Genomic DNA, 72,089 nt, shown 5'->3' with positions numbered 1-72,089 from the left:
TTAATTCTTTAAAAATCGGGGCGTGCCATTTAGTCGAATTTTCCATGGCCCTCGCAAACTTGAAAGTGCGTAGTCGCTTTAGGCGCGTAATTTAAATTAATCTCCTTAAAATCGGGTGTGTATTTCATGTGACCCAACTCCAATTCTCAACAATATTTAACAAAATGTGTCGTGGACCACGGGTGCATTTCATGTGGCGTGGTTCGAGGCGTGTTTTAAATAACGTTGAATCTTCCTAAAAATGATTAAAAGCAGTTAATAAGTTAAAATATACCATAGGCTAAAACATGTATTAAAATCAGATAATAGGCTAATTGTAACAATTGAGCGACCGTGCTAGAACCACGGAATCCAGGAATGCCTAACACCTTCTCCCGAGTTAATTGAATTCCTTACCCGAATTTCTGTGTTCGCGAAATATAGAACAGAGTCAATCTTTCCTTGATTCGGGATTCTAAACCGGTGACTTGGGACACCATAAATTATCCCAAGTGGTGACTCTTATTTTAAATAAATAAATCTCGTTTTGATTGTCACTTAAATTGGAAAAAACTCCATTATACCCTTCTGGGGGTAGAAAAAGGAGGTATGACAATAGCTCCCCGTGCCGAATGAGTACCCGAAAGATCAAGCAACAACGGATCGATAACGGACCCTGCCATAGCGAAGATTCTTGGGTATCTCTCCAAGAGGATCAAGTCAGGTTCATGGAGGTTCACGCAACAGTTGTCCCACGAGGAAGCAGTCTCGGAACCCGTTTCACGAAAATTCGGAACACCGGAACTCCCTAAGTGCGACACAACCTCGGATACCGACGAGCGCACCACCGCTTGCACGAGCGGGGTAAAAGGCAGCGACCTTCAAGATGATGAGTTCGAGCCCGTCTCGTTGAAGAAGTTCGGGGAAACACTCTCAAAAGGAACCATGCTGTGGCGCCGCAGCCTAGCGCCTGACCTCACAAACTCGTTTACTGTTCCAGCAGATTCCTTCGCAGAGGCACACACCGATGTCATCGAAGCAGCAACGGGAGAGCCCGACACATATGAGACCGAAAAAAGAAAAAATGAAACGCCACAGGAAGTCGCGCCTCATTCCCTAATAGAACGAATGAGATTACTCCCAGTCTCGGTTGACTGGGCAACACAGGCCTTCGCCCGAAACTTAAACAAACCATGCCCGACGACTCCAGGACGTTTCAAATGAAGCTTGATGATACCCAACCGAGATCTGGTCTGATACCTGTACCCGGCACCAGCCACGAAGTAGAGTCGTGGACGACCATCTAGGAGCCTCCTCGGGTTTGGTATACCCAAGCAGGCTCCCGGCAAGGAAGCTAATGCCAAACAGATGGAGGTACCATCCATGCGCCATAGATAGGATGAGCGCCACAAGATGCAACCTACCTCGCAATGATCGGGTAATGGCTCGGGGGAAACATCCTCGGGGAACCTTTAGTAAAGCCAGGTTTGACGAGGCATGGCCGGTAATGGCACCCCGCCCAGTGGAGTACTATTTCAGCATTGTCATACCAAACATCATGATCACCATAAACGAAACCAGGGATGCCAAACGACTCGGGCCTACTCGACCGAGACCCCTTCAAAGGAACCATAACCTGGTGTGGAAACCATAGGGCATGCACGGCCACTAGGTCAAAAATGCCATCAGCTCAGGATAACAACGGTCATGCTACTCAATAAAAATCACCACCGAGTACTGTCGAGCGATCAGGCTCGAATCCAGCTCTAGGGGAGGATGGCAACCAAGAAGAATGAAGCAAATAAGCCGCGGCGTATTACCACAACAGTAGGGGAGTGGCGGCACCCTCCGAGGACTCATAAAATGGGAAGTAAAAATGTTTATCACCAGGAAAGAACGGGTCCAGGGATATATTCCAGAAGACACCCTTACATCCAGAGAAAAGGACACTGAGACATCGCCTCAGCCTCACACTGACGCATTGGTAACCCTCTCCATCATTTGATCTATTCCAAATAAAACATGTGTTCATGAATACAAGTGGTTTGATCGAGCATACCGACGATGTCGGACCAAAGTCAATGGGGCGATTCGAACTAACGAACCAAATCTCTCCCGTACCCCAAATCTTTGACGGATTCCAAACAACGATCACCACAACAAGCAACAAGACCATTCTCTCGATACAGCCTGTCTAAGCTCGAGTTGGGATGTCGGCATTTGTACCATCAAAGAAGGTGCAAGGTACAAACGCCTTATTCATATGGCCACGGGAACACCGCCCGGAGATAGCTTCAGTCTTATTTCCCCAAAAGAATGAAATCCCATGCAAAGGGCAGAATTAAAGTAAGTCGGCAAGGAGCAATACGCGACGAGGGGAAATTCCCTACCATATGGCGCATCACCGGCATCAATACCTCCACCCTTGGAAGGATCAAAGGGCAAACCAATCACATATTTGTCCAAGCCTAATTAAACACAGTGGAGGACTACATTAGGGCTCACACCTCTAAAGGGCAGGAACGTACCAAATCTCAAAACGTCGCCTACACATCCCACGGTAAGGAAGAACTGCTTCACTCCTTTGTTATTTTTTCACTAACATGTATGCAAATGACTGGCCAGGACATTCAGAAGTTCTAACTCCGCCGGAAATCCCAAGGCCTTAGCAGGGCCCGCCGCGCTCTCTTCCCTCGATCAGATTTTTGCCGCGAAGAGGATCCCGCCAGCAAAATTATTAGCGGAGCAATGTACCCCCAGAGGAGGATCCGACAAGATCACAGGCTTTCTCCTGCAGTCAAATGACGAGTGATGATCTTTTTTTTAAGGGCACCATCCCCTCGGAAGGACCGGGAAACGTCAGTCTAAGTTTCAATAGTGAATTATGTACCGGATTGAATGGTCCGAGGAGCCGCACCCGCACAGGCCGAGCTCACGACAATGAAGCAATGTGTGTTTACACCAAGCAATAAAAGGATATCTTTTCAGCATCTTATTCGCCAAACAAGGAAATCACAGTGTACTCTCGGTAGGAACCCTTCCAGCAAATGCATCCCGAAATGCTCGGGGACTTAGCGTCAACAATTTGACACCCGCACGACCCTAGGGTCAGAACTCTGGGCTCCTGAAGCCCCAGCAAGGTAGCTTCGACCTCACAAACAGCGGACTTAGAGCCCAAGCAAACTCAATAACTTGGAGACTATCGCCAAACGCCATGCACTGGAAAACCCGAAACTGTAAGACCCCTAGCGGGCACACTCGGCGTAACCAGATCTATTTTACATTACAACAAAAATTGTAAGACCTCAAGAGGCATGACAAACTGTAAGACCTCAACAAGCATGAAAAACTGTAAGACCTCAACAGGCATGACAAACTGTAAGACCTCAACAGGCATGAAAATCTCGAAGTTTAGGCTATACGTCACATTTGTAAGAATCCCGAAAGGGCATACCCTCGGTATAGATGCCTAAACTATTACTCGGGATCAAAAAATGGCTCCAGCCAAACACATATGACTATGGTCAAAACGGCTGATACAGCCAAATTAACGCAACTCAGGGACGCCCGACTGTAGCTGAACAAAAAATCGCAGGCCACTACTTCGAATATACTTCAGAAAGAACCGGGTAAAACAGGCTTCCCTCAACAGGCAAAAACGAGCTTCGACCATGTCAGCTCCAAATCACAAGGCTTCGACCAACTTAGCCTACGAGCTATGAACCTTCGGAGGTGCTCAAACATTGCCGATAACGACTTGAAATCGAGGTTCTTCCAGAACCGACGATGGGTCAGGCAAAATTATTTCAACAAACCTTAACGATGGGAAAACAAAGCCTACAAAAAGCCCACATGCAAAATAGCATAAGAGCCATTGTCGCCAGCCAAACGAGCCTCTGGGCCGCAAACTAAAAGGTCTCTACGACCAAACAGCGTAAGAGCCATTGTTGCTACCTTGAAAATTGACAACTTGAGGATTAAAATAAGCTCAAATCGTAACCCGAGTCGAAGATAGGATCCAAAATAGTTAAATATGCAAGCCTCCGGGCCACATATTAAAAGGTCTCAACGACCAAAACAGTGTAAGAGGCACTATCACCGGTCTGAAAATCGAAAGTACTTAAGGGTCAATTAAAGCTTGAGTCGCAACGCGACTCAGAGACTGGACCCAAAATAGTTGAAACGGCAAATGCCCAAGGGCAAGAAACAAGAACAATCACTACCTACCCGTACGGACATAGAAGATTCAAGGTCAGGCAAGTTCGAGTCAAGGCCTGACTCGGAGACGAAGCCTAAACAGCTGGGCAAAACACGGAAGCCTTGACGCCTACTCATATCAAGGATCATACTTAAAAGCCTTCGGGCCTGCTTGATCAGTTCTGGACCTACGAGGATCCCGCCAAACTTTGAAACCAGCCCACCTGGTCAAAACCAATACAGAAAGAGATGCAAAAGAAATAAAGACTCAAGTTTCCTCTTATCTTACATATGCAAAAAAGGCGCACTCTCCATCTACAAACATGCTCTACAAGTATCAAATACAAAGCAGAAAAACGGCGAAATCTGCACTCCACTCCAAAGGGCTACAGCTTGCCAGATTCTCTCTCCGCGACGTCAGCAAGAAGTGACCGAGCGTCACGCTCGTCCGCCCTTTCTCGAGCCAATTCCTCCAAGAGAACGAAGCCCCTTGCATCGATCTTCACGAGTACCTCTCTTCGGTATCTGTAACGAACATATTCCTCTTCTCCCGGTCGAGGGCTTGCTTCAGCTCGGCTTGGGCATCAGCAGCATCCTTCATATGAATTGCCATCTCCTGATCAGCCTTGGATCGGCTTAGTGCCGCTTCAGCCCGGGCATTAATTATCTTAGCCCTGATCTTCGAGAGATCAGATTCAAGTTTCCTGATCATATCCGCTTGAACTTTGACATTGTCACGAGCCAAGCACAGTTGGGCTTCGAAGGCAGGGACCCTGGCCAAGGCGCCCGTCTCCACTAAAGCATGAGCTTGCACTTGAGCCCTTAGCTCACCACAAGCAGTTCTGACGCGGTCGATGTCACCTTTGAGGTATTCCAAGGCCTCTATCTTTTTCTTCAGCTAATATAACAAAAAGGGGTTAACATTAAAGTCCAAAAGGAGCAAAGCACGTGCCATAAGAGGTTACCTGCTCCATCAAATAGCTCTCGTAATTCGAGTTCTGGTATGCCTCATATCGCCAATACAGCAACTCAACCTCCTTCTCCTCGCTAAGGAGCCTAAGGGACTCGCCCTCGTCCAGAATTATCCGAAGCCTGGCCCCTTGACGGAGCAGCTCAAACATAAGCCTATCATAGGCCTGCACAAGGAAAACTCAATAAAGGGAGGAGGACATGGAATACAGGAAAACTGCACCTAAGCTCACCACGAAGTCAAGCCGACGGACTTCCTCGAAGTCAGAGCACACTCCTATTGATCCTGCCTCTTCGGCCCCAGGAGAACCAACCTCGGGCAAAGCATATTCACTCGGAGGAACCGCCGCCAGGGAATCAGATACTTTGGGAACAACAGACTCGGATGATGCCCTATCCTCGAAGACACGGGCCCGTTTGGCGCCACTAAAAGCTCTATCACACTATGAGTTCTAATCCCGTTTATTACCATCATCCATAGGCTCGAAGGCTGATGCCTCCTTTGCCCCTTCGGAAGAGCACTGCCTCATCCCGAAGAAACGCCCAATACCTGCAAATGGCAAAGCCAGTACAAAAAAAAGAAGGGAAATGTTACCTCAAATATTTGAAGGCCAAGGCAAAAGCAGCATGCTCGCATACCTTGGTATTTCGCTCCCTATCAGATACGGAATGCAGCTCGCCACCGACGATCATCATAGGTCGAATGGGTCACCAGCCTCCGAACCTACCTGGGCAGGTCGAGAACTTCGCCCGACGTCTGCTGCAAAAAGGGAGAAAACACAATTACTCAACTGATTTTTGCTATAGGCAAAATCTGAAAAAGCGACAGACGCTCCGCTCACGTGCATAATTCCACCCTTCAGGAAATGGCAAAAGCTCCACAGGGATAATGTCGGCCATCCAGACCCGGATAAACCAACTGGCCCACTCTTGATTCTCGTCTTCTTCGTCATCGACAACAAAGGGCGTGGAGGAACGTCACCTCAGGGTTAGCAGGCATTGGTGATGAAAGGGCTAGTATAGCCTAACGAGGTTATTCAGCATGAATTCAAGCCCAGCCTTCTCTGCAAAGAACCGCATTATCAGCACTGATCGCCAAAATGACGGATGTATCCGCGCCAAAGTAATCTGCTACTTCAAACAAAAATCAAGCACGACCCTATCAAGGGGGCCAAATTTTAAAGGATATAAGTATACGCTCAAGAATCCATCAGTAGAGTCCATAATACTCTCATCCGGGGAAAGCACCTGCAGCGTAATCCCCTCGCTCCATCCACAGTACCTCCTCACCATCTCCAGATGTTCTCCTCTTATAAAAGACACCATCTTCAGAGCGAACTCCCAAGGTTCCTGAGCGCCGGGAGCAGCACTCCCCACTCCAAGCTAGGCCGGCCCCGAAGTAGTTGCCATGACTATGATGAAGCTGAAAGATTAGAGCAAGGACGTGTGCCAACATTGTTTGCGCCTGAAGAAATGAAGAACACTGTGTCAAAGTGGAAGGGCAGCTATCCAAAATAGTGAAGTCTTTCGAAAAAGCCGAAGCCACCCCATATATATGCGAGAAGCAACGACGACTCGCCTACCAAAAGTGAACCTCAGGAAGCCAACAGCCTTGATACAGATCGATGGGGTGATACCTGATACCGGAAGCATCCTTCAATGAGAAGCCAAGACTCAAGGAGTCGGCCGTATTATCTCCAATTTCGAGGCAACATTCTACCTCGAGGATCCCCGCCAAAAAGGGGTTGGACTTCTGGAAGCTTTCAAAGCCATTACTCGACTCGAGACGGTATTCGGTCTCATGGTTTCCTTTTATAAAAAGAGAAATAAGCACACGAAGCTCCGATCACGAAAGCTCCACAAAGGCTCGAGGCAGCGCCTGAGTACAGACAACTCTTCAATAAAAGTCTATCCTATACGCTTTAAAAAGCTATCTGCATCAAGATCAAAGGGGACCCCCAGGTACCCAAAGCCGACCTCCATTCAGAATAACATTCTCGAAAAGCTCCGAAACTTAGCATTTTATCTCCTTGCGACTCAGAGAGCCCGACAGCCCGAACCTATCAGGTCTATTCAGGCTTGGTCCGAGGTACGATGAGAAGGCTCGGAAAAAAGCCACGTCAATCGACAGAGTATCAAAAAGAATGCTCGCACCCGAGTTAGATATCAACGGACAACAGTAAAGGAAGACATTCAAATGGGCCTCGAAAGGCATGAGAGCATGCAATTACAAGGCAAGAATTGAAAGTAGAAGTCAATGGGGTATATTCATATTCATCAAGATCCATGCACAACAGCCCTCGAGGGGTCATTACATACAATTACAAGAGCCTACAGAGAATCGCTACGCATAAAGGAAGAAACAAAGGGATGCACACGCGAATTAAAAGCCCGAAGACCGGACGCACATCCTCAAAAGTTTCATCCCAGCCTTACACACTGATATCCCTAGGGGATCAGGCGAGTAGCAGGGAGGGATGAAAAAATGCCATAGCTCTTCGAAGCTCGAGGACCCTCGCTGGCCAAGGGAATCTTGGAGAGACAGCGGACCGAACAAGCCTCAGTCCCACTTGCATGGCTACTTAGAATCCACTTCTTGGAACGTCTAGCTGTGCAAGCCCCCAGCTCGGGGCGGAGCACCACGCCGAGCTGGGGTATGAAGGTGAGCAGTGGTGTATAATCCGAGCCTCTTTTTGAGCAGCGGTATGTAATCCGAAGAGCTTTCTACAAACAAGGAAAGTTGGCCTTCGTATGTCATCATCTTGGGCCAACATCAGCACCAAAAACAAGCATAACAACAACCACAGCAGCAACGGGTCAGCATGATTATGCTCGACAAAGGGATGCCCCGGCAAAGGGCCACAACACGGTCTAAGGGAGCTCTGCCAAACGGCCTTGAGGCCATGATCCCCAAGCATGATGTTTAAGGATAGAAGAAGATGATAAGAAGGAATGGGCAAGCGAGCCAACGAAGGCACTGGGATAGGAAAAACAACACTAAAACGCCCCCATTTATAGAGGGTTACGACACGGCCGTCAAGGCTTTAGAAGATTGACCGACGGGCGTAGGTAATGCATCCTTGAAAAACCGAACCGACGGCGGTACCTTTTCCTTGGAGAGCAGGAATCGGGAGTGCATTGAATGAAGTCAAAATACACAAGCCCGTGGATGCCTGGTTACCACAAAACTCATGCCGGGAGTCGCATCATTGGTATGACGTTGACGTAAGAAACTCGAGGAGTCAAGTGTTAGAATCATTTTCCATCACTTTGTTCTGGGAAATGCGGAGACTATCTATATGCGGCGAAATCAGAGGACTTGATTTCTTGCTGTAAAGTCATTTCGGAAGAATGCATCGAGACCCGGAGGATGGGAAGCCACAACTGAGTTCTCGATCTCGAGGCTCGTCGAGGCCCGACTCAGAGAAAACGGAGATCGAAGCCAGGACATAGGGGGAAGCTCCCAAGGCACATGGCTAAGTCTAATAGGGCCAGCCTATCCAGAGCCTATGCTGAGGCATCACGTCAAGTCATCCCATCTCCATACTTTATAATTAATGCCTATGTACTTGTAGCCGAGTTCCCCTCCTATATAAAGGGGACTCACACTACCTTGTAAAGGACTGATGTTGCTCCATTTCTCCACAAGTGCAATAATCTCTCTCTCTCTCTCTCTCTCTCTCTCTCTCTCTCTCTCTTCTTTCTAAACTCCCTAGTTCTCACTAGCCCGAGGCCACTTTAATATTTATTGCTTTCTTACGTGTTCTTCTTTATTTTGCTCGGTAGTGTCCATAAAGAGCCTTGTTCAATCATATCTTTAATTGTTATCCCATTCCCGACTATCCCCGATAGCTCGAGCTCGGCTCTGACCTCGACCCCGAGGCCCCTCATCGACCGGTCCTACATCCGGGCAGCAGGTTCCTCAGCTCGTTCAACTCCTAGTTTTAGCCCGTATCCCCTTGGTAAAACAAACCTGGGCAGTAAGCCTTCAGGTTTGATTATTGCCTCATTTTAGCTTGCATTTCATCATTAAATTCTACATCCTTAGCATCGACTGCTCTAAATAACTTGCTCGAGAATAGATCATGTATTTTTAGAATCCCATTTACAAATTTAATTGTTGTTACCATTTTCACGGTAAACATAAATCATAAAAAAAATCAAACATGCTTTTGATAAATTGAATAACTATTTTAAACATCGAAGATCTTATTGCGGGAATTGAAAAATGCTAAAAGAAAATCATTTAGTAAATAAAACAGTGAATAAGTCTTGTTTTAGCTTTGCTACCCCGAGGCACGTCGGGCTTTGGTTGTCCTGATGGTCCAATTATTGAGATGTGCCCCTCTGCTCACAACTTGTATAGAAGGGCCTTCCTCCACCTATTCCTCGAGAATAACACAACAGTCCATATCATTGTCCTCCAGAAACAAGTTCTTTACCACTGCAAGTGCTTCTTCTTCGTCTGAACCATAAATAATGTCGGCCTGTTGGAAAGTCTGTTCCAAATGCGGTATTGGATGCTCTAATGGGTAGTAAGGACCGCATCATGGTGGTGACCAGTTATTGAATTCTTCCCAAGTGTAATCATATCCCAGACCGAAGGTAGTTCCATGTTTCTTGAATTTTATGGGCTTTAAGATTCCTTGGAGGTTCTTGCCGAGCCCTTTGCTAGGTTCGTACCCACTCCAATTTAGTATACTCTCAATTTTACTATCCCACTATTTTTCTTTATCGACAACATTGACCTTTTCGATGTGGTGGTAAGTTTCTCCACCTAGTTTCATTTTTCCCTCGATCACCGGAATGGTCTGGCAACTATATATAGGGTTGATACCGTCGTCTTCAATGATCACTTCCTGGTGATTCCATTCGAACTTTACTGCCTGATGCACCGTTGATGCTACGGCCCCAGCATCATGAATCCATGGTCGTCCCAGCAGCATATTGTAAGATGCCGGTACATCTATCACCTGGAAATCGACCTCGAACCAGGTTGGTCCCATCTGCAAGCATAGAATAATCTCACCAATGGTGAACCTCTGAGAACCATCGAAGGCTTTCATATTGATTGCTCTATCTTATATCTCGTGCAGTCCTTTACCCAACTTCTTGAGTTTTACCAGCAGACAAATGTTAAGACTGGAACCTTTATCGATCAGGATTCTGGTGATGAAATAATCTTTACATTGCACAGTGATGTGCAATGCCTTGTTGTGCCCCAATCCTTCAGGTCGCAGCTCGTCCTCATGAAAGGTGATCTTATGGCTTTCCAGCACTTGTCCTACCATGTTAGCCATTTCCCCGCCAGTGATGTTACTTAGTATGTATGCCTCACTTAGCACCTTTAACATAGTATTCTTGTGTGCCTCAAAATTTTGCAGCAAAGAGAGAATGGAGATTTGTGATGGCATCTTGTTTAACTGGTCGACGGCCGAATATTCCTTGGCTTGTATCTTCCTCCAAAGATCGTCCGAACCTATCTCAATGAGGGGTGGTCGATTGGAGGCTTGCTTGCTTGGTTCAGCTAGATGTTCAGGGGTATAGACTCTACCAATTCTTGTCATACCCTGTGCTGCAACGGTTTTTTCAACCCTGCCCTTGCCTTTCCTTCTTCCCTCGACTGTATAGTCCCAAGGTGCAGCATTTGTATAAAATGGTGTCATGGTAGACATCGCCACTAGGATCGGTGCGGCTATCCTCACTTCGAGTGGACCATGTGCCTTGGGTGGCAAGACTGCAACCTCAAATGGTGTAGGTGCATTTTCCGGAGACATGAATTCAACCTCAATCGGTGCTGGTGTCTTTGTGGATGGCGCTGCTTTAAACTCAAGAGGTACAAACATATTCACCTCAGTATCCTCAGATGGTTGGATCTAAACTATGATTGGATTGAGAGTAATTGTCGGTTTCTTTGGGTCATCAACTTCTGCAATCAATCCGATTGATCCCTCGGGATCCTAGTCATCTTCTATTTCAATCATGTGGATACCTCCACCCTTATGGTCTGGAAGAGGGTTGTTGCGGATGTTTGGAGCGGGTTCTTTTGCCACAATGATCTTGTTATCAATCAAAGACTGTATCTTGTCTTTCAAGGAACGACATTCATTGATGGTGTGCCCTTTCATGACAGAGTGGTATGCACAGGATTTGTTTGGGTTAACCTACTAGGAAGGATTCTCAGGGGTTGCAGCAGGGATGGGGTGACATAACCAACAGTTTTGAGTTTCTCATACAGCTGGTCAATGGGTTCAGCGATGGTTGTATATTGTTTTGGAGGTTTGCGATCAAAATTAGGTCGAGGTATAGGGAAGTTTTGGCGTGTAGGGGGTGATTGATAGTGGGATGGTTGAGCATTATAGGTTTGGGAGACATGAGCGGGTTGGGAGTATCTGGGTGTGGTAGGTTGATATGTAGGAGGCGGAGATGGCTGATAAGTTGGTGGCAGAGCTTGGTATGAAGGTGAGGGCACTTGGTAATTTGGAGTTGGCTGGTATGTGAGTGGAGGTGTTGGGAAAGTTTTGTATTTGAGGGGAGATTTGGTCCTTTGTGAAACCATCACGGCCCCTACATCCCTTTTCTTGGACACACCACCGGACTGTAAGGCCTTATTTGTAGCTTGCAAGGCCTCGAAGTTTGTAACCATACCGCTTTTGATACCTTCTTCAATCCTCTCACCTAATTTGATAATGTCGGAGAACTTGTAGTTCTCAATCATCATCAGCCACTTATAGTATTGTGGTTCCTGAGCCCAGACGAAGAACTTGTTCATTTGCTCCTCTTCTAAGGTAGGTCGGACTTTAGCAGCTTCGGACCTCCAACGAGTAGCATACTCGTGAAATGTTTCCGTGGGCTTCTTCTTCAAATGTTGTATATAGAACACGTCTGGTGCATTCTCTGTATTAAACCTAAATCTATCCATAAAGTCATATGCCATGCCTACCCAGCTTGACCACTTCTTGGGATCTTGGCTGATGTACCAAGATAATGCATCTCCTTTAAACTCCTCATGAACAGCTTTATCTGGATTCTTTCATCCTTTCCTACTCCAACTAGCTTGTCGCAATATGTCCTCAGATGGACCCTTGGATCACCCGTACCATCAAACATTTCGAACTTAGGAGGTTTGTACCCCTTAGGTAGTTCGACATCAGGCTGTATGCAAAGATCCTCATAGTTCAACCCCTCGATTCCTTTTCTCCCCTCCATACCCTGAATCCGGCTTGTCAATTTCTTAAGCTCCCCGGCCAAGTTCCTGATAAGCAGATCCTTTTCATCAGTCTCAGGTGTGCCTGAGATAGGTTGGGTGGAGTGTGGCATGCTCTCCACGTATATAGGAGTGTTATGGTGGCCTGGTGTATAGGTTTGAAAATGGCCGTTTGTGGAGTTTTGGGGTTCTATGATGAGTAGTGGAGTGTCGTTTGGGGTATGACAGGTGTTGCATTAATTCATTGGTAGAGCTGTGTGATGGTGAGGCGCGGGATGATTCTGTTGTTTTGGGATATTTGGAGGAGGTGTAGGGTTTTGAGTGTTGGGAAAGTTGATATCTGGGATGCTGAGGGAAAATGACAGGCTTGCCAGATTCTGAACCTGATCAAGCTCTTCCTGAAATTTCAGCAATTTTTGTTCAAGTTGTGACACATTCTCGTTGGGAACCCGAATACCCTGGCTATTAGTGGCCTTTACCCGTTCAACTGTGTTCTCTTTCCTGATGTTGTTCAAATCTTCCATCTTGCCTTTGTTCTTGCTTTTAATAGGACTAAGAGGAGGAGTGGGTGGAGGGCCCCTGGATCTTGTGAAATAAGATGACAATGCCAGAATGCACGAACTAACCCTTGGGGAGGGGAATAATAAAAACAAAAGGTAATCAAGTCAGTGAGGATTATGAAAAGTATTGCAATATTTAAATACATAGTGCGGGAATGTAAAGCGTGTCCTAATTTGGGAACCTCTTTTGTGCCCGAGTTAGGCCTAGCGACAAATTAATTTAGAGAACTTAGAATGCTAAATGACGCATTTTATTGATAAAAAATAGACTAATCCCAAAACGACACTAAATAAGCAAGAAATAAAAGTCACTAATGGCCATTGGCCTTATTACATTCATAAAGCGAAAAAGATAAACTCCTATCTACTTGGTCCCAGAAGGACCTTCCCCAAATTCAGCATCCTTGGCTCCGTCCAACAGCTTTCCCAACTTGCGAAGTCCCAGCAATAAGTATACTCTGGCTAGATGTCCGCCTTAGGTCCCTTCAGCATTTTGACAATCTTCAACACTTTTGAGAAATTTTCTCTCCAATTCTACTATGCCTTGCTCCAAGTATCCTAGCCTTTTGTTGGCACTGACAGCCATATCCTTCCATTCCTCAATCAACTTCTGGTTGGACTCTTGTATCTTGTGGTGTTCGCTCTCACACTCACGGATCCTCTTGGGCATATGGTTGTGCTTGACTTGCGCCTCAGCCTTTTCATCTATAATTCTGTGACCTCGAACGACCCCTGGCTAGCCCAGGCCATCATGATTGTCTTCTAACTATCCTGAATAGAAAGGAGTACAACCAGTATGATATCTGTCTGTCTCGATGGTGCCTTTCCCTATTATGACCTTGCAGTGCCACATATGCTGGGATTCGCACTTGTAAGGACTATCATCATTTTGGAAGTCGGCTCTAAAATGGCTCATCTTGTCGACCTGTGTATAACTTGCTTCCTACCAGCTTGCCTCATAACTCGGAGAGGGATGTAAGGGTAGGTTCCCCTTAGACTGATTAGTATCAGAAAAGGTGCATCTCTGGATCGGGCGATAAACTCCTCGGTCGGAAACCACTGAAACATCCATTGAACCTGTTCTTCAGTCAGATTATCAAAGATCTCAACCCATTCTTTGGCATTCCTCGACTGAGCGAACATGTCGGGGTTGTAATTCATTAACTTTGGATGGTGGAAAGCGATGTGTTCATCCCAATCCCTCCGCTGAATTACTTATCGGTATTCTCCCTTTTGGAGATGTTCCATGAGCCAAAGCTGAAGTAGTAGATTGCAGCCTTCGAATTGTTTTGCTCCTCGTTGACACTTATCTAAGGCTCGGTATATGTCTACAATAATCATGGGCACAATGCTGAATGTCTGCCCACCAATCCCCTCCATTAGGGTCTTGGTTACCATAGCCAGCCTGGTATGGATTCTCCTTTTTTTCATCAGAAACACGATCAGACCCAGGAAGTAAAACATGAAGACGAAAACCCTACGATAGATGTGTCCCAAGGACATGATGGAAAACTCGTCAGGGTAGGTACGGTATGATTTTTTGTGACCGTACCTTTCATACATATAGTCAAAAGGGATGTATGATTCCTTCAGGCATACCAATTCTGCATTCTTCTTCAAACCCATCATTTTAAGGAAACCCCTGCCTTTGCGGTTCTCAGGCATTAGCAAACCTGGAGTTTCCCATACTAGACCAGTCCGTCCTCCTATCTCTTCTAGCAAAGGTGTCATTTCGATGTCCCCAAAGCAGAACATGGCCCTTTCACAATCCCAAAATAATGTAACAGCTTCTATGATCATGTTGTTAGGTTGGAACTCCAAGAGGGACGGTAGATTGCCCAAATATTTTTTGACGAGGGTTTGGTCACTAGAGTGTAAATCTCTCTACCAGCTTAGTAATCTTGGGTGGATGTTGTTGACCATGCTGAATCTGGGGACTTCGTGCCTCATATTTCTGCAAGACAAATATGGTTAGGCCCTTACCCCCACCAGACTCGGCTATTCCAAAGATTAGCATGAAGTATTTAGTTCTCCAAATAAATACACGGAATGTGATGGTGTCCATTTGGGTCTAGGGAAACCCATTGGACTTTGGACAAGACTATCTTAAAGGATCATTATATGGACAACATAACTGACCCGGCTAGGTTTGACCATGATGTATGCACAATTTAAACAGAGTAAGGTTTCTATGGGGTTTTAGACTTGTACACTTGAGCTAACAACTCAAGGGGGAAGGCACAGAACTATCGACTGCGCCACTGATTGACTATTTTTACCGCAAATATTCCTTTCCGAATTTAGGGGTAATGATATAGGAAGAGCTGCAACCACTCATCAAGCGTTGCTATAGTATTTGTTTGGCACGGGTGGAGTATGATGTTGAGTATGATTATGCAATAATTAAAATCATGTTGAAATGTATTTGCACGTTGATAAAAGCGATAAATACAACAGTTTTATAATTTAAAGCAACAGTAAAGGAGGGAAACAAGAAAGATATGTCAGTTTCGCTTTTGAAGAAGAAATTAAATGGTTAAAGAAATTAAAAAAATAATTGCACATATGGAGGTATAAATTCACAAGAACAATCTGAAATGGTAAAAGCCTAAAAATCTCCAGTAGAGTCGCCATGCTGTCGCGCCCCCTTTTTCCCTCCGCGGAGAGGAGTCCGGGTTTTGACATTCATGGTGTGTAATAACTCATTTCCTTTTGGGAATTGGGTATTGCATTTTTGAAGAGTCGCCAACTAACGATTTTTAAGGTGCGTTAGGGCACCTACAGGGTTCATCTACAACTATGTTTGATAACCAGAGATAGGGCAAGGGCTTGAAATTATCCTAAGGGGAAGGTATTAGGCACCCCTTAGGATCCACTGGTGTGGTTCCCGGCCAGACAGTTTTTGTGAATTTGTGCAATTAGCAAATAAACAAGTAGGGCTCAAATAATAGGGGATTTAAATTTTAAACACTCAAGTGTTTGAAAATGATTAATAAAACCAAGGTTTTGAAAAGAGTTACAATGAATGTAAGGAGGTGTCCTAGGTTTGTTTGTAATATGGATCACATCAATGCAATACCCGGTATGATACTCCTCAAAAAAGGGGCTACACGTGGTATTAGCGCACCGGTCATCATATCCATATCTACCCTTTCCCGCCCCATAAAGGTAATTAAGCGAAGATTGGTCTCGACTCTTTTTGCATGCTGTTACCCGTCCTTTCCTATCAGTCTCAGAGGAATTTAGAACTCTTATCCTATAGGGAGGTTCTACGCAGACCCTCAGGTTTAAAGGCAAAATACTAAGGCGACATACAAAACAAGTAGGACTACATTTAAAAAGGGGAAAACACAAAAAATAAGCAGAAGGCTCAGTTATACCTCCACAAATAATGCACATAGATAGCATGACTTATATACAGTTAAGGTCTGAATCCTAAAGCAGGGTGTTTAAGTGGAAACATCAGAATCAGATTTATTACATGACTCAGAAAAGAAGTCTGAATCAGGTTTGCCTACTGATCTTAACAGTTGATAATTAAACAAAGGCAATTCCAGTTTTATTTAAGTTATTACCTAAGGCTTGCCTAGGCGCAAAGCAGGATGCAGCAGTTGTTCCAAGTCATTAAGACAGTTTGGAGATTATTTTTTATTACCTAAAACATGTTGTTCTAGTTGTAGAGATTGTTGTCAATTTTATTCAAAAAAATATCACAATGTGAAATTTATTACTTTACTACCCTTTTCATGAATCAGTAGTTAACTAGGTATTTTTTTAAACAAAAATGCAAATAGGATCCTAGAACATGGTATCTAATATGCACATGCAAATTGCAAGGTTGTTGAAAACAGAATCCCTAAGGCATGATTTCTAAATGTACACAAGAGTTGCAGAATTTTTGAAATAACAAATTTTTATACCAGTGTTGTTATTGCCCTAGGAGCAGGATCTCTAAGTGATATACATAAAGCATGGACTAATGAATGAAGTGTTGAAGCAAGAAACATAGGTCCTAAGAACATAGTTTTCTAATGCATGTATGAATCCTAAACATGGTTTCGATTGCACAATTAGGAATATAAACCTAATAACATGATTTCTACCCTTTAACAACTACAGCATGCATATTTCCTCATCCCTTTTCACTAACCACCCCAATACTTGTTTACAAATTATTACAGACCATGTGATAGAATTACATAAGAAATGAAAAATAAGAAGTTACAATTATAGGAAGCCTGATTCTGACTTCCTCTCTGAGTTATGTAATAAACCACCTCAAATGCCAATATTGTTCCAAGGCCTTTCTCATATCTGGGTGTGTCAGAGTTCCCTAAGGACCTCAAGGGATCTCGGGCAGTGCTCACACCTAAATTGCATAACCAAGAGTAAGTGCAGTGTGGAAGGGCCAGCTCTTATGTGTCTAAGTTCAGAGGGAGCTCAAGGGTCCCAAAGCAAGGCTCACACAAGAGGGGCAGAACCTAATGATCTAAGAGTGCATGTGAGAGTACTTGAAATAGTTTTGGAAACATCACGTTTGAAATAAGTTTGTAGAACAGCAGAAGAGTTACTTAGTGAAAATAATTTTTTGAAAGGGAAAGGAGATAGGAGCAACAACACACATACAGAACCAGTTCTGAGAGTAGTACAACTTCAGCAATTACAAGCAGGGGAGTAGGGGTTGGGGACATAGAGAACCCAAATCAGAAACACATAATTAATCATGAATCAAGCACGTTAAGAGACATGCTGGTTGAGGGACATAAACAGGAACAAGTAAACATGCTGATTACATTTTGAACAAGAGGAGGGCAGAATTGTAAGCATGCTGAGTAAAGCAGTGAACAAGAAATACCATTTAACAGCATAAGCCATTAAGTTAGTGCAAGAGATAAGGATTGAAAAACAAGGGAACACATAGAGTTGAGTTTCAAAATTTGAACTAGGAACATACTAGTTGAAGAAGCAAAGTCCAGAAAAAGGTAAAGCAATCAGAGCTGCACAGTCTAGCCTTGGCTTTCAGCAGGCAAGACAAAGCAGTAGCACAAGTAGTAGTAGAGAAAGAGAGAGTTTGAGTGTGTAAGTGTGTGTTCGAAACTAAATTGTTCGTGTGTGTTTAAAGAAGAGAGGGTAGGGTATTTATAGCTTTGGAAAGAAGTGGAAAATAAGGTAACAAGTAAAGGTTTAACACAAATATGGAAATAATCATCATCAGAATCAATTTATACAAGTATTTCCCCTTAATCAAAGAGTTACAGCTCAAATGGATACTACAGGGATAATTAAGGAAAGAGAACCAGTTTGGAAAAGATTGATTTTTACCATATAAGGGATAGTAAAAGTATAGAGTATATAATTGAGTCTAGGTACATAATATACTTAATTTGGGGAAAGGATTCAGCAGGGGTGAAACATCACAGCAAATAAAGAAAGGGAATCAATCAACTTAAATAAACGAGCAAAATTAGGGGTTTATAAGAAAACCTTACAATCAAACTATAATTTAAGGAAATCAAGATCAATCAAGAGGGATTCATGATTCTATACTTCGACATATAAATAGAAAAGAATGAACAGGCATATCAGACATACAAGGCCAACCATATTGGCGAAAAAAGCAACTAGATGAACACAAACATACAGCAGTAACATGAATAGGCAAAGGACTCAGTAGTAAAAGAAACTACTCGAAGCATGGTAGTCAACAAAGTCAAGTAGTCATGGTTAACATGTAGAACCAGAGTGGAAAACCAAATTAACAAGTAAAGAAGATCATAAACAAGTAAAGAAGATCAGAAACAAGTAAAGAAAACATTTAAACTCACAGTAATAAGTGAAGAAAAACTTTAAGAAATTAGGGTTTTAACAGAGTTGAGTTTAAAGCGGTGAGAACTTAGAATCAGTTAAAATAAACAAAGAAAAAGGATCTAACCATAAAGAACCCAATCAACACAAGTATACATACAAAATAAACAAGGACAGTTCCAGGACCCCGAATAAAACCAAAGATACTTAGGGTTTTCAACACGATGAATCGGGTAGAAGAAAAACATAAACAAACCGTTTAAACATAGTAAAATCATAAGATAATACTAAAAATCAAAGGAGAAGTCTTTTAAAAGAGTTTAAGAAACCCTAATCTTCAAGACAGAGAGTCGCTTTGAAAAATCGGAGAGATCTTTGAGGAAAACACCAAAAGGTTTATAACATACACAGATCTAAGACAGACCTGAAAGAAAATTGGAAAGTTTTTAAAGCTAGGGTTTCAGAGAACCCAGAAAAAGTGAGAAAACTTCGAAAAGTTACCGATCTAGCTAGAAAAGCCATGGATCTGACTCGAACGTCCATGGATGGCCGAAAAAGGCCATGGATAGAAGTTTGAGCAAGGTCTGGACTAGATCTCTTCGATATCTTTCCACGAAATCACAAAAGCAGGCCACCAGGAGACGTAGGAGATAAGTACATGTCTTAGACAGCCATGGGAGTCCATGAATTGGGTGAGGATCGAAGGGGATTAAGGTTGGTTTGGGTGGCGGCAGTTAGGGTTCGAGTGAGGTTGCAGAGAGAACTAGAGAGGAAAAGGGATTCAAGGGCAGTGGGTTGGTAGAAAATGAATTAGGTTAGGGGGTCGTTTGGGTTTAATTTGGTAAGGGGCAACGTGGATCGTTGATCTGGGAGATCAACGGTCGAGATTAGAGAGGGTGGGTGGGGATCCGGGTTTGGGTAGGATTTAAAAGGGTGTGGAGTCGAGTTTAAATTAAAATTGGGCTGGGAAATTGGGGTTTGATTTGGGTTATAATTGAAAGCCAATTTTGGCTACAAGTTAAATAGCCACTTTTTCCCTTTTAATTTATAAAAAATAGTAAATAGTTTCTAAAAATTAATTTAAAAGGCTAAAATGATTTATGATGCCTAATTAATAATTTAAAAATATAGGACCCAATTTTATGAATATAAAACCTTATTAAAACTTAAAAGGGCTAATATTGCAATTATATGCAATTTAGCTTTAAAAATACTAAATGAAATTATAAAAATATGTAAAAATTAATTTAGCCATATTTTGGCATAAATATAAAAATCTAATAGATGAATTATCAAAACAATAATTTTGGAAATAATTATTGGGAGTTTATGGATAAAAAGGGAGAAATAAATCAACTAAAAAGCTTTCAAAATTGTGGAAAAATAATAAAACCCTTGGACATTCTTATATATGCATATATATACTATTTTGAAATTATTTTTCATATTAAAACTATATAGAAAAAAATTGGGTATCAACAAGGTTTGTTACCAGTATTGAGTTGGTAATAGGTATCAATTGTGGCTAGAGATATTGTTATGGGCATATGAGTGATTGGTTATATTGTGTGATTATATCTTGTGAATATATTTATGATTTTTTACAACTGATTGAGATCGATATAGAGTGTGTATGCGACAATTGGATCTTAGACGGAGTCCTAGATGTTGAAATTTGGAACGACTCTTGGCACGTTCAAGGACGAACGTACGTTTAAGTGAAGGAGAATGTAATGACTAGACCGGTCGTTTTGAGCTTTAGCGTTTCGTTCAGTAGTTTGAGACTTTGAGTAGCTTCATATGATGTATTATAACTTGTGTGTATGGTCGGTTTTAGTTTTCGAGTGGTTCGGGATTGATTTGGAAGAATGACTCGCGATTTGGAAGCTTTAAGTTAAAAAAGTTAACCAAGGTTTGACTTTTGGGTAAACAGACTTGGAATCTGATTTTGATTATTTCGATAGGTTCGTATGATAATTTTGGACTTGTACATATGTTCAGATTTGGTTTTGGTGATTCCTAGAAAAATTTGACTATATTTCTCGAAAGTTGGAAATTTGAAGAACTTAAGAGTTCATAAGTTTAACCAAGAGTTGACATTGATGTTATTGGACTCTAATTGTGTTAGGTTTTAGTTTTAATGAAGAAAAATAATATAAATGCTTTTGGCGTAGGGACTCAAGGAAATCAACCCAGATCGAAGAGAAGCAATCAATGCTGAAATGAGAAATCAATCAGAGATTGATTGAAGCATTCAAAAGGAAAAGAAGCACTAACGATCCAGCAAGTTAATCAATTAGAGATTGATTGAAGCGGTAAAAAGAAGCATTGAAGATCCGACAATATAATCAATCAGAAGCTATTACTGGAAGGACCCAGATTTAAGGAGCAAATCCAGCGGCTATCAAAACTCAAACATGGGAAGCTGTCAAAGTCCACTCATCAAGGAAGAGTAACGAGAATTAACCTTATTCTTGGAAAGAATCAATTTCTTCAAAGGATCAAATCTCTTGGGTTGGAAAATCTCTTCAGTATGAACGATCTCCTACAAAGTATTTATACGCAACCTTAAGTCCTGGAAAGACATACTTTGATAAAACCAATTACCCTCTCTTTGTTCTACTGCAAACAGAAATTCTAGCTCTACTAGATCTGTTGTGTAACAAGTTAGAGAAGAAAGAGAGAAAAATATTGGTAAGGCATTGTATCAACAAAAGATGAGTGACATAGAAACTGAGTTGTTGGTGTAAACTACACTATTCACTTTGTATTCAAGAAACTCAATCACTGAAAGAGAACTCCCTTGCAACCCAAGGGGATTGGACTAGGATTCATATTGAATCCGAAGCAGTATAAAAACTCCGGTGTCTTTTAGTTCCTGCACTTTACTTCTGCATTTTAATTTTGCACCTCTTAACATCTCGCTATTACATCTAGTCGACTAATCAGAAAACTAGTCAACTTACAATAATAATTTTTAAAATAAGCAATTCAACCCCTGCCCCCCCCCCCTTGTACGATCAAATTGGTGTTCCAAGAATTTGTATATGTCTATATATTTGAATTGAAATTGTGTGTAAAGTTTGAAAGTAATCTGAAGTGTTTAAGTATGATTCAGACACTCTTTTAAAATAATGAAGATTTAACAGCTTAAGAGAAATTCTATTCGGTTTGAGCCTCGATTCTTTGTTGTGATGTTTCCGTAGTTATATTGAGGCTTTAGATAAGTTTAGATAATGCATTTGTAATTTCTGGTATGATTGTATGGGGTCCCGAGGGGCGCGGGTGTGTTTGGGATCATTGATTGAGAAACTTGTTCACTTAAGGATTTGGAGTTTGACCATGGTCAATACCAGGTCAAGATGACCTCTTTCCAGTATTTTGAGTGCGCAATCACGTTCCTAGCGTGTTTTATGATTAAAATGCATATATAGTTTGTGTCCAGGAGGTTCCGATTGAGTTTCGGGTGCTAAAACGAGGATTTTATTATTGTTGGGTTTTTAAATGCCGTTTATGTCCCTGAAATTTTAAGACTTCCTTTAAAACTTCAAACATATCTCCCCCATTTTAAGGCCAAATGGGTTATTCAAAAGGCTATCTGGGGTGTAATCTTGCAAGGATCGTATTAGGCTTATCAAATGTGAGTTTTGAGATCATTTAGGATCTTGTTCGTGTTGAACAACTGTTGCATTTTTTCTTGTTTCGAAATTTAATTGCTTTTTCTCACAAGGGTTTGCAGCTAAGTTTTGGGCAATTTGGAGGGAATTTTCACTACTTGGATTGGGATAAGTATTTTTTACTCGAATTTATTTAAATTTCATGATTCCAACCTTGAATTTAGCGATTGATTGATGAATTGAATTGAAGAAATTGGGAATTTTAATAAAAAATTCTAAATCATAAATTGATGGTTTGAAGACCGATTTGAGGTCGGAATTGGATGAAATTGGTATGTTTGGACTCGCATCAAAATGGTTGTTCAGAATTTGTGAGATTTATCGGGTTCGCAGTGCGAGCCCGGGGTTGACTTTTTGGGTTGATTTTTTTATTTTAGTTAAATATCGAAGCTTTATTATTTGGAATCATTTCCAATGGCTTGTATTTATGATATTAAGTTATTTTGACTAAATTCGATCCGTTCGGAGGTTAATTTGCGCGGGAAGCACTTCTTAGAGTGTTGATTTAGCTTACTTGAGGTTAGTGTCTACCCTAGATTTGTTGGGAGAATTTTTCCTAATAAAACAATATTGATTGCTACAACGGGAGTGATGCATATACAAGGTGACGATTATATATATATGCGTGTGCCAGGGTTATCTATGCTCGGGATAGATTATATGATTCATTGTGCCTTGTAGGACTATGTGATTTTCTTGCCTCATGGTTTATTTGACTTCTATAATAACATGAATATGAATTTCAATGCTAGAAACCATGATTTAGCTTGTCATAACTAGATTAAATTTGACGGATGACCTCTTTGTGAAACTGTTGATTTACGAGCGCAAAACACACACTAAAATATGCTCGCTAGTCGAATATAGTAATTATAATATCGTATCCACAAGGATTGGAGTTAAATAATTATTATCGTAGTTTGTAGCTAGGTTGCTATCCAAGATGATCAACAGTTGAAAATTATGTGATTTAAACTAAATTAACTAAGAGTGTAAGCTACTGGCTAATGACAAACAATGCAAGTAGTAAGCAAAGGAAGATATCAATAGGGAGAAGATAGGGTTGATAGGATAGGTGCAAAATAAATGTTTGGGATATAACTCTAGATAATTCACTTCTAATGTTCAAGTGAGTCTCTCGAATTCACTTGGTTATTAATTCAATTGTTTAGTAGAAACTCCTCTTCCGATTAAGTCTCAACCTCACAAGATGAACCAATTTAAGATCAGTGAAGATATGCACGAATTCGTAATGGATTGGTCTTTAGGAGAACCTCTCTCGATTATCCTCCTAACTAAGTTTAATCAACATTCAACTAGCCTCTTTCGATTACGAAGAAGAATCAATTGAATTCAACTAACAAGATAGAATGCAAAAATATCACAAGTTATGCCTCTCTTGATTACATAAACAAATGAAAATAGATGTAACGGTTAAAAATCCAAAACAATTTCAATACATAAACTAGAGTTATAATCCACAAACAAATATCAATACACCAAATCCACCAAACCCTAACGAGAACCACTCTATGGATATGGAGTAATTCGTCACAATTAAGTTTAAAGTAAAGAAAAATATAAAACAATTCAGACCCTAGTCTTGAGTTGGGATTGAATGATGGATTCCTTGTGCTCTTCCTTCTCCAACTTATCCTTAGCTTCCTTAGGTCTTAGATGTGTCAAAAGTCCCAAAAATACCATTTTCCACATATATATACCAAGTAGGTTCAGGCCCAAATGAAAACACCTTCTCCTACGTGAAATAGGACACTTTTCCGGAGTTGGAAGTGCAGAGCCGTGCCTCCAGTGTGCCGGCTCGTGCACTTGGCCGTGCATTTTACACCCTGTTCTGCCTCCAGCGTGCGGCTGCGCATGTGGGTGGTATTAGTCGGGAATTTCGAAAAATGTCAAACACAAATGTTGTAGCCCTTTTAAATATCTTTCAAACGATATATTGTGGAGCACAAAAGGATATATGAGCGAATGATTATGTGCATTTTACTTGACAATTCGCAGTATATCTGTTGGATTCTTCGTTTCGTTCTTAAAATGCACTATCATCCGTTGATCCCCGAACACGATCCCAACTTAATCCTTGGGCTTTTACTCAGACTTTAAAGCTCCAGAATAGCTTGAATCCATTCCATAATATCTACATAGATCAGAATCACTCCTATAAGGCAAAAAATACACAATTAGTACAAAATACTAGCAATTAAATCTCAAACTCAATTAAACTGCAGTAAATTAGAGAGTAGTTCCACATACAATAAAATTTAAGAACAATCGGGATCTCAAGATACAAATAATTCACTCGCTCTTAGAAACAACATTCATATGCTACAAAAGATGCACCATAGGCTGCCTGTAGTGTACTACTCTAATAATTGAGCTCATTTAGTCAAGTATTAAGTAGGACTTTAACTGGTTGTAATGTAGGCTGCGAGACAGGTAAGATACATTTGGATATAAGAGTGACTACACCTACCTAAGCAATTTAATACATACACTTTACATTTCAAAATCCCACACTTATGTCAAACCATACTTCACCTTCACATAAATATACATTAACTCCCTACTTCTTTAAGCACAATTCATCAAGAGTTACCACTTATCAATGAATATTTTTACAACAGTACAACTATTTTTTTCTTTTCTTACTCAAGTGGCTCTTACTTTTTTACAACATTGCACCTTTCTCTTTATTTCAATAGTTCCACTCAAAAGCCAACCAACACCCCATACTTCAACTTTTACAAAGTTCATAACAAATTCAAGTGCTCATGAGAGGTACGTGGTTCAAATAGATGGTCAATTCAAACAAATGGATAAGGCTTGTAATGCGATTGCCAAAGAAGCATGATTACATGCTCAAAAGGGGTTAACTAAGATACATAACAATTAGGTTGGTAAAACATATATCTGACTCAATAAAGAAATACCTGTATCACTTCCAAGACTGAATACAACTTCTATTTCGCTTTGTAAACACACGTGACAAGTTCTAGACGTCAAATGCAATAGACAGAATAACACAAAACTCACACACACATGGAACATGACTCACTCAGGATTGGCCTCGTCAAGACACTCTAGTCAAAGCAATTAAACAAAGTTAAGATCATACAAACTAAGGCACTTATCTAAGAGTCAAAAACTGAGCCTAAGTGTCACAACTAAAGCACTTACTATTCTCAAGGAATAACAAGATCAAAAGATATTGCTTTAATTCACACCATAGCACAAGGTTTCCTACTACTAAAAAAAATAAAAACTATCTACACCCAGTTCAAACAAAATCCTTGGAAAAGAATCGCGGCCCAAAGAAAAATCAAGGGGAAATTATTACACTACCTACAAAAGAAAATATTTTTGTCTTTTTTCATCGACTTTAATCCCTCAAGAAACCTTTCGAACGATATCCATCGTCGGGGAAAATCAAAAATTTTAATTTTTTATGGTTTTTCAATTTTTTTTCAAGCTGCTAAAAAACAAAAACTAACACATATACATACAACATACAATTATCCCCCACCCCACACAAGTTGTGCCATGTCCCCATGACATATAATTAAAAAGCATAAGGTAGAGGAAACTTCCCTGAATTTCTAGTCGGGATCTAAATCAAAGTCGGATCCATTCCACGCGCCTGAACTAGTGCACACATCCATACAGACAGCTTTTTCTCAGCCTTCTTGGGGTACACCCGACACTTATCTCTCTCAATAACAATAGCCTTCTCTTTCACACCCTTCACCTTCCACTCAACACTTGCAGTTGTCTTCTCCCTTTTCACTCCAATTGCTACATTCATCTCAAAAGTCACAGTCTCCTCACCCTCTAAGCATGAGTTTTCTATCATGTATATCCAGTATAGCTCTACATATTGCTAAAAATGATCTTCCTACGATAAGGGGGACCTCCTTGTTCTCCTCTATATTCACAACTATGAGATCTAGAGGAAATACGAACTTATCCACTCGCACCAAAATATCTTCTACTATGACCTCGGGTGTTATGATTGTTTGTTCTGCCAACTGCAAAGATATTGGCACCGACCTTATATCTCAAATCTCCTTCTCCTATTTCCTGTAAAATGTCTAGTGGCATTAGATTAATTGAGGCACCAGAATGACATAAATATTTATCAAAATTTAGAGTGCCTAAAGAGCAATGTATGGTAAAACTCCCTGGATCTCCACACTTTTGTAGGAGTTTATTTTGTAAGATTGCGCTTCAATACTTTGTAAGCTTGACCACCTTGGTCTCTTCTATCTTCCTCTTCTTTGTAAGAATATCCTTCAAGAACTTTGCATAAACTGGCATTTGTGAGAGAACTTCAGTGAATGGCAGATTTACATTAACCTGTCTCAACATATCTAGAAATCCCTCAAACTGTTTGTCCAGCTTTTCTCTATATAACTTTTGGGGAAAAGGTAGAGCAGGCATATGCTCGCTCTCATTATGTTCCTCCCTTCTGGATGTTTCCTCCTTCATCTTTTTCTCAGTGCCCTTTTTGCCTTTCTTCTTCTTACCATCTTCAATTTTCAACTCCTTCCCAATTTCTTTTACAGGCGCAGCTTCTATTTGAATTGGAGTGGGATGTCTCAACACTTTTCCGCTTCTCAAGATCACATCATTTACCGTTTCTTTGGGATTCTTCTCAGTATCAGCTGGAAGAGTACCTAGGACTCTCTCAGAAAATATATTTGCAATTTTTCCCACTTGTCTCTCTAAATTACTCAAACCTGTCCCAAGTTCTTTGATAGCTTTCCTATGAGCATCTAGCCTCTCATCTGTCTTGATAATGAAAGAATTCATTAGATCTTCTAACCTAGATTGATTTGATTGTTGAGGCTGAAATTGCAACCTCGGCTGATTCATAAAACCAGGAGCTCCTTAAAATATGGAGTTATTTCGTTGCCATGCATTTGCTGTACCCCTAGGTGAACTCCATGAAAAACTGGGGTGCTTCTAACCCATTGCATTGAAGCTGTAATTACTCACCATTAACTTCCTCCATGGTAGGTTGACACTTGTGAGTAGGGTGTCCTCTTCAACATATATCACATGCTACATGTGGCTCATTATGTATAGAAGCTACGGTTAGCTTCCATATTTCCTTTGTCATGGCATCAAGTTGTACCTGCACATATGTGTTAGTATCAACTTAGTGAACACCAGTTGATTTTCTTCTTTCATCAATCTCAGAGGGCCACTGATTTACATCTTCAGATAACTCATCTAGAATAATGACAATCTCCTCTGGAGTCTTTTTCATCAACGAGCCTCCAGCTTCATTACTTAATGTTCTGTGTGAGGCCGTGTCAAACCATCCCAAAAGTCCTGGAGTTGTATCCAGAGTTCAATTCCACTATGTTGACACTTTCGCATAATCTCCCTAAACCTCTTCAATCCTTCAAACACAGTTTTAGTCTTCTTCTGGTAGAAGTTATAGATTTCTCTTCTAAACTTGCCCGTCTTAGCTGAGGAGAAATATTTAGTAAGAAATTTTCTGGTCATCTCCTCCCATGTTCTGATTGATCCCTGAGGCAAGCTTCGAAGCCAGTGCTTTGCATTATCTTTGAGAGTGGAGGGGAATGCCCTTATATAAACTGCTTCTTATGAAACACCATTGTACTGAAAGGTGTTCATTATCTGCTCAAAGTCCATTAGATGATTGTTTGGATCTTCGTTCATCTTTCATCTGAAGACATAGCTGATTTGGAGGGTTTCGAGCAACCTTTGCTTCAACTAGAAATTATTGGCTGCAACTGGAGGAGGTCTCACACTGGATAAACCTTGATTTAGACTGGTCTAGCATAATCACCAATTTGTTTCCCTTGCCTGGGAGCTATGTTTCCGAATTGGTCTACACCCAAGGGCTGATTCTGAGCCATTCTTTGACCCTTTCTTCCTTATAAGCAATTTGTGCATCTCTAAGTGTTGCTTCTTTAGCACCCCTTGCAGCTTTTTCTTTGAGTTGGGCTACCTCCCTCGCATCCAAATCTATATTATCATCATCTCCAGCCATATTTTCTTTGGTTGAGGATTGCCAACCTTCTCTATATTCTCTGAGAGATTTCGTTCCTTTCTCATCTATGGCAGTTGTTTTTCGATTTCTGGTTCGTATGGTTGCACTTCTTTCCTAGGAGATCGAGTCATGCACCAATCTAACATGAAGCCTACTCAAAGTTAAAGAACACCAAACGTAAAAAGAGAAACATAAAATAAAAAGAAAAATTCCTGAATTAGCACTACAAACTATTTCAAACACTATTGATTGCCAATCCCCGACAACGGTGCCAAAATTTGATGAACGCAAAACACACACTAAAATATGCTTGCTAGTCGAATATATTAATTATAATATCGTATCCACAAGGATTAGAGTTAAACAATTATTATCGTAGTTTGTAGCTAGATTGTTATCCAAGATGATCAACAGTTGAAAATTATGTGATTTAAACTAAATTAACTAAGAGTCTAAGCTATTGACTAATGACAAACAACGCAAGTAGTAAGCAAAGGAAGATATCAATGGGGAGAAAATAGGGTTGATAGGATAGGTTCAAGATAAATATTTGTGATATAACTCTAAATAATTCACTTCTAATGTTCAAGTGAGTCTGTCGAATTTACTTGGTTATTAATTTAACTATTTAGTATAAACTCCTCTCCCGATTAAGTCTCAACCTCACAAGATGATCGGGGAAGATATGCACGAATTCGTAGTGGATTGGTCTTTAGGAGAACCTCTCTCAATTATCCTCCTAACTAAGTTTAATCAACAATTCAACTAGCCTCTTTCGATTACGAAGAAGAATTTGAATTCAACTAACAAGATAGAATGCAAAAACATCACAAGTTATGCCTCTCTCGATTACATAAACAAATGAATATATATGCAAAGGTTAAAAAATCCAAAACGATTTCAATACATAAACTAGAGTTATAATCCACAAACAAATATCAATACACCAAATTCATAAAACCCTAACGAAAACTACTCCATGGATATGGGGTAATTCATCACAATTAAGTTTAAAGTAAAGAAAAATATAAAACAATCCAAACCCTTGTCTTGAGTTGGGATTGAATGATGGATTTCTTGTGCTCTTCCTTCTCCAACTTCTCCTTAGCTTCCTTAGGTCTTAGATGTGTCAAAAGTCCCAAAATACCATTTTCTATGTATATATACCAAGTAGGGTCGGGCCCAAACAAAAATGCCTTCTCCTACGCGAAATAGGACACTTTTTCGGAGTTGTACGTGCGTGGTCACGCACCTAGGAGTGTCCTCGCGCACTTGGCCTTGCATTTTACACCCTGTTCTGCCTCCAGTGCGCGCCGAGTGTGCGACTAGTGCGTGGTCGCGCACGTGGGTGGTATCAGTTGGGAATTTGAGAAAATGTCAAACACAAAAGTTCTAGCCCTTTTAAATAGCTTTCCAATGATATATTGTGGAGACAAACGGATATCTTAGAAAAAGGTTACGTGCATTTTACTAGACAATGCGCATTATGCCTGCTCGATTCTTTGTTTCGTTCTTAAAATGCACTATCATCTGTTGATCCCCGAACATGATCCCAACTTAATCCTTGGGCTTTTACTCAGACTTCAAAGCTCCAGAATAGCTTGAATTTATTCTATAACATCTACATAGATTTGAATCACTCCTATAAGGCATAAAATACAAAATTAGTGCAAAACACCAGCGATTAAAGCTCAAACTCAATTAAAGTACAGTAAATTAGAGTGCAATAAGTAACTAAACACGAGATTATAGCCTACCAAAATTAATGTGCTAAATTTGGTTTTCACTATACCAAATCAAAAAATACATATCTATGATTGTAATTTTGATGTACTTGGGTTTCATACTTATGTTGAAAAACATGTTTGAGCTTTGTCGAGATACTTGAACAATAAGGTTCTTGAGGTTTATTGAATTATTTATTGGTTCGAGAGCTGTGATTGATATTCACGTGGTATATTTGCTTAACCACTCTTCTTGATGCTATCAATGCTTCCTACCTTGCTTGAATTGATATACATGTGCTTGGTGAGGAAGAGTATAAAGTATGAAGGGTGATAATGTGCTATTGCATATATATTATCATGTGAGGAAGAGTGTAAAGCATGAAGGGTGATATTGTGCCATTGCGTATACATTTATGTCTCTATTCCAAGTTGTCATTGTTGCACCTATGCTTTCTATGTGACTTGCTATTGTTGTCACGTCTTTGCCTCCTACCTTAATTGTTATTATTTTATCCATGTTTTTTTATGAATTTATCTGGTCAAAATCATGTTTTATGTCTTGTTTGTTATATTTACACCTATGCCTTTCCTCGTTTGTTGTGCTCTTATCTAAATCTTCTACTTTGCTTGATAATGAAATTTATGTTCTCCCACCTTAATTGCTACCATTACTTTTGTGCTTTCCGCTCTACCTATTAGCATTGTCTGTATGCTCTGCCTTGTTCGATATTGCTACCTGTATATTTTCCACTTTATTATTACTATTATTGGCATTTCTTTTACCTGGTTGGTATTGTTTTACATATGCTTGATGAGGAAGAGATAAATGCACGAAGGGTGTTGTCGTGCCAATTGATTTGGCATACATTCATTTATTTGGTGAGGATGAGATAAATGCATGAAGGGTGTTGTCGTGTCATTTGACTTGATATCTTGAACACATTCCTCATACTATAAAGATTCTTAGATTTATTATGTTGTTTGGTGTTTACCGTTTTAAGAAAAGGATGGGTTGTGATATTGAGAAAACTGACCATGATTTCTTTTAGTAATCATTTACTATTTCGTATATTTGTTCTTGTACTCTCCTCTGTTATTTCTATAATCTGACTGAATATGTTATGTTAGTGAGTATTTTCTAACTAAAAAATTTAGCCACTACTTCACCAAGGTTAGTCAAGATACTTATTAAGTACATGGGGTCGGTTGTACTCAGACTACACTTCTACACCTTGCGTGCAGATATTTAGCAAGGGGAAGCTACAGAGTTCGTGGGCCTAGCATTGAAGACGTATAAGCACTCCAGATACAAGCTACCATTTCTTTGCGGTAGTTTAGGATTTACATTTTTATTTATATAAATTTGAAACAGATGATGTATCTTTCCTCAAAATGAAATTGTAATCTTATTTGTAGTCGCTCATGACTTGTACTATCAGTCCTTGGAAGTTGTATATAATTCAGTTATTTCATTCTTGTTGTTATTGATCTTTCACTCGAGTTACCTTATTCCGTGTTAGGCTTGCCTAGAACCAGGTTAGGTGTCATCACGACTAGGTGGATATATGGGTCGTGACAGATTCTTTCGTGGGTCAACAAACATTGTAAATTGGACAATAATAATATACATTGGCAAAGTGATAATTAGTTGATAGATTCCATGTCTCGGTTTCGAAATTGATGATACTCCTTTATAAAAGCTTATAAGTTTTAATGTGTAAATACTGCGGATGAATTTCGTATCCGACACATAAAATAAATGAATTAGCAAAAATCTAAAGGAAATAATCAATAGATTAAATTGTTAGTAATTTAATTTGATTGATCGGTATCTGAACATTAACACTGGGAGTTACATAAGGTTTTAAGGAAGAATTTTGAGATTGAAATAAGGAGTGCAATTATGAATTTTTAGTAGATTAATTTATAATTTATTATGGTAAATATTAATTTTAAAAATTCAAAATTAATTAAATAATAGGAAATATTATGAATTAAATTCCTTGCTCCCTACTATGACTAAGTTATAGGAAATAAAGGGAATCCTTTTCTTGGTGTAAAAGATTACCCAACATATCTTGAAAAAGGGTTCTGCCCATAAAAACGTGTCTATATATGCTTGGGCTTTTCCTTCATGGGCCTAGCCGAAAATTTGGTGCTTTTTTGTTGTTTGTGAATATTATTTGAGTAACACAATAGAAGACTGTAGAATGCTCGGAGATCGTGATTATACTGGTGGTGGTGTTTCGATTGAATTGCTCTGGAACTGGAGACTAACACAATAGACCTGCTTCGTTCACGCTTTGAAAGATAACTCGTATAAACAGAGGCGGATTCAGGATTTAAATCATATGGGTTCAACTCTTAAGGTTTTTAACATTGAATTCATTGTACTTTTAAAGTTATGGGTTCATATCCACTATTTTTGAAATTTTAGTGAACTTTTACATATAAATTTTTACACCGCGTCGAAAGTTGTGGGTTCAGTTGAACCCGTTCGTTGCTAACTACATCCGCCTCTACGTATAAACTCCGTATGTGCTAGTTGTTTAATTTACACATAATTTCGATACTGGAATTGTTTCCGCAACATTATATAATCCAACAACTAATTCTATAATTGAATGTACAACTACGTTTTTTTTAATACGACTAATCATAATTCAGCTGGAAGCATCTCGACATTCTAATGACATTTAACATATTCTTATTTTTAAGTATTAAGTAATATTGAACAAAACTATAAGTAAGACCCTTTAGTCGAAGACGATTGTCAAATTCACCGACTAATTGTGAAGATGTTGATGTTAAACATCTTTTTCTCAAACGATATTAAAGAACACAATGCAACTCATGTAACCGGGCCACGTTTAGTTAACTACATAAATTCCATTACAGCTGACATAACATTCTTTATTCTATGTTGAGCCTAGTATGATTTGTTTTCTTGCTAAATTACTACAAACTCTCGTTTGGAATAAATAGTGAACGTAAAGCGAGTTTTAGAGCTCAATAAAACACATTATATTCGGTTCAAAATATGCATTATATATATATATATATGACCATACTGAATCTAGTTAGATCATGAATTTGTCTCTACCTAAAACGTTGAACGTATGTTCTCACAATAGATTGAGATGTAAGCTACACTAGGATTGAATAAAGTTAAAATATAACCAGATGGATTCTTAACGTGTCAATAGCTGTCCCAAATTTACTTAAGTAAAAAAGTAATTAAGAAATTTAATCACTTGATAAATTTGAAATAATGATCCGGATTCGCAGAAGAGTTAAAATAACAAACATAAATCTGTCACATAAGTGTGTATTAGGAAACATAATTAAATTTTATTTGTTATTTTGATTTTAATTTATTTTAGATTAACAGTTAAATTATAATTCTATGATCAACAATGCAATTAAAAGGGCCTTAAATTGCCTTGGATAACACAAAATTAAAATCCGCTGGGAAAAAGAGTTTGTTGCACTCAAGAGTCAAGTATATATCAATGTGTCATTGGAACTTAATCACAATCTTGTGGGGAAAAGAAAAACAAGACCATGGTTGAATTAATTTTGGTCTTTTTAATCATTAAAATGAATGTGCCCCATGCATGGACTACTTGGACCGGGGACTTTGGGAGTGTCATCAAAGGAGAACTCACCAGAAACAATAATCTCTCTCGTAAAAGAGAAAAAAATAACCCACACTCAATACACATATCGGAAATATAAGCTCTGACACTCCACATACAAATAAGTAAATCCCAAAGAAATTTAATACTGTATAATTCTAAAAACGAACAAAAGAAATTCAAAATTATAGCACTATATAAAGGCTGTAGATATATTATAAAACAAAAAGAAAAAAATGTCACCTCTAACTTCTTCACTAATGGAGTAGTATATATTTGTCCAATCTCTCCATCCCCTAAAACCAAACCAAACCAATCCGGTTGGAGATACTTACGATTGCAGAGTGCTCTCCATGAGAGTATCTCTTCCTCAAGATCAAAACTTAGAAACGAAGAAAAACTCACAAATCCATTTATTTGTATTTGGTTTTTGGATCACTATGTGTAATCCAAATACTCTTGTGATTGATAAAAAATCACAAGAAACCAATTTGTATCTCGATCTACTATCACTACCAACCACCTTAGAACCCCAAGAAAATCCGAAACAGATCCAAGAAAAATCTGCCAACTTCACTTTTTTCCCAACCCCATCACAAATCCTCCATGAAAGCAGAGCTCTTTTCAACCTAGCATTCCCTATAGCACTCACTGCCCTTATACTTTACTGTCGTTCCATTCTTTCAATGCTTTTTCTTGGCCATCTTGGTGATACTGAATTAGCCGCTGGCTCTTTAGCCATTGCATTTGCTAATATAACAGGCTATTCTGTGCTCTCTGGTTTAGCTCTGGGAATGGAGCCTCTTTGTTCTCAAGCTTTTGGTGCTCAACGTCCTAAGCTTCTCTCCTTAACTTTACAAAGGTCTGTCATTTTCCTTCTCTGTTGTTCTTTGCCCATCACGTTCCTTTGGCTCAACATTTCCAACATTCTCCTTTATTTACATCAAGAAACCAGCGTCACAAGTTTGGCTCATACCTATCTTATTTTTTCACTCCCTGATCTTATCACTAATTCTTTTTTCCACCCTATTCGCATTTACCTTCGTGCTCAAGGAATTACAAATCCACTCACGTTGTCTTCCTTAGCCGGAACCATTCTACATTTTCCCATCTATTATTTGTTCACTTTTCGGCTTCGGCTTGGTGTGGCTGCCGTTGCGGCTGCCTCTGCTACATCAAATGCGGCGGCACTCGTGGCGCTTGTTTTGTATATCAGGATTAGCAGGTTGCACAAGCCGACTTGGAGGAACCCGAGCTTCGACTGCCTGACTGGGTGGAAGCCACTCATTCGGTTAGCCGCGCCAAGTTGTGTTTCGGTATGTCTAGAGTGGTGGTGGTACGAGATTATGATAATTTTGTGTGGATTACTTGTGGACCCTAAGGCTACTGTTGCATCCATGGGTGTGTTGATTCAGACGACGTCGTTACTCTATGTGTTCCCCTCTTCTCTCGGGTTTGCGGTGTCCACTCGGGTTGGTAATGAGCTAGGAGCTAATCGGCCCGATAGGGCTCGGGTATCAGCCCTGGTGTCGATGTGTCTGGCCGGCCTGATGGGCTTATTAGCTGTGTTTTTTGCTACATCAATGAGAAGTATATGGGCTAAAATGTTTACAGCCGATGTTAATATTTTACGTTTGACATCGGCTGCATTGCCGATTTTGGGGTTGTGCGAGCTCGGAAACTACCCGCAAACCGTCGGGTGTGGCGTTGTTCGGGGGACTGCCCGGCCGTCAACGGCCGCTCATGTCAATCTTGGAGCATTCTATCTTGTGGGTATGCCAGTGGCTATTGGGCTTGGTTTCTGGATAGGAATGGGCTTTGTTGGGCTTTGGATTGGATTACTTTCAGCCCAGGTATGTTGTGCTGGGTTGATGTTGTATGTGGTAGGGACCACCAACTGGGATTACGAAGCCGTGAGAGCACAGGTGCTCACGTGCACAGGATGTTTAGAAACTCCAGTACTTGGTGAAAAGGAGCCGCTGATTTGCGTGACGGTGACTTCATAATGATAAATAGTTGACGAAATAGAACCTCTAATGTAATTTTCCATATTTTGTTTTTCTTGATATTCATATCGACTACAATTATGCTTGATTGTTCATTAGTGATTCTTTATTTCTTTTATGTATTTTTCTTTGGGAAGGGGAGCAAGGGACCGGGGAGGGTTAAGGTCTTAAGTCGCGTAAATGGTGTAGGTAAAATTAAAGGTTATGGTGAGACAATTTTAACAACTAAATTTTGGTTGTAACGTTCCTAATAAATATGTTACATTTTTTAGTTCACTGGCTTTTCTTTTGCTCCTATTGCTTTATCTATTTTGTACTAGATACTTGTGGATTGAATACATGTACTAAAAATTGGAATTAGTTCTTCAATTAGCTGCCTTTTCCACTTGAGGATAACTGGTTTATTGGACTCTTGTTCTAGTGTGTTCCACTGATATTTGTTCAAATGCATTAGTAAAAGCATTTGATGCTTACCCCACTTTAATTTACATGTTTTGGCTGTAGTCGATTGCTTCCTTAATTGAAACAAGTTTAATGTCGTGTATCGCTTTCTTTTTTATCCTTTTTGACTGGATCATTCAGACAGCATGGCAAAGCTACATGTCATCGAAACTTTGACATGCTCCTTGTTTACCGGGGAATAATAATAACAATTAAATTTGTTGATGAGACTCTAAAAATATGTAATTTATTTTTATGCAAGTTTGTTAAGCAGTTGATGCTAAGTATATGAGATTTAGAGACAAAATAAAGTTAAGGAGGGAGCTATAACCAAACCGATAGGTCAGTCACTTGGTACCTCGAGGTCGATCCCGGGGCTCGGCCACGAGCTGTTGCGGGTAATCGAGGTAGGGCTAACAGTTATGAGGCGATTAAAGATGGCTCTTTATGGTCAATGATAAGCAATAAATGATGAACAAATATGGGGATAAAAGCTATAATATCAAGAGAATATGTTAGAGAGCGAAATAGAGAGTTCTTGTATATTTCGTGTGGAGCAAATGAAGTGACCAACCCTTACAAAGTGATAAGGATCCTTTTTATATAGGAGGGAAATCCCATCATAGTACAACAAGCATTAATTACAAAGATATGGAGATGTGACCACTAAATGACACCCGGACTCGGATCTTAGAGTAGCTTTTTAGGCTCTGTCAGTCCTAGCCACGTGCCTTGGGAACTCCCCGTTTCCGCAGTGGTTGTGTTTGACATTATCACAAGACCGAGTGTCGACAAACCTCAAGGGAGGAATTTCGATCGTAGCCTTGTAACTCCGGGACTTCGAGACGGTCTTCCGAAGTGCTTTGATAATGAAAAATTGGACCCCCCGATTTCACCGTATACACTCTTCTAGTAAAATGTTTGTCATTCTTAAACTTAGGAACAATTATCATTAACTGCTCATCATTTAAATATTGATAAATTGAATTTTGATCCATGTGGTATTGATGTCCGACTAGAGTTACATGTTTCATAGTATTATGTGCCATACAATTTAGTGTTATATTGAGCATTTCGTACGATGCTTTGAGCTTAATTATGTGTTTTTGGATGTAGGAGTACTTGAAAGTAGAGTTGAGGAACAGGCGTGATAACATGCACGAGGCGCCGAGCAACGCGGCCAAACCAGCGGTGATAGAGAGAATGCACGCCTGCAGCCTCTATCCGACAAGAACTCCTTTTTCAGTTTTGTTTAGACTTGGTTATTTTCGTCCAAGCTTTACCCCATCCGTATATATTGTTGGAGTGTGTGAATAAAGTCCTACGTGAAAAGTAGAAAAGAAAAATAAGTTACTTATAAGGAGTTGAAAAAATTGTGTGGGCTTGACCCAAAGCGGACAATATCAAACTATGTTAAACATATCTTTGGACTGTTTTAGCCAAACAACTAGTATCCGAGCCAATTGTTTGGGGGGGACTATGGAGATGGCGGAATTGTGGCATGGGGGCCCGACTTATTGCCTTTGCCCGTGTACGGGGTTTACGGGCTTTACTCGTAGCTTTGAAGACGCATAAACATCCTTTGGGCTTTGGTGACCGTAAATACTCAGGATCATGTGGGTGACACACAGTTAATCACCCAATTAGCCCATACACGGTAATGGGTCATGTGAAACTTAGATCAAGGGGGAGATTATTGGAGTGTGTAAACAAAGTCCCGCATGAAAAGTAGAAAAGAAAAATAAGCTACTTATAAGGAGTTAGATTGTCACGACCCAAATTTTTCTCCGTAGGATGTCGTGGTGGCACCTAGTCTAAGACTAGATAAGCCTAACAAATATGCAGAATAACTTAATTAATAGTTAAGCCTCAAACTCAGCAACTATGTAAAACAAACTCTGCAAATTAACATATACAACTCCCGAGACCCGATGAAATACAAGTCACAAGCTTTAAGTAGAAATACTGGATAATCCGATACATCAATGTCTATATCTAAAACGATAATGCATAATGATATCTAGAGGGAGGAGAACTCTGAGGCCTGCGGACGATGGCAGGTATACCTTGAAGTCTCCGTAGCAGAATCCTAGCTAATGCATAGGATGGTAGGAAGTACCTAGATATGCACAAAAAGATGTGTAGAAGAGTAGCATGCGTACACCACAATAGTACCCAATAAGTGTCAAGTCTAACCTCGATAGAGTAGTGACAAGATCAAGTCAGGTCCCTACTGAAAATAAATAAGAAGACTGAACAAGTGTAAGGTACTGTAATAATGACAGTAATGAAATTGAAACAACAAATATCATATCAAGATTTAACTACACGAACTAAGCAATTAGTGCAATGCGGATAAAACAAATAAAAATTCTAAGGAAACAATAACCAAAGACAAGTGCAATAACAGAGAAATTCTAATAAGAGTCACTACCGGGGTACCGCCTTATAGTGTCAAATCACAAGAATAAGTTACAATCTTTCCTTATATCACCGCGGGAGCCTTCACATTTAGTTTTGAAAATTATTTTTTCCGAAATAGTATCTCGAGTTTTAGCCCACCTTATCACACCGCATGTCTTCTAGTAGTTCCCCTACTAGCCACGTGTATCAAGCCCGCCTTATCTCACCACATACGTTTCAACCCCAAGACCTTATACCACCACATGCATATCAATATCACAATGTATAACAAATCGCACCTCAAGTGCCCAATATCACAACTAGCCGTAGAAACCAAACAATAACAGAATTCGCAATTAGGAGCCCACCGCTCAACCACAATGTACACAAAGCCTCAACAATAACAACCGGAAGTGAATAACTCAATAAAATGATATTTCACAACACTTTCCCTAAATAGAAATTTCGGCCGTTGTAACTCGATACCAATTTCAACAATCAGATATTTCCAAGAAAGACAACTTCAAGTAAAGAGTTCAACAATTAAATAATGAATACGGAATAAAGGAACAAGATCTTCAACTAAACATGTAGAGCAAATAGCAAGTAAGAGATAAGACAAGTAGACATGTGAAATAGACTAGAAAGGATGACTATAACATGTTAAGATAACTCAATTAAGACATGAAATGAAATCAACATAGCTAAAAATGGTAGTTTCTATATTTAGCCCGTGTACACACTCGTCACCTTGCGTACATGATTTTCACATACCACAATTATCATAATCGATAAACTCCTAAGGGGTATTTCCCATAGAAGGTTAGACAAGTCACTTACCTCAAATCGAGCTAACTTAATCAACTAGAAGGCCTTTCCCTCTATTATCCGACTCTGAACGGCTCGAATCTAACCAAAACAACTTCATACAATAAATATAAACTATAGGAAACTAATTCAAACAATAAAATTATGACCTTTAATAAGAAATAAAAAGTCAACTTAAAAAGTCCACCCGAACATCCATGTCGAACCCAACCAAAGTTATACAATTCGAACACCCATTCGATAACGAGTCCACTCATACAAGAATTACTGAAATCCGACCTCAAATAGCCTTGAAAATCCTTAATTTTTAGCCTAAGAAGTTTTACAAATTTTTCTCAAATTTTCAGCTCAAAAACACTAATTAAATGATGAAATTATCAACAGATTCATGTAAATTAACCAAAACCGAGTTAGGATTCCTTATTCCAAAGTTCTCTATAAAAACCCTCAAAATATTGCCTCCCACCGAGCTCTCTATGTCCAAAAATGGACTATGAAGATTTACCCTCGAACAAGACCTTTCTGCTCAGTGATCCTCGCTTTTGCGGGCCTGGGGTCGCACATGCGGAAAAACCATCACAGGTGCAGATTCCACTTAAGTCTAGGAGTACCGCTTCTAAGGACCATGGCTCGCACCTGCGATCCCGCTTCTACAGAGAAGGAGACCGCACCTGCGGTCCTGCCCAAAGCCTCCTCCTCCAATTCTTCTTCTACGCAAGCTGGTCCGCGCCTACGTAGGCGCATATGCACCCATGTGTCCGAACCTGCGAGCCCAGCCCCGGCTCTCCTTTTCCCTCCTGCGCTGCACCTTCCGCACCCACAATTCTGCACCTACAGTCAATCCCTCTGCATGTGCGATAACACCAGCAGGCTTGGGACTTCTGCAATGAAGCTAAGTCCAAAATTGGTCTGAATTCGATCCGAACCAGACCCGGGGGCCGAGGACCCCGTCTGAATATACCAACAAGTTCCAAAACATATAACGGACCTGTTCGAGGAAAAAAATCACGTCAAACAACATCGATTCTACTAATCGCAACCCAAAATCAAGCCTATGCAACTATGAACTTTTGAATTCCGAAACAAATGCGGATTCATACCAAAACAACTCCGATTGACTCCAACATTTTCACACAAGTTATAAATGACATCGCTGACCTATTCTAACTTCCAAAACCGGTATTTGACCCCGATATCATTAATGTCTACTCTCAGTCAAACTTTCCAAAATCTTTTTTTTTCAACGTTCGCCAATTCATGCCGAAATGACCAAGTCAACATCCAGACATGCTCCTAAGTCTAAAATCACCATACAGAGCTCTTGTATCCGTCAAAACTCCATTCTGAGGTCGTCTAGACAAAATTCAAACTACGGTTAACTCTTTCAACTTAAACCTCCCAACTTTGGGATTATGTGTCCCATTTCACTATGAAACTCACCCGGAACAAAACCCAAACATCCCGGCAAGTTACATAACCACAATATATCACAGAAAAGGCAATAAATAGGGGATCAAGACTAAATTACTCAAAATAACCGACCGGTTAATTACCTCCTACCTCTCTTAAAGAAAATGTTCGTCCTCAAACGAGTGTAGAGACATACCTGAAGTGGTGAAAAGATGAGGATAACGGCTAAGTATATCATGCTCGATCTCCCAAGTCTCCTCCTCGACTGGCTGACCCCTCCACTAAACCTTGGCTGACGCAATGTTCTTCGACCTCAACTTCCGAACCTGCCTGTCCAAAATGGCCACCGGCTCAACATAAGACAAAATCCTTGTCCAACTGGACTGAGATGAAATCTTACACGTGAGACGGATCACTGTGATTCTTCCGAAGCATAGAAATATGAAATACTGGATGAACTGCAGTTAGACTAGGTGATAGTGCAAGCCTATAGGCCACCTCTTCAATCCTCTCATGTATCTCAAATGGTACGATATACCTAGGTATCAAATTTCCCTTCTTCCCAAACCTCATAACACCCTTTATTGGCGAAACCCGGAGCAAGACCTGCCCAACCATGAATGTAACATCGCGACCCTTCCAATCCGCATAACGCTTCTATCTGGATTGAGCTGTACGAAGTCGATCTTGAATAAATATAACCTTTTCCAAAGCATCCTGAACCAAGTCTGTACCCCGTAGCCTAGCCTCACCCGGCTCAAACCAACCCACTAGACACCGGCACCACCTCCCATACAAAGACTCATACAAAACCATCTGAATGCTCGACTGGTAGCTGTTTTGTAGGCAAACTCCACAAGAAGCAATAACTGATCCCAAGAACCCCAAGACTCCATCACACACGCGCAGAGCATATCCTCCAGTATCTGAATAGTATGCTTGGACTGTCCATCCGTCTGAGGGTGAATGTTGTACTCAACTCAAACCGTGTGCCTAATTTATGTTGTACGTCCCTACAGAACCGTGATGTAAACTGTGTACCCTGGTCAAAGATGACAAGTACTAGCGCCATGAAGTCTGACAATCTCGCAAATATAAACCTTACCCAACTCCTCTGAGTAATAAGTGGTCACCACTGGAATGAAATGAGCCAACTTGGTCAACCTCTCTACAATCACCCATACTGCCTCGAACTTCCTCTGAGTCCATGGAAGCCCAACAACAAAATCCATAGTAACCCGCTCCCATTTCCACTATAGAATCTCTAACCTTTGAAGTAGTCCACTTGGCCGTTAATGCTCATACTTTACCTACTGACAATTTAGGCACCGAGCCACATACTCCACTATATCTTTCTTCATCCTCCTCCACCAATAGTGCTGTCTCAAGTCTTGATACATCTTTGCGGCACCTGGATGAATAGAATACTGCAAACTGTGAGCCTCCTGGAGAATCAACTCCTGCAAACCATCTACATTGGACACACATAGCTTTCTTGCTTCTATAATACACCATCCTTCCCAATAGCGACCTCATTGGCATCGTCGTGCTGAACCGTGTCTTTGAGGACAAGCAAATGGAAGTTGTCATACTAATGTTCTCTGATAAGATCATAAAGAGAAGACCGTGAAACCACACATGCCAAAACTTGACTCAGCTCTGAAACATACAATCTAACAAACTGGTTGTCCAAGTCCTAACATCCAAGGCTAATGGCCTCTGCATTGCCAGTACATATGCTAAACTGCCAAAGCTCTTTTCCTTGTAACTCATGGAATTGGCCACGATGTTGGCCTTCTCGGAATGATATAGAATGGTGATATCATAATCCTTAAGCAACTATAACCACCTATGTTGATGCAAGATAAGATCCTTCTATTTGAACAAATGCTGTAGACTCCGGTTGTCAGTATAGACCTCACAAGGGACATCGTACAATAGTGCTGCCAAATCTTCAAGGCATGAACAATAGCTGCTAACTCGAGGTCATAGACAAGATAGTTCTTCTCATGCACCTTCAACTGCCTAGATGCGTAGGCTATCACCCTACCGTCCTATATCAATACCACGCCGAGGCCAACACGCGATACCTCACAGTATATAGTATAAGCCCCCGAACCCGTAGGAAATACCAACACTGAGGTTGTAGTCAAAACTGTCTAGCACTTTTGAAAACTTTCCTTACACTCGTCGGTCCACCTGAACAGAGCACCCTTCTAGGTCAATCTGATCTAGGCCAACTCTGTACTGCTTCAATCTTATTTGGATCTACCTTGATCCCCTCACTCGACACTACATAACCCAAAAATGCCACCGAATCAAGCCATAAGTCACACTTTGAAAATTTTGCATACAACTAGCTCACTTGGCTCAACAATAGAAATCCCTACAGTTCAGCCATCCACGACTAATTAATTCACTCTTCTTAAAGATCTTGTGAAATGGTCTATGTCATTCGCTTTCCCTTCCATTCTTATGGTAACTAGGCCTGATAGCATCTTTGCTAGTCTTTCCGGACTAGGAGCTCTACTAGGATTGATCATGGGAAATTACTTGATTTATGAAAGAAAGAATGACGTGGGTGTCACACCTCTTTTTTACCACACGAGGGTATATGAGAGTTTTTTCCAAATTAAGTGACATTATTCGAAATGGGATTATTTAAATTATCAGAGTCGCCACTTGGAATAGTTTATTTGGCGTCCAAAGTCACCGGTTTATTTTAAATCCCAGATAGAGGAAGTTTCGAGTTTGTTTTAAAAGTCTGCGAACCAAAAATTCTAGATAAGAAATTCTGTTAACCCGGGAGAAGGTGTTAGGCATTCCCGGGTTCCGTGGTTCTAGCACGGTCGCTTAGTGATTTATACTTGGCTTAAGTTGTCTATTACTTATTTTAGGACCTATGTGCATATACCTTTTACCGCTTTTAGTCACTTGATTTATTCGTAATTAAAGAATTGAGTTACACGTACGTATACTCTTTTCCTTTGGCGGGTCAAAATCATGTCACGCGACGTATCCACAATTAATAACGCTTTATTTATTTTATTAAGAAAAGTTTGGTTGAAGTTGCGTGAACGCATCCCTCGGGTTACTTTTAGAATTAAATTAACAATTATGTTACACGAACGTATATATAATCGCAATACTAATATAAATCAGGCCTAAAGCAAACTACGATTATTTAGGGTTATTCTAATACTAAATTAATATTTATATGAGGGCCATAGGTTATTTGGTGAAATATGGCATACCTCAATTTTAGAAGGCTTGTTTAATTAAGGTAATAAAAGGAGTTCTTACTCACAACTATTTTGGACTTAATGTCAAACTAATAATTATAGGTAGGGAAATATGAGGCAGGTCTTTATTTATTTGAAAGAATCTGGGCCAGTATTAGGCCCGATGTATTATTGAGCATGCGAAAGAAAGGGAAGTGGAGATGTCACCAATTGGGCTCCAAAATCGGGCCATGTGCAGGACCAAAGGGAAATTGAATAACATGGGTCCGATTTGGCTAGGAATCACGACTTGGGCCATCAGTAGGCCCAATTTTTCAATGATCAAGTCTTTAAATACTAAAAACAACTACTGCAATCACAACAAAACCTTTATGCCAATATTTGCATAGATTTTAAAACAGAACACATAATATGATAGGCCCTAACTAATTAACATGTATCTAATAATAACAAGAGCAAATTACAATCTACACCATTTTAAAACACGGATGAACATCAACTTTTAAAAATGCATGGAATCAGTAGTGATTAAGGGCTAAATGATTGTATTTTTTACAAGAGGACTAACTCTTATTTACAAGATGTATAACAGACCTTTCAATTGAAACATCTATTCTAAATCAAAAATTTAAAGCTTCCAAATAACTTACACATCACAGCCACACTAGCAAAGAAGAAATCCAGCTATAATACTAGCACTCCTCATGACTTACATGAATATGTTTATTTAAAAGGAGTCTAAAACAGTCCTACATATAAAGTCCTTCAAATAATAGTCCAGTCTCTTATGTACACATGAAATTCCAATTCTAATTTTCAGCTCAAAAGCTAAGATAAAATTGGATAAAAATAGATATCGATTTTACATAATGAAATGAGGACTTAAACAGACGAAGGGAAGGAATAAAAACAAAAAAAAGAAATAAAGAAAAGAAGCAAGAAAGTGTTTTAAAGAAAAGAAGAAGCATAGATCTGCAGCTTCAATATCTAGCCAAGCATATTATAACTTCAACTTTGTATTTCATGGTTTGGTGAAGTACCTGATACAGCAACAAGGAAAGCAAAATCCTGAGGTCAAAACAATATGAAAATCGACCAGGAAAACAGCAACCAAAGCAACAACTAAAATCACAGCTTCAATGACCAACTCTACTTCAACTTAGAACCTAGAAATTCCCATGAAATAGAACCCTTTTGTAAAAAAAAAAAAAACTAGTATGCTTTTCGAGTAAACTTAGAATGAGAGAATGCATAGAACTTTGAGGTCTTTCTTTTAGGTTATCCAAATCTGATTTTCTGTATAGAAATGGTACTATATATAAGTACCAAAGATGCCATGTACTGAAGGAATTATTCCCTCAGCCACAAAGAGCATATTCCAATAGAAATGGACAGCTGATTTTCCCCCCATTGGTTTCAGTACTTTGTACTAACCAAATGAAGCCAGCTGCCCCTCTATTCTAGAACATTCCAGCCTGAAATTATCTGATTTCAAAACTATCTACCCCTTTATGACCTCCCTATGTTTCTTTACTTACAATTAGCCCCTACAAATCCTTAGAAATTGAAAATGTGGCAAACAAAAACAATCAAAACAAGTGAATACAAACAGATCAAAAAGCAAAGTTTGAACATCTGAAAACATGAAAAGTAATAATCCTAAAACCTTTAAAATGAACTGAAATTGCTTTTCAAACTCACCGTCCTGGTAATTAAGAGATAAACTAAACTAGGCTACTTAGGCGGACATTGAAGCAACAATTAAAACACATCAACAACTTAGAAGAAACCAAGATGCCTTGAGCTACACTATTTATTATATATATTTTAGAACTGGATTGATTACTGACCAATAATAAGATAAACAAAGATAAACGAAACTCAAAATGCACTAATGAATTTAGACTGGTTAAACATGAATTAAGCCAAACAAAAAAAAACCTTAGTGATCCAAAATTGTGGCCTCTTGAATTATTTTAATTTGTCACAGAAAAACAGCAAACATAAAAAGTGGAGAACAGAGAAGAAGATAAAGAAACAGAAAAGAAAAAGAAAAGAAGAAGACGAAAGAAAATTATACCTATACTAAAATGGGAAACAAATGGCTCAGGCAAAACGGGTCAGTTGATAAAACTTCTTGTACGACACACCCATTAATTGGCTGTTCTTAATAAGAACAACCAACTAATGGTCGTCTAGATTCATAAACTCCATGCACTGACTGAGAAGGAATAAAGAGGAATTAGGGTTTTTTACTCAGAACCTTAGATTACAAATTTGAATGAATCGAGGCTGATTCAAAGGGGGTTAATGGTGGTTTAGGGTTCAGGGGGTGCAAGGGTCATAAGGTGTGAATATTGAGTGATTTGGGTAAACTAGGGTTTTGGAGTTTCGAATTTTGATCCAAGATTCGAAGGGTCTAACACGGATTTGGGGAAATTGGTTAGGAGATTCATAAAAAGGAGGGGATTAGGGTTCTGTGGTGTGAAAATGGTGGTGTTTGGAGTACCGGCGCCGCCGTGGGCGATTTCCGGTGGGCGGAGATGGCGAGGGAATCCTAGGCGACTAGCGTTTGAATTTTTTAGAGAGACGAGTGGGAAATGAAGGGATCTTAAGGGTTTAGTGGGTGTGTTCGAACATCTATAAGGGAGGGGAAGGGTTAGTTCCCAACCGTCCGATCAAAAAAGATCAACGACTGAGATTGGAAGTTACCAAACGATGTCGTTTGAATTAGCTGGGGGAATTGGACCGGGTAAAAAAGGTTTGGGCTTGGGTAAGATTTAGACGGGTTTTGGGGCAATTTGGGCTAGTTTAGGTATTAAAATCAGTCCAATTCCAAAGTAAAAAAAAATAAATCCAATCCTCTTTTATTCCTCTTCTTTTATTTCCAATTTCTTTTCTTTTTCTTTTAATTAAAAATCCTAAAATTGAAATCCTAAATTATCTACAAAATGTGAAATTAATCTAATTACCTAATTTCCAAAATTATAAAAAATACTTAATCCTAAATTAAAAGAGAAAAATCAATAACCTAAAGGTAAAAGGAAAAAGTATAAAAATGAAGTATTTTTTGTGATTTTCATTTTATAAAACAAATAATTATTGATTAACGCTAAAAAAATGTAAGAATAAAACCTAAATACAATGCATGATAGTTTGGTATTTTTCATGATTTAAATAAAAATTAAACCTGCACAGAAATGCAAATAATTAATAAAATTTTACAAAAAATTCCTAAAAATGGCAAATAATTAAGAAAAATCTATTTTCTTGGATTCTGTAGGAGTAATTCATATAGGGCAAAAATCGCATGCTGACAACTGCCCCTCTTTGCTCAGAAACACGAAGGATTTTCGGGCAAACATAAAATGAGCAATTACGAGGGATTTTTGCCCGTTCAAAACTCCATGAGAATCATCTTTTGAAAAAGCTTGACCAAACATTGCTTCGGAGGTTGCCTATATATCCTTGGTTATAAAGGAATTAGGTCAGTGTAGTTCTGGAAGTTTTGGTAGCTGGGACTACTGGAAAACTGTGATTTCACTGCTGTTGCTGCTGTTTCTACTTGTTGAACTCCTTGTTACACCGAAATGAAAAATAAAAAGCTAAACTAGCTAAGCCTATCAACTACGAGTTACAAGATTCCTATCTATAAACCTTATAAAGTTTGATCTTGAGTCTTGGATGGTTCTTCCTGTAGACTCTGATATGAATCTTGATGCTCGTTAGCTGCAACCACTGGTTCATTCTTCTTCAGCTTTTGGATCAAGGCGGGACATGCAAAACTTGTAACTTCAATCATATCTTGAGCAGTCCGCATCTTTTCTCTTCTTCTACACTTTGAGTTCAACTTCTTTTCTTTTATTCGGGTTGAGACTTCTTCTTTTGGTCATCTTAAACCATGTGCCTCACGACAAAAACTTGTTCAGACACCAAAGCAAACAAACGAACAAAATTTTCTGCCCCAATTTTCACTAGGAAAATTTTGTGAGTTATTGTAACATAAATCTAAACTACTTTTTATTTGAAAACAATAAAATAAGGATTGTGTATCCTTGGAAAAAGAGATTAGGGAGCGGAGCCCTATTTCTCTAATGAAATCAACTAGGGAGTGGAGACCCTATGATGGAAAAACGACTAGGGAGTGGAGACCCAATGTCTAAAATAAACTAAACTAGGGAGTGGAGACCCTATGTCTAAAATAACTTCAACTAGGGAGTGGAAACCCTATGTTAGAAAAGCAGACTAGGGAGTGGAGACCTTGTACCTAAAATAAAATCAACTAGGGAGTGGAGATCCTATGTTGGAAAAACGATTAGGGAGTGGAGACCCTATGTCTAAAATAAAATCAACTAGGGAGTGGAGACCCTATGTTCGAAAAGCGACTAGGGAGTGGAGATCCTATGTCTAAAATAACTTCAACTAGGGAGTGAAGACCATATGCTGGAAAACCGACTAGGGAGTGGAGACCCTATGTCTAAAATAACTTCAACTAGGGAGTGGAAACCCTATGTTGGAAAAGCAGACTAGGGAGTGGAAACCCTATGCCTAAAATAAACTCAACTAGGGAGTGAAGACCCTATGTTGGAAAAGCAGACTAGGGAGTGGAGATTCTATGCCTAAAAATAAAATCAACTAGGGAGTGGAGACTCTATGTTGGAAAAGCTACTAGGGAGTGGAGACTCTATGCCTAAAAATAAAATCAATTAAGTAGTAGAGACCCTATGTTGGAAAAGCGACTAGGGAGTAGAGACCCTATGTCTAAAATAACTTCAACTAGGGAGTGGAGACCCTATGTTGGAAAACCGACTAGGGAGGGGAGACCCTATGTCTAAAATAAAATCAACTAGGGAGTGGAAACCCTATGTTGGAAAAAACGTAACTAGAGATTGGGGACCCTAGACTACCATGTTTTTGAATTTTTCTTCTTATTCTGTTCTTTTTTTTTATTTCATGATTAAATGTGGGAATGAATTTTGGAGGGGACTTCCCTTTATGGATTGTTGCTGCAAAGCTGCTTCTAGCCCTTGAGCAGTTTCTTTTTGGTTGCCCCTGCTTCTTGCAAGGTTGCTTTGGATTGCACCTGTTTCATGTTTTTCAACAAAGAACAATGGTTAGTTTGAAACAGTTATTGGTTTTGTGGCCTTGATTGTTTTGATCACTTGATCTCGGCCCAATTCTTTCTATGAAAATTTCTGTTGCTCGTTGACTTTGTGGAAACCAATCTCTCTTCCAAAATTTCACATGATGGTTAGCTCGTGTGGGGATTTGGCCTTTTCACCTTATTCTACCTTTATGGGCACTTGACTTTGGATTTGTTTCCTTTTCAATAATTTTGACTTTGGAGCATCGACCATCATTTCCAGTCGAGATCAACTTGATGCATCTGCTGAGGCTGGGTGCTTTTCCTTGAATTCGGCTTTTGTTAAGCAGAACCCTGTAGAACTGATCTTGCCATCTTTTCTTTGGTATTAGTTTCGGAGAAGGATTAGACCGAAAGGGACTCAAAGAATAGTAAACAAAAGACATGATAATGAATTTAACAAAAGTGTCCCTTTCGGGGGGAAGAAAGAAAGACTTATCTGGAGTTCATGCAGACTTCAATAGACATGACATGCTTCTTGGACTAGATACCTGATCTACATAACCATCTAATATCTCATAAACCCAACATAGCCCATGTCTTAAAACTGAGAAACCTTGCCAGTACTTTATTAGTGCCGATGGTTGTAGGGAACTCCTTCTTTTCGGTTAATGGCGCCCTTTACGGGTTTTTGCCAATTGACCTTTCTAATTTCTCTTCTTACCGTCGCCTTATAGTGATATTTGCAATTATTTACTAACAATACTCTCTCATTTTATTTCTCTGCTCACTATCACCTTACGGTGCCCGTATGGGTTTTTACCAACAAGACTCTCTCATTTTATTTCTCTCATTTCGATTGCATCAGATCCAAGTAGCTGTGTTCTCCAATCCTTGAACACTCTCACCGATTGATAGGAATCACTTGAATAGGTCTTGGGGTAAAAAGAATTTGGATCGAATTTCAACTTTGGAACCATTCAGGCGGGATCATCGCCGAACTATTATAACATCAGCCCCAGTTTCACTTTTGGGGAAATTTGGATTTTTGTTTTGGTGTGACTGAACCCCAGAGAGAGGCTGCCTACGTATCCTTTAGGAATCAAGTCTAGCATAGTTACGGGATACTTTATTTTTGATTTTGATTTTTTTTACAAACGCTTTCAGGTTCCAAAGAGGGTAGTCAAAGAAGGGTAACCGGCTCAAAGGGTTAGCAAAGGATTGGAGTGTTTGGGGTAGCGAGAATGAAAGCCTTCATCATCCCAATCGGATAATATTGGTACCGCAAAAAGGGTTAAACATAATACCTTTTGACCGCGTCTGCATTTACAGCTGTTTCAGGGTCAGTTCCTTCAATGTCTCCCAGGTACAAAGCCCCTTTTGGCAACAATTTTCTGATAATGTATGGGCCCTTCTAGTTGGGAGAGAACTTTCCTTTTGCTTCCTTGTGAAGAGGGAGAATACGTCTCTAAATGAGTTGCCCCACTTTAAAATTCCTAGGACGCACTTTATTGTTATAGGTGCGGGCCATTCTTTGTTGATACAACTGCCCGTGGCAAACCGCGGCCATCTGCTTTTCGTCAATCAAAGTTAACTTTTCTAGACGAGTTTTGACCCACTCACTATCCTCAATTTCAGCCTCAACGATGATTCAGAGAGATGAAATTTCAACCTCTGCGGGTATTACTGCTTCAGTGCCATAAACCAATAGATAGGGTGTTGCTCCGACTCTTGTGCGCATAGTTGTGCGGTATCCCAATAATGCAAACGGCAACATCTCATGCCACTGTCTCGAACTTTGGATCATCTTTCTAAGAATCTTCTTGATGTTTTTGTTTGTTGCTTCAACAACACCATTAGCTTTAGGCCGATAAGGGGTGGAATTCCGATGTGTGATCTTAAATTGTTCGCATATCTCCCTCATCAAGTGACTATTCAAGTTTGCATCATTGTCCGTAATGATAGTTGTAGGGATACCAAAACGGCAGATGATGTTGGAGTGCACAAAGTCTACCACTGCTTTCTTAGTGACGTCTTTGAGAGTGATTTCTTCAACCCATTTTGTGAAGTAGTCAATAGCAACCAATATGAATCTATGCCCATTTGAAGCTTTTGGATCGATTGGCCCAATGATATCCATACCCCAAGCAACGAATGGCCACGATGCTGACATATGATGCAATTCTGTAGGTGGTGCATGAATCAAGTCGCCGTGCACCTAACACTGATGACATTTTCGGACAAAGCTGAAGCAATCTTTTTCTATAGTCATCCAGTAATAACCTGCTCGAAGGATTTTCTTTGCCAGGACATATCCATTCATACGAGGTCCACACACTCCTGCGTGTACTTCATGCATGATGTTTCCGGCCTCTTGGGCATCCACACATCTTAAAGGTTGAGATCTGGAGTCCTTTTGTACAAGACCTCGCCGCTCAAGAAGAAACCGCTGGAAAGCCTTTTAATGGTTCTTTTTTGGTCTCCATTGGCTTGCTCGGGATATTCTTTTGTTTTCAGAAATATCTTGATATCATGATACCATGGCTGAACATTTGGTTCCACCTCAACCGTATTGCAGTAATCATGCCTTTCTTGGATTTGGATTTCCAGCGGGTCAATGTAGACATTGCCTGGATATGGCAACATCGAGGCCAAAATAGCGAGTGCATCGACTAACTCATTGTGAAAACAAGGAATGTACCTGAACTCGACTGACTTGAACCGCTTGCTAATATCTTCCACATGTTGCCTGTATGGAATAAGCTTTACATCCCGAGTTTCCCATTCTCCCTGAGCTTGTCGGATAATCAAATCTGAATCTCCCATGATTATCAATCCTTCCACATCATGGTTGATTGCCATATTCATACCCATAATGCAGGCTTCATACTTGGCAGTGTTGTTTGTGCAGAAAAACTGAAGTCGGGTTGTGGCTGGATAGTGTTGACCGGTGGGTGAGATCAAAATTGCCCCAATCCCGACACCTTTTGTGTTCACAGCTCCATCGAAGAACATTTTCCAATCATTGTTTTATTCTGATGTTACCTCAACTGAATTTACTTCCTCGTCCGGGAAGTAAGTACTCAAAGGCTAATATTTATCATCAAGAGGGTTTTCAGCTAGTTGATCTACTAAAGCTTGGGTTTTTATTGTCGTGCGGGTGACATAGACTATGTCAAACTTAGTGAGCAAGATTTTCCATTTTGCTAACCTCCATGTGGGCATCGGCTTTTGGAATATGTACTTCAGCGGGTCTAGCCTGGTGATGAGATAAGTGGTGTAGGCCAATAGGTAATGCCTGATCTTCTGAGCGACTCAAGTTAGGGCACAACAAGTCCTTTCCAGCAAAGTGTATTTAGCTTCGTAGCTAGTGATCTTCTTGCTTAGATAGTATATTGCCTGCTCCTTCTTCCCGGTCACATCATGCTGCCTGAGGACACATCCGAAGAAATTCTCCAAGACTATCAAATACAAGAACAAAGGCCTCCCAGGTTCGGGTGGGACCAAGACTGGCGGATTCGACAGATATTCTTTGATTTTGTCGAAGGCTTCTTGACACTCATCTGTCCATTTAATTGTCGCATCTTTATTTAACAACTTAAATATGGGCTCACATGTGGATGTTAACTAAGCAATGAAACAACTGATGTAATTCAACCTTCCCAGCAGGCTCATAACCTCTTTCTTGGTTCTTGGAGGAGGAAAATCCCAAATAGACTTTATCTTTGTTGGATCTAGCTTGATGCCCCTCCGACTGACTATAAATCCCAACAGTTTGCCAGACAGAACTCCAAATGCACACTTAGCTAGATTTAGCTTTAAGTCATACTTACGCAGACGCTCAAAGAACTTTCTCAGGTCCCGAACATAGTCGTCATGCATTCTGGATTTGATGATCACATCGTCCACATACACCTCGATTTCTTGGTGCATCATGTCGTGAAAGATGGCAGTCATGACCCTTATATAAGTTTCCCCGGCCTTCTTCAAACCAAAAGGCATGACCCTGTAACAATAGGTGCCCTAGGGTGTGGTGAAGACTGTCTTTTTTGCGTCTTCTTCATCTATCAAGACCTGGTGATATCTAGCATAACAATCCACGAAATATTATATCTCATGTTTGGCACAGTTGTCAACAAGGATGTGGATGTTTGGCAAAGGGAAGTTGTCTTTGGGACTTGCTTTGTTCAGATCTCGATAGTCAACACACACTCGAGTTTTCCCATCTTTCTTTGGTACGGGAACCACATTAGCCAACCATTTGGTGATCGGACCACTCGTATCACCCCCGCCTTCAACTGTTTGGTGACTTCTTTTTTGATCTCGTCACTGATATCAGTTTTGAACTTCCTCTGTTTTTGCTGGATAGGGGGATAATCAATGTAAGTGGCAACTTGTGGACCACCAAATCAACACTTAATCCTGACATATCATCGTAGGACCAAGAAAACATATCTTTGAATTCGAACAAAAGTTGGATCAATGCATTCCTAGTTCTTTCATCCGTGTGAATGCTTATCATTGTTTCTTGGACCTCTTTTAAACTGCTCAATTAACCGGCTCAGTTTCATTTAAGTTTGTCTTAGGTTTATTCTCGAATTGTTCCAATTCTCGATTTATTTCCCTAAAAGCCTCTTCTTCATCATATTCCGGTTCTTGATTCATTATTTCACAATTAGACATCGTGCTATGATCTAGGCATGAAGTCCGCAAGCATGTCATGTTATTTAAGTCCGCATTATTAGAACTGAAAGGAAGAAATAAGAAAAGTAATAAAAATTAGAAAAAATAAAGAAAGAAATTAATAGACGATGAAATATTGATTTTATTTCATTGAATTTTGAAAATAGCAGGGTTTACATTGGAATTTAAAGATAATAAACTAAAAGAATCATTCGAGTTACACCTGGAATAACTTGGAATGTAGAAAAGGTGGCAAGAATGGACTACCGGGATTCCCACCTGACTGGGAACGGAGTAGACTTCCAATTTTGTAGCTTGGCATCAGGCCCCATGAATTGCACCTCAGCAGTGCTCGAGCCTTCGCCCGACTGAATCATATGGGCTTCATATAACATTTGCCTCATGGCTCCACATATGTCCTCAATTTCCTCGGCCATGAAGGCCTCATCTTCTTCTTCTGCGTACTTGGGCTTGACGAATGTTTTGTAGAGATGCAAACTGGTTGAGGTAGAACCCAACTATTGCTCTTTCGTTCATTTTCCCATGTCAAATCAGTTTCTGTGGCGTGAAAACCCACACCGAAGAACTTCTCACTGGCAGCTAAAGTGATAGGTTCTGTGATACCTTGCAATGATGCCCCGGGTCCCTTCCCAGGCTTATAACCATGCTTGATCATTTCAGTAGCGACCATGATGGACACATTTGACAGAAAAGGCTAAGGATGCGGGCTTCCCTCCTTACATTGATCTGCGACCACCACCTCGAAAGCTTGATAAACTATATGCTCACTACCTTCCCTACCTTCGAGACATGGGACTGACGGGTCCCAGTAAATTGACTGCTCGTCTTCTCCATGAACCACAATTTCCTGATCTTCGTGTTCAAACTTCACCATTTGATGGAGGGTAGAAGGTATGGCCCCCACAACGTGGATCCAAGGCCTTCCTAAGAGAAAATTATAGGAGGTATCCATGTCCAGGACTTGAAATGTCACTTCGAAATCCACAGGACCGATAGTCAAAATCAAATCAATCTCGCCTGTGATGTCTCTCTTGATGCCATCAAAGGCACGCACACAGACATTGTTAGGCCTGATTCTCTCAGTCCCAATCTCCATTCTTTCCAAAGTTGAGAGAGGGTAGATATCAACTCCGGATCCGCCATCCAGCATGACTCTTTTCACATAATACCCCTCATATTTAACTGTCAAATGGAGGGCTTTGTTGTGGGCGGACCCTTCTGGGGGCAAATCATTCTTGCTAAAGGAAATATGATTGACTGCGAAGAATCTTTCTGCCATCCTTTCCAGTTGTTCGACAGTGGTTTCAATCAGAACATAAGCTTAATTGAGGGTCTTTATCAACACATTCTGATGCTCAGTTGAGCTTATCAGTAGAGACAAAAGAGAGACCTAAGTGGGAGGCTTCCGAAGTTGGTAAATTATCTCGTAGTTCGCAGTTTTCATTTTTCGGAAGAACTCCTCCGCTTCTTCGGCACTAACAGGTTTTTTGAGCGGGAAGCGCTTTTGTTTGGCATTGTTCACTTCCTCCAGATTGAGGTATTTCCCATATGGGTTGGTTTCATTTACTTCCCCTATGATTTCCTTCCCCTTGTATGTACTAATTACTCTGTTGTAGTTACAGGGGACTGCAATGGTGTCTTTCATAGGCCTTTGTGGTGCGCGGGTAATGATCATGGGCTCATTCAACCTGGGTGGAATTACTGGTCCCCACGCCACATAAATCCCTTTAGGTACATACATTTTGGGTCCCTTGTTCAGCTCGAACCTTTTAGGAGGACTCAACGCCAATTGTTCTTTCCTGTGAGCTTGGGGAATATAAAGAATGACATCTTTAGGGGGTACTGTCCATGTTTTGTTTTCCACAGTCTTTTCTTCACTTCGAGGAGCGGAGTTACTCTTCTTCTCCCCCTTATCTTGCTTTGCGGCAGCCTTTGGCTTCATTTCCATATCGGCTATGGAAATGATGGCTTTTAGGGCTGGGTCAAACTCTTTATCTTCACAAATCATCCCAATAACTGGCCCGTTGTTGTGGGCCTACAATGGGTTGTTGGTCATATTGGGGACCTCTTCATCTTTCACCACTACTCTCTTTTTTTCTATTAAGTTTTCAATTGCCCTTTTGAGAGCCCAATAGTCTTCAGCGTTCTCACGCCCCAAAATCTGAGGAGCGCGACCGACGCTCAATCAAGTAAACCCGACTGAGCAAGCCTGTTAGGTTTCATTCTACCCAAACTAATTCATGATTAAATAGGAGATGGACTCCATTAATCATATTTAGTAAGTATTTCATTAACAACTTCCATTTCATTTCCATTAGCAGCTTACATCACAATTACCGAAATATTACAAGTTTTATAAATCTTTGCCAAACATCAATATTTCTACTTTAAATCTAATACCCGACACTACCCACAACCTGTATACGGAGCCTCTAAACACAATTGAAGAGTAATGTAATATGGAAATATCGGTAACAAGGCTCCGACTATACCTCAAATACAAAGTACATGATGAATAGATGAAACAGGACCCCGAAACGAAGTGGGGCTCACCAAGTCAGCTGAAAGGATGATGAGACACTAGCTGTGACTAACACTGCCTGCTATAAAAATACCTACATCCATTTAAAGACGTAGCGCCCCCGGCAAAAGGGACGTTAGTGCCATCGAATAGCACTAGTATGTATAACTAAACACCATCAAATTAGAAAGAAATTTCATACACAAATAAGGAAATCACAGGTATCACTCCAAAGCTTTAAACGATCACAACATTATCAACAATAAAGAATTACACAACCTTTACATCATGTTTCCATATCCTTTAGTTAGGTATTTCATACTGTTCCACATCGTTCACATTACCACCGCTATCTTGAGCGGAGTCCGATCTCGACCCGATCGTCTAGGCCGTCTCTTGGAGACGTTACCAATATTCTATTCACACTTTCCAGTTTCAATCATCAATGCATAACCGCCATGTGTATATGTCATGGCATCCGATCACGGTCCAATCGATTAGGCTGCCTTACCAAGGCGTTACCATTTTCCATTATTCATCTCACTCTAATCTTTGGTTACACATGTATTAGTTTACCAGCACTTGAGGCCACAATTTTCACATTCCACAATTCACATTCCACATTGTTCCCATTTTCAACATTAGGTTTGTAATTCAAGAGAGTATGACACACAAGAGCAAATAAGGTTGTAGGCGTAGATGAGACTTCATGTAAATGGCACAACAACGCACTTCAATTTCAATCTAAGGTCTAAGCATTTCGATTCATGATTCATAGTCCTTGCACCTTTTCAAATTATCAAGAATAGCACGTTGATCAATTTGAGAGACAGTTTTCACGCATATAAGGTTGCATCGCCAAGTCAAGTGAAATAGCAATCAATACAACAATTCAATTTAATCTTACCTTACTCACACAACCAACGATGAAGCTCAATTTCTAAAAGATGGGGTTTTAGCCATACATACCTCAATAAAGCTTTACTTATTCCTTACAAAATTTTGGAACTTTTAGTACTTCGATCTATTGTGTAAAAATTACAAATTAAACCGAGAATTAGAGACGAGATTGAGATTATAGCTTGTTTTTAGCATACTATCAAACACTAAAGGTGCATTGTGATCTTAGGCCCTTTTGAGAGAAATTTCTATCATTTATACCCCAATTGCTTTCTTTTTAGTTCACTACCTCCCAATATTCTATGGTGTGATATGCATGCAAGAAATTCATTCTTATACCCATGAATTACTTCACTAGTGATCCCTTATTGCTAAGCATAGGAATAAGCGTTGAGGTAATGAAGTCTTACCTCTTGGGATGAAGATTTAGGTGCCCTCACTTGATTATCTTCAAAAATTTGGCAAGGTTTCATGGAGTAATTTGATGGGAAGCACTTCCCTCTCTAAGACCCTCTCTCTCTCTCTAAAAGCATCAGGAAATATTCTCAAAATGAGTTATAACACCGAATATATCGATAAGGGGTCGAGTTTAAAATTTAGAAAATTGGAGCCCCGAGTCAGGTCTGCGATCGTAAAGCGGAAATGCGGCCCGCATAATGGACCGCAAAAGTGCTCCCAACATCTGAACATTCTGTCTGGGTATGCGGCAGAAATGCAGTCCTCATACCCGTTCTGCGATCGCATAATGCACCTTAGAACTGCTTCTTACAAAATCCCAAGGAAATTATGCGACGACTATGCGGTCCGCATACCTGATATGCGACAGCAGAATCGCATTTTCTGGAAAACATTATTTCTTGATTTTTTATATCATAGATCAGTCCAAAAAGGTCCGAACCGCGGCGAGCAAGATCGCTGCGAAGAATTTAACGCATCTCTAACACATGATCCTAATTTCCACCACGAGCTTTTGGGTTTAGGGTGGAGAGTTTTTCACGGGGTCTCAAAAGCGTCATGCCCTTCCGCTCCCGAATGGTAAGTACATCGAGTACAGGGTCGGTAGGAGGGCAACTCTTGGTTTTGCGTAGTTTGGGGTACGTGTTACAACAAACCCATTTTAACCAGTTTAGGAAAAAGGCTAGAGTATGATTCACCAATAGGCATGAAGTTTGTTCTTCTGATTGGCTCCCGAGCACAGGCATTGTATGGGAAATTATTTTGAGGGGGACAGGGGTTATATGGAGCCTGGTGAGGAGGGTTATTTCTAGAAAATGGAGCTCGGTTTTGGTTAAACTGTTGTTGTGGCCAAGCGTATAGCTAGGCATTCATTACTGCGTACGGTTGAGGAGCCATAACATATGCCATATCCTGATGAGGATAATAATGTTGTGGGGTGCTTGGAGGGAAGTAACCTCTGGGTGGACTGGGGTTTCTCAGACTTGACGCCGCCATCGCCACCTCTTCTTTCTTCTTTCTGTTTGCTACACCTCCTGACCCGCTTTGGATTGCTTAGGACATAGTTCTTCTGACAGATTGGCTCATTATCCGACCTGTTTTAAGACCATTTTCGACCATCTCACCAATCTTGATAGCCTTAGAAAATGGCTTTCCTATTGCAAACATCATATTCTAAAAGTAGTCAGCCTCTCGGGCTTGTAGAAAAACACTGACCATTTCAGTTTCATCCATCGGGGGCTTGACTCTGGCCTCTTGCTCATGCCATTTAACAACATATTCTCGGAAACATTTTGATGACTTCTTTTTGAGATTTGACAGGGAATTCCTGTCGGGAGCTATGTCTATGTTGTACTGAAATTGTCTGACAAAATCTCGGGCTAGATCATCCCATATGTGCCAACGAGACATGTCTTGGTCCATGTACCACTTGGATGTAATGCCAACTAGACTTTCTTCGAAATAAGCCATTAGGAGTTCTTCCTTTCTGCCTGCCACTCTTAATTGATTGCAATACCTCTTGAGGTGGGCTATGGTACCCCCGTGCCTGTCATACTTTTCGAACTTGGGGATCTTGAAGCCGAGGGGAAAATGCACATGCGGGAACATACATAGATCGGCATAGGATACACTCTTTTGGTCACTCAAGCCTTGTATATTTTTTAGGCTCTGTTCCATGCTTCTCATTTTCTGAGTTATTTCCTCTTGCTCGGGGTTCTTAGTAGCCTTCTCTTGTCCTGCAGTAAACTCGTACCGGGGTTATTGTGGGTAAGAATTGGTGGTGAAATGGGTAGGTTTTGGTGGAAAAGATGGTACTTGGAAAGTGAAAGATGATGGATCAAAGCTTGGCCTGGGCAAAGTTAGTTGTACTGTAGCCGAAGTTAGTGGTGCGGTAAATATATTAGAGGCCACTCCCGCAATCACTTGGGGGAGAACCTCAGAAGGTGTTCCAGCGAAGTGAGCTGAGATAGTGGGGGTACCCAAGTGGGGGTATTTGGGTAACTTATTGGGACATTGGAATTTCCACCTGCTCTGGGAAGTAACTCGGGGAAACCGGGTATGGCACTTGGCGGCTCTCTATCATTGGACCAAACGTCCAATATTTCCAGCACGCGGAGGCATAGGGCCCTATTCTCTTCAGCAACCACTGACTCTGAGGTTGGGATAACTGATAGCGGGCTATCCTCCGGGATGAGAATTGTTGGTGGATGACCTTCTAATGACGTTTCTACACTGCCCTTGGATCTTGTGAAGTAAGGGTGTGAAGCCAGGTTACAACAAACCAACCACCTTAAAAACAGAACCTATACTCAACAGTAGACAACAAACCGGTTAGTTTGAAGCAATTAACACATATGGAATCACACATTGGGGGTGTGATTCACCTAGACAGTTAAATGTGTTTCTACATGTTTTGCAACGATTGCATGTCTCATCCCAACTTTTGTTTATCTCCCCAATCTTTCTCTTGCTCTCTTTTGCATTCTTATTTTCCCTTTTATTCTCATTCTCTTTTCCTTGTTTTCTCTCTTTTCTTTTTGGTTTTCTCTTTTCCACATTTTCTCTTTTATTTGAGTTATTTACCAAAATCATGACTGGATCCGATGAGGAGTGCCTATGTATTACGACTCCACGTGAATCAGATCATCACGTAGTTCAAGGAATAAATGAAATAAATAAATAAAATATTTTTGGGTTTTTCAAATTTTTTCATTAAAACAAGACTTCTAATTTTTTCTATTACAAAGACTCGATCCTACATACTTGAGAATTGAAAACTAAAACATACTCGAAACATACTTTAGGAATGAAAATACAGACTCGAAAAAGAGAAAACAATCAGGAGTACATCAGTGCCTCCAATCCTGCCCTAGGAACACCAACTGGGCTTGATGCTGGCCTATGCACCATGTCATCATGGAGACGATAGAGATCATCCATTATTTGGCGAACAAAGATCATGACCGTGGCGAAGAACATGGACCTGGTCATGTCCTCGCACTCATTACACTTCATCACAATGTAGTCGGCGATTCTTCTAACCATTTCCCTGATGATGCCCTTTTCTTGCAAAAACCGCCTAATCTGCTGAGATCTCACCTCCAAGACCTGGGTGGTCGTATGATTCTGTTCTCGCAAATGCTTTAGGTCTCCCTCTAGCTATGCCATCAAATCATAACAATGTTCTCTCTCGGTTTTGAAGCTCTTGGCTTGTTTAGTCATCTCACCCTAAAAGCTATTAAGCTCCTTTTTCCAGCCCATGACTCCTCTGTCATATCTTTCCTTCAACTGTCGAACGAAAGGTGCCCATTCTTCTGCATTTTGCCCAACTTCCTTCGTACTTTCACTAGCTTAGACTCAGTTATTTGCAAATCATCATCACAGTCACGTACTTTTTGCGTAAGGTTGTAGATGAGCCTTTCATCCTTCCGGCTTTTGCCCGGGTTCTCTGCTTCTATTCTCATTTTTCAAACTTGGGCCCGGAGAGCTTCATTTTCCTAGGCCAACCTTCTTCTTTCACCTTCAGCTTCTTGTGCCTATAGATCAGTATTGAATACGATGTTTCTCAATTCTTCCTGCAATGCATGAATGATGGCTTGATATATTTTCTCCCCAAACAAACCTTTCCCGAATTTTATCATCAAAAGCTTGAACATGAGGTCTTTTGGAGGTCCTTTCAGGCTCGGGCTTGGGCTTTGGCTCATCAATTGCACAAAACCTTCTTTTAAACAACGCATCATTATTAAGATCCACTTCCCCTCTCGCAAGATCTGGCACCTGGGTGTCACTTTTCAGATATCAGCAACCATTCCAATCCCGTTGGACTAAAGCGTCAGGCAGTGTTGCTTCTGGGTATAGCTCAATGACTTGGGTACTCAAATCTGCATCTTCGGGTACCACTTGATACCTTCCCATTTGCCTTAGAAATCTTTACGGTGCATATGAATTGATACTTCTCAGGACCATCATCATCAAGTAGCCTTTTGAAGCTGTCATGTATATGACTTCTGTTACCAGAAGCCACCCTAGAGTCCATTCAATTTGGCTTGCCTTTAAGGTCCTTAAGTGGGAAACCCAAGCCTCAAAACCTCTTGGAGTTTTGTAATCTTTTACCCTCTCCTCATAACTCTTTATGAAGTTGTTCCCGTCCGCACCGTAACTCATAAACTTGGGGTGACGGCAGAGATGTTCAATCAACCATTTTTGAAGAAGAATTTTGCAACCCTCGAAAAATTGAGCCCCAGTTTTATACAATGTCAATGCTCGATAAATGTCTGCCAGCACTAACGGAACATGTGTGTGATCTTCCTTGGTAGTGAGGAGTTGTGCAATTCTGACCATGCGAGTGTCTATTGTCCCTTCCGCATTTGGAAAGACCATGATCTCCAAAAATGCCAGGTTAAAAGAGAACCGACGATGAATTTGCCAGGTGCTCTTATCTTGTTTGTTATTTAAACCTTTTTCATGTGTTTCAAAACCAGCTGAATGCCCGAACCTGAAGTATAAGAAGTAGAAAGAACAACATCCTTTGCTTACATGAGCCTTCTTCATTTGTTTACTAATATTCAGAAGATCGAAGAACTTGTGCACAGAGGGAGCCCTTGGGAATATGAGTTGCTGCTTCCTCAGGTCTTGGCCAAAGTCAATGTATCCGGTCACGTTGTGGACATGATCCCAAAAGGTTACCAAGGCTTTGATCAAATCCTTCCGAGGTTCGATGCTCATGATGTCTATAAGGGAACCCAATCGCTTTTTCACCTAATCTTGTCCATCTTTATCTAAATCATTCCACAACATGCAAAGCTGCAACTGAGCCTGTTCTATGACAGATTGTGACGGGTCATGGATAGTATTCATTTGTGACGGGTCCTGGAAAGTATTTATTTGTGACAGTTCCTGGATAGTATTCATTTGTGATGGGTTTTGGACAGTATTCATTTGTACTTGCGGAGGGTTTCGGTTAGGGTTGACTTTTTTTGCAAGAAAAGTTTTCAATTTCTAAAGTAAATCAATGGACAAAGACCCCTTTTGTGCTACTTTAGCAAAAATGGTCGTTTTTGCAAACATGGCCCCTTCGTAATTCCAAACAAATTTTGAGGCCGGGGGAAAGTATTTTATTGGAAAAATACACCTTTCAGACAGACTTACCCGTTCTTCCCGAAAATAGCCTTTCGACAATTGAAAGGTAATCTAGGACAACGACTTATAATACAACCGAAGCTGGGTCGGATTATTCTTTTGACCAAAACCCTAAACTACAGTTTACCCGATTATATATATATATATATATTGTAAAAAATGAGGCCGAACCTTATGTGGGTTGCCTACGTATCCCACATCCGGTGAGAATCAGACCTGCATAGTTCGGTAAAAAATGATATTTGACTCACTTTTTTTTTGAAATACATTTTCCTTTTTTGTCAAAATTTTGGCAGAGTTTCAAGGCATTTTCAAATACCGGGGGTTTTTAGAATCGGGTAAATTCTCTATCCTAGCTCACTCTTGGTTTTTCTCTTGATTCTCTTTTCCTAGCCGGTCAATATGCAAAATGAAACAAATGAATATCATGTAGGATGCATTAGGATGGTCTTTATTTTGGGTACAACTATCGTAGACGGACCAGGATGCATCAGGATGGTCTTTATCAGGATGGTGTTCGGTAAAAAAAAACATGATATTTTGAGGAATCACGTTATAATGTTTTTGTGGGAATTTGTAGGAAATTGCTAAGGAATCACGTTGCTAATATGCTAACTCTCTTATCTGATTGTAGTGTTCTTTTGATATTGGAAATATTAATGTTTGAGAATGAAATATGTTGCTTTTATTAAAATCCTAGAATGATGTGTCTTGAAATCAATTTTTTTGGTTGCCACTTAACCAAAGGTGACTAAGAGTCACTTGTTTGGAAAGTTGCTTGTTGTCGTGTGGGGTGGGGGTGGAAAATTACAATCTTTACCTACTTATTAGGTAATTAGGTAATGTCCCGTTACTCGGTAATTAACCAATTAACCGTATAATTAAGAATTATCTCAAATTATTTAAAATACTACTTACTTTTAACACACCTTATACACCTTACTATCATGGCCATGTGGTACCTTGTATGGTACTAGTCCATAAATACCAGATATTTTAACTCGGGCCGTATTTTATCCCAAAATGTCAAACTTCGACGAAATTCATTTCCTTCGATTCTCTTACCCTCTCACCTTCACGAATTTGTTTATCACTTGTTTGAAATGGTGTAATACTTATAAGCTTGAAATAATCTCATTCCCCAGCTTACGTCGATTAACTTATGACAAAACTTTAACGTACTAAAATGCGGGGTGTAATATCTCATTTCTGAGCTCTCACCAATTTGCTTATGACATACTTTTACTTACAGAAACATGGTATGTAACAATAGCTTAAGCCTATATAAAGGTTGATCAGAAGGAAGAAGAAACTAAAGAGTTACATTAACCAAGTAAATCAGGAGTCTGATTATTGGACCCAGAAAATTATAGAAATCGTGATTGAGAACATTGCAGGATCACTCTTAATATCAGAGGTACAAGAGAGAAAGTACAACAACCATATTCTATAATGGCCCTACAATAAAGCCAATTGGAAAAGTATCGCCTCATAAGTAGTCAATACGAAGCTCCCACCGGATAGTGAATGCACTAGAGGTGCAAGTATTATAATAGAGCTTCAAGTTATGGACATGAATTATACTTATGTGGAAGGGAGTTCATGAAAGAGATAGACGGTACGATGCAAGATTTTAAGGTAGTAAGGTAAAAGTGAACAACATATGAAATACTCAAATGCAGAAGGTCGTGAATAGTCCATACTTCGGATAAAAGGCTAGAAGCATGGGGATTCAATATCCAGGAATGATAGCAGTATTGTCAGTAGCATATCTTCCGGCCTATGATTTCTAGGTATCGAGAGGTCTAGTTAAGAGAGTAAAAGAAGAGTTTGGGACCATGTGATGTCTTTCTTGATGTTCTATAATAACATAAGGAAATCTATGGTGCAAGCAAGTTGAACAAAGGTTGCGAGTAGTATAAATGAATATGTGTAGGTCGCAAGCTAAAGTATGGTAAAGCAATAATATTTTAGGAAGAGAGTAGTAAGGATAAGAAAGGGCTAGTGAGAAGGTAATGAGAATATATATATCCTCAGGATTAAGCCCATGAAAAACAAGAGAGCTGATGGTTTCTCTAAGTTATAGAAAGTTTGGTATTTCCTGAATGAACTCAATAGAGTCTAAGCCTAGTAGCATTTAGAGGAGATGGAATGCTACCTTGGTAGTTGAATGAAGGTGTAATTGTGATATATGAAGGATGACGTTTGGGCCTTCAATTGAGTAATGATTTTATGAATTGTACAGGATTAAAATACCCACGTAAGGTAAATCACTTTTGGATGCTATGAAATACGATTATGGACGTATAGTATCGTATCGCCCCCAGGTGGATCAAGACAATCACTTCAAATATTCCATGATGAGATGTGAGCCCTAGCAGCAGTGTTACATAAAAGATCAAGTTATCAGTGATAGATGACACCTCAACATTAAGGTGAATCAGCAGTGGATGGACAAAAGTAACAAAGTATGAGGTGAGGTTAGGCTGTCATTCTTAAGATGAACGGTAATAAAGAAGCATTAAAGGAAATATTTAAAAGCAACGAGAGTAACCTGGAGTTTGGTAGCAGACCTCAGGAACGGTAAATCAAAGTAATAGTTATGGCAGTAAAGTCATACAGATGGATAAACGGATCTACAAAATAAGGTATAACAATATTCGTAAGTTCAACAAAGTACCGAGCGAAGAACTTTAGTATACCTATAGATGCCTAGAGGGACATCTTGTCAAGATCTGTATATGTTTACAAAGTGAGGCCTAGAGATTGGCCAAAAGCTGGAGGAAAATGGGGAGAAGAGTTGCATAGGTGTACTTACAAGGTCAAAGTCGTACAGGCTGCATGATAGAATGTAACAATAGTTACGAGATTACAATGATTCCGATCGTAAGTCATGGCATGAGAAAGAGGCCTAAAGAGGGGAATGCCCTGGACTTTGGAATTATTTACAGAACAGCTGCCTAGATGGCAAGGAGAGTACTAAAGTATTCGAAAGGCATAAGTCATGAAAATGATAAGTGCATCAGGCAACATTCGAGGACGAATGTTCCAAGGGGGGAATGATGTTACACCCCATGTTTTCGTACGTGGAAGTAAGCCATAAGTAGATTGATATAAGCTCAAAAATGAGATGTTACCTTCCGTATTTTTGTACATTAAAGTTTCGTCGTAAGCTAATCATGTAAATTTGGGAATGAGATTATTTTGAGATTATAAGCATTATGCTATTTCAAACAAGTGATGAGTAAATTCATGAAGGTGAGAGGGTAAGGAAATAAAAGAAAATGAATTTTCGTCAATGTTTGATATGTTGGGATAAAATATGGCCCGAGCTAAAATACCTGATATTTATGGACTAGTGCCATACAAGGTACCACATGACCATGATAGTAAGGTGTATAAGGTATGTTAAAAGTGAGTAGTATTTTAAGTAATTTGAGATAATTCTTAATTATGTGAATTATTGGATAATGGGAGAATTAACAAGTTAATTAATAATTAGTGGTTGATTAACTAAAGTCTTTTGGATAAAGACTAAGGCAAAATGCGGTAGCCACATGGAAATATATTAGGTCACTCTTGAATCACCTTGGAAGGTGGCAACACTTCACGAGATGAGCACCTTATCTATTTGGATTAAATAATTTCATCAAATCACTTCTTTAATTAACAAAAATAAAGATACTGAATCTTCAAGTTACATATGAACTTCAGCAAGAAAGCTTATACAATATTATGATCAAAATTACAAAAATGGAGATTTTTTACATCTACCAAGCAACGGATTTTTTCCTACTTCGATCTTGCCGTCACGTGTTTTGTCGCAATTGTCGTATGCTAGAAGGATTATTAAGAGAATCGAATCAGGTATGTTAAGGCTATCCCTTCTTTCCTTTTGGCATGATCCATACGATACAAACGAAACCAGCAAATGCACAATATTCATAAATGACTTTACTCATAGAAATACTAGAGATGCTTATGTTCTTGATTACCCATGTGTCATATTTTTCTATCATCTATTCACGAGTCTCAGAAAATATGAGCGAGACTTACATGTCAAGCCTTTTACTCCATGTTTCTATGATGTCTATTATTTACTGATTTTCATTCCTTACATACTCGATACATTATTTGTTTTGACGTACCCTTTTGCTTGGGTACGTGCGTTTTATGCCTGAAGGTCCCGACAGATAGGATGAGAGTCCTCCAAGTAGGCTGTCAGCTCAGCGGAAGGTGTTGGTAGCGCTCTATTTACTCCGGAGTTGCTTATTTTATCAGTATAATTAGGACATGTATTTATTATTACGGCGGTGCCCTATCCCGACCTTTATGACATTTATGTACTCTTAGAGGCTTATAGAAATATGTCATGTACGTGAAAGATTATATGGCCTTGTCACCCTAAGTTCAGTGTATGAATAATCGTTTTGGTCTTGTAGGCCAGTATGTCATATGTATAAGTTTGTATTTCCTCATGATTTACTCTGGTTCATTTACCTATGATAGAATAATATGAAAGTATGGTATGTTGGTACTCGGTTGAGTAAGGCACCAATTGCCTGTCATGGCCCTTCGGGTTGGGTTGTGACATGAGTAGTTTGTGGAGGTTCACCCCTCCTGTGTCTGGGGCAATCCTTCACCATATGAAAAGTGTCACCACACTCAAAATAAACTCTCAAAGGACGTGGCTACTGGAACTAGCTTAGGCTCGGTCGGCTGGACTAACCGCTTAAATCACCCCGCAGGAGGTGCACTAGACAATAGCGGCGTATAATGTGGAACATGAAGCCTGGGAGTGGCTGGAATACCACTAGAAGCTAGAAGTGCTGAATGAACATTGTGGATCACATAGCCTACCATGACGGGATGCAACTAGGACACATGTACCACTGTAGGTGCCAGAATCCCGAGGTATCTTGGCCGCCCTCTCCTCTCTATTGCGGGCCCACTTACCATCCAATCTCCTAGAAATCTCCACTACCTTTTGGTATGGGATTTACATGTCCAACTCTTAGGCCATGCTGAATTTCATACCATGGTTGAGCACTTCGATAAATCGACGAACTCACTCTCTGATAGTAGCAAGCAAGCTAGTGCATGCCTGGAAAAATCACTGAACCAGACTGTATACTCCGATACGGTCATAGAATCCAGGCGCAACTGCTCAAACTCAGCGCGCCATGCATCCCTAAGACTCTATGAAACTAATCCCTCAAGAACATATTTGAGAACTGAGCGCAAGTGAGTGAAGCTGCCTCGGTTGGACTACACAACTCATACGCTTGCCACCACTAATAAGCCACTCCCTTAAGCTGGAACGTAGTGAAAACAACCCCACTTGACTCCATAATACCCATAGTACAAAGGATATGGTGGCACTTCTCAAGAAAACCTTGGGCATCCTCTGAAGCCAAACCGCTGAAAGTAGGAGGGTGGTACTTCTTGTACCTCTCGAGCTTGAGCTACTCCCCCTAAGAAGTCGTTACCCTAACCTCGGGCTAAATAGGGCGAGCGGCTATACTAGTATGACCTCTGGGATCTGGTCAGCCTTGACTCGCTGCTCTAGGGTACGGGTGACGGGTGTTTGTGCTCCTCTCCCGGCTTGAGATGTGGCAGGAGAAAGTAGGATCAACCCTGCCTAAGCCAGAGTGCAAAACATGCTCAAAAATTGGGCGAGGTTTTCCTGAAGTGCTGGGGCAGTAACAAGCACATCAAATCCATGTCCTCCAATTGGAGCTACTTGTGGCTCCTCTGTAGTAGCTCGGGCTAGTGCTCATGCTGTACCACGTGCCTGTCTTCGACCTCTACCCCAGCCCTGGCCTCTTGCGGCTCTAGTAGAGGGCCAGGTGTTTGGTCCTTTGATCCGACTGTGTGTGTCCTCACCATCTCTAATAGAATAGAAAGATATAAATTTTGAATCCTAAAGTCAATAAATTCGCATGATAAGATATTAAAGAAATGAAACTTTTCCTAAAAGTTCCATAGCCTCTCGAAGAAAAGTACAGACGTATCCGTGCTGATCTGCTAGACACTACTAAACTTGCTTGTGACTGGTAGCACATATGAACCTAAAGCTCTGATGCCAACTTTTCATGACCCTAATTTTCCCCTGTAGGATGTTTTGACGGTGCCTAGTCTCTAAGACTAGATAAGCCTAACAAACATGCAGAATAACTGAATTAATAATTAAGCCTCAAACTCAGCAACTATGTAAAACAAACTTTGCAACTCAACATATACAACTACCGAAACCCGGTGAAATATAAGTCACAAGCCCTAAGTAGAAATGTTGGATAATCCTATACATAAATGTCTATATCTGAATAGATATTGCATAAAGCGATCTAGAGGGAGGGGGACTCCGAGTCCTGCGGATGCCAACAAGTATACCTTAAAGTCTCTGCAGCAAAATCCTATCTAATGCCTGGGCTGGTAGAAAGTACCTAGATCTGCACAAAAAATGTACAGTAGAGTAACATGAGTACACCACAATGGTACCCAATAAGTGCCAAGCCTAACCTCAGTAGTGTTTTGACGAGGTCACGTCAGGACCCTGCTGGAAATAAATAAGAAGACTAAACAAGTGTAAGGAAATGTAATAATGACAGTAATGAAATTGAAACAACAAATAACATATCAAGATTTAACTACATGGAACAAAGAAATTAGTTCAACACGAAGAAAACAAATAAAAATGCTAAGGAAACAACAACCAAAGACAAGTGCAACAATGGAGAAATGCCAATAAGATTCACTACCGAGTATCGCCTCGTAGTCCAAATCACAAGAATAGGTCACACTCCTTCCTTATATCACCGCGGGAGCCTTTACATTTAGTTTTGAAAATCATATTTCCCGAAATAACATCCCGCGTTTTAGCCCACCTTATCACACCACATGGTTTCTAGTAGTGTTTACCTTGAAAATGGTAACTACAATTATATTTGATTTTGTGATTCTAAAAATACATGATTTATCTCAATACTAGTTGCTAGGCAAAAGATGCTAAGTGTAAGTGAAGATAATAAGAAATGCAAACCAATAGGGCCACAGGACAGGGCCTCGAGCTGGCTAGAGCGGGGCCTCGAGGTCTAGACGGACTGATAGCAGTGAATAATTGATGAAGGATCGATGATAATTAGGGCCTCAAAGACGGCCTTTTGTGGTTAATAATAAGCAATAAACGAAAAACAATAATGAATAATAAATGAACAATGCAAGAATAAACAATAAATGTAAAGAACAGTTGTGTTAGCGAAGAACAAAGATTATTGTATTGTATTCAATATGTTGTGTAATAAATCCGAATCCCCCTACAAAATGGTAAGGGTCCCCTTTATATATGGGGGGAATCCCAACATAGTACATGTATAATAATGACAAGGAAATGCTACTGGTACAGTTGTATAATGACTTAGTACGTACTTGTACTGTTCTTGCAGACCTGGTCAGCTTTAAATACGTGTCTTTGGGAGCTTTCCCTCTTTTCCATGAACGTCATCGATTTATTCTGCTTCGAAATCGACCTCCGATATGCTCCATCTAGGGAAGCACCTTGTGGGCATACTCTAAATTCTCATTCGAGCTCCTCGAGGATGGGCAGGAAATGCTACGATAACTTCGAAGTCGAACTCTTCCGATTTTGGCCATATATAATTAGTCCCAGCGTTTCTTAGAATGAAATGATAAGGAAAAATCTTGACCTCAACTTTCACGAACATCACATGATGATGTCATGCTCATGATGTAAACGTTCAAAGTGACTGGAACGTGCCATCAGTTCATCTCCCTAGAAGCATTGAATATTCTACCGGTTCGCTTTTCCAAAAGCGGTGATCACGCCGCCGATCTGTTTCTCCAAAAAGCATTGATATCGCCGTTGATAGTTTTCCAAAGGCATTGATTGCGCTGTCGGTTACGCTACTGTCCCTCTATAAATGGGGGATTGCTTGAACCAAGACTTTACTCAGTCTTTCTTCAATAGCCTTTAGCCCTTTCCCTTCTTTACATCCTCCTCCAAACTCCTATTTTTATGGTTCAAAAACGTGGCTATAAGGTCATACGGTAGCAACTTTGTTAGTTATGCCATGGATCTTTTTCAAAGCTTTTCCTCACTGAGTGGGTTTATACTGAGTTGTTGTTGTTGGATCGAAACAATGAGGGACGAGCCTCCAATTCTTCCCGTATCAGAAGATATGTGGACCGTAAACCGATGCTCATCTCTCTTAACTTCAACCTGGTGTAGAAACTCATTTCTTTTGCTTTCCATGGAGTGAGGTGGCATCATCTACTAACTTTTGTATCCCACACAAGTGCAATGTCTCAAGAAGTGGCTTCTCAATAGTAGTGCTGATGAAACCCATACTAGCCATATTTTTCACCAAGCCACAATTTTCCTCGCTTGTTAAAAGCTTTTGCTCTTTGATAGGCTATAGCCCATCTTTCATCTATTGCTATTTCTGAGGAGATTCTTGAAGAGGTCGCTCTGAAGATCGAAATGGGGTCCCCAAAGAAACATTTCTCGCAGATGTCGCTCCCGAGGATATACCTTCGAAAGTAGATTAGGCTTTTTAGCTATTGTTTTTTGCTTCTTTGTTTCTGTGTAAGTAACTCTCGTGGGCTTTTGTAATCGTCCTTTCTTAATACAAAAGTTTTTTCGATTTGCCTTTGACTTGTGTTGAACTTCCATTTTACCTTCGATCTTTACGAATACTGGACCTGGACATCATAATCCCTTTGGTTCTAGATTGGTTAATATGATATTCCTTGAAATTGTTTGTCATCCCTCGGACTAAGTCTGGATTGATCTGATACAAACTTAGGTCATTGGGACTTCTGAGTTGGAATTAAGTGAGAGCAGGGTCTCAATTTCCTTTGAAATAAAGCTTAGCCTTTTTAGGCCTCGTTGAGAGTCCTTAAGTGGGAGTTTGCTTGATCATCTGAAAATAAAGATAGCCCTTGGGCCTTTACAAATAGTCCCCGAGTGAGAGTTTGCTTGAACTCGGGTGGCCTCCCACTGAGCGAAAATTTTCTTTGAACATAAAATGAAGATAGCCTTAAGGAGTTATAGATAGTCCCCGAGCGAGAACTGACTCGAGCTCGGGCAGCCCGGGACTAAATAATTGAGTGAATGACCACTCGAGCCAAACTCATA

The 72,089-nt window shown here is 40.2% G+C and overlaps 2 protein-coding genes across 2 annotated transcripts; one reads left to right on the top strand and one right to left on the bottom strand.

Annotated features, from left to right (window-relative positions):
- Positions 1-34,198: 34,198 nt before the first annotated feature.
- On the top strand, positions 34,199-35,872 carry LOC104229339 (protein DETOXIFICATION 51-like). The gene has a single exon (XM_009781966.2). It carries the CDS (start codon positions 34,240-34,242, stop codon positions 35,803-35,805), a length of 1,566 nt encoding a protein of 521 aa, XP_009780268.2. The 5' UTR covers positions 34,199-34,239; the 3' UTR covers positions 35,806-35,872.
- A 15,731-nt stretch (positions 35,873-51,603) lies between these two features.
- LOC138868807 (uncharacterized) lies at positions 51,604-52,227 on the bottom strand. The gene has a single exon (XM_070146379.1). It carries the CDS (start codon positions 52,225-52,227, stop codon positions 51,604-51,606), a length of 624 nt encoding a protein of 207 aa, XP_070002480.1.
- Positions 52,228-72,089: the final 19,862 nt, after the last annotated feature.

The sequence above is a fragment of the Nicotiana sylvestris genome, chromosome 5 (assembly GCF_000393655.2).
Source record: "Nicotiana sylvestris chromosome 5, ASM39365v2, whole genome shotgun sequence".
Taxonomy (NCBI): domain Eukaryota; kingdom Viridiplantae; phylum Streptophyta; class Magnoliopsida; order Solanales; family Solanaceae; genus Nicotiana; species Nicotiana sylvestris.
The sequence above is the reverse complement of the archived record's forward strand: the minus strand, read 5'-3'. Positions and strand labels throughout refer to the sequence as shown.

Bases quoted from the DNA above. Each gene is read 5' to 3' on its own strand.
- LOC138868807 (XM_070146379.1), bottom strand. From the start codon at position 52,227: ATGTTCTTCGATGGAGCTGTGAACACAAAAGGTGTCGGGATTGGGGCA.
- LOC104229339 (XM_009781966.2), top strand. From the start codon at position 34,240: ATGTGTAATCCAAATACTCTTGTGATTGATAAAAAATCACAAGAAACC.